Here is a 68,067-nt window from a genome sequence, read left to right on the forward strand (position 1 = left end):
ACAGCAGATACTCGCCTGGGAAGAGCCGTGATGCAGCCTCCCGTCAGCAAGGTCTGCTCTTGCTGTGTGTCCAGCTCTGGCAGGGAAGATGAAGAAATTACCATCTTCCTCCGCAGCCTAAAACAAGTAACGTGGCCAACTAGAGGAAAAGCACTGAAATCAGGGACTTGGCACTTGGGGACAACTTGCTGGAGGAAAAAATAACTGTGTGTTTGACCCGAAAGACTGTGATGCATCTTGGTGCTGGCAAGGCCTCAGAGGCTGGAGCTGTCAGCCGAAAGCCCCAGGAGGGAAGTGGCCTGGGAAAGGGGCGATGCACACGCACAGCCGGCCGGCAGCGGCCGAGCGCGGCGCAGCGCAGCCAAGCCCGAGTGCTGCACGTGGGAGCCGGCCCGCTTGGCAACTGCCCTGAGAAACTGCCTTAACAAACATCTCGCCTCCATAAATCACTTCTGCGCTTTCTTTGAAGGTGGGAACCAAAACAAGGAAGAAGCAATTCTTCTCTGGGATTGCGAAGTCTGCCTGCAGAGGGATGCTGACCTTGCAACCGCCACGGCCTGGCAAGGCAGAGGCCGCCTGCAGTCCCGCTCTCTCAGGCTTTGAGGACAGAAGCAGGGAAACCTCCTGGCCCAGCATTAATCCAGCTCTGGGAGACCATCTGGCTTTGTTCATGGGGACTGTCCCCCCAACCCTAACCCCCGGTCTGCCCCCGCTTCCCTTCCCACGGGGACTTGGCGCACAATGACCACTCTCCAGCGAGGCAGGTTTGGCTCCAGCGGGTTTTATCTCTAGAGGAGGAGAGCAGCGCTGCGAACAGCACAAGATTTGGGAGTGTCACAGAGCAGTGGTGAGATGACAGGCATGGCACCCGAGGCCACACAGTGACGGTCACAGCCAAGCGTCATGCAAGGTGGCCAGGGAAGAGGGGCTTGCCTGGCCCGGTACTCTGTGCTGCGCCCTCCAGACATGCCATTGGGCAAATGCCACGGGAGGATGGAGCTTTACCTCACGGGGCAGCCGAAAGCCCCTGGAACCAGCCCCTACCCGCTCCAGGATGGCAGCGTATCCTCCTCAGCTTCCCTCCTGCGCGCAAGGCAGGTGACTAAAAGCAGCAGTTGGCTCAGGCGGTCAAGCCGCTACATAAGGAATCAAGATACCCCATCATTAAATAACAGCAATAAACTACCAAGGGAAGATTAAGGGTCTGGGCTCCGCAGCTGGGCTCTAGCAACACCTCTTTTCTGCGTCTGCACAGGGATCAGACCCTGGACCAGCCACCTGGGGCAGGACTGTGCTGTTTTGGGAGCCACAGCCAGGCTCTGCCTGCTTTAAGGGGGTGATGGCGAAGCTACACGGCTACTGAGAACAGGGGAGACCCGGCGCTCCCCGAGCAGCACGTGGGGATGGAGAGGATGTGGGTGGGGGCTACGGCTTGGGCTGGTGGGACTAGAAGCCCTTCTCAATGCTGAGTGTGCGGCGGGTGACGTGCTCCATCTTCCCCGAGATGTACTCGGTCAGGCTGATCTGGTAGTTGGCGAGCATCTTCAGCATCAGCCGCAGGTTCAGCCACCACTGCTCCTGGGGCAGCCTGTGCCTGCGCAGGGGGAGACATGGCTCTAGAACCTGGGAAGGTCCCCCTGGGACCTGGTGAACTGCTGGGACATGGGGATGGGACTTACTCAAAATCAGTGACTTTCTTGAGCTCCGTCACGGGGCTGAAGGCCACCACCTTCTTCCTGAGCCCGATCACGCAGGCAGAGTCTCCCGAGTTGGCAAACACACGCCCTGGGTAGGAGGACACTGTCGACTGTGGCTGCCTTGCCGGGGGCCAAGTGGCCAAGACCAGAGCAGCAGGGGCTGCCCGGTGCCACCAGCCTCCCCACACCCCACCACAGAACCCACAGCCCTCGGCTCACCCTTACGATAGACCTCCTCCAGCTTCTCTGACATCCACAGCACCGCCTTCACTCCCAGCTTGGTCCCGTAGTTGCGGTCAAAGGGGGTCGGGGCTCCCCCCTGGGGACAAAGACATGGTGATGTCAGGCCCATCCAAGTCTTGGGGAAAGCAGTGGCCCATGTTGCCCTGTCCCCTGTACCTGCTGGAGGTGGCCCAGAACATTAATCCTGCAGTCAAAGATGCCTTTGCCCTCAGACGAGTAGAGGTTGTAGAGGAACTCGGTGGTATAGTGCTCATGGCACTTCTCATTGCTGGGGAGCAGAGGGAAGGGATTGGGGGGGCTGCTCCACAATCTGGCATCCCCAAGGGGTCCCTCTGTGCTCCCCTAAACACCTATTTTTGCTGGGTTTTGTTCTACCTGAGGCCCAGAGCGCCAGCCCATCGGCCCAGGATGCTGGGGCAGGGTGGGGACAGCAGCAGAGGCATCCAGCACAGGACCATCCCTCTGGTCGAGCGTGGCAACCCCGGGCAGGATGCCACGCGCCCACCGTGCCAAACCTCGCTGCACTCAGGGACTGTCTCTGGCCACGGGAAGGGCTCAGCTCTGGCCTTGCTCCCTGCCACAGGGCTGGGTTTTTCAGTGAGTGACCCCAGGCGTCCCCAACTCACCGCAGTACCAGCCCTCTCTGGATATCCGTCTTCATTTTGTCAGTCAAATGTTCCACGTTGGCCTGCAAGATGAACGCCAGGATGCTGGCAGCCATCCTGGGTCCCTCTGGTCCTCTTGTTTGGACCCAAGTGCCACTAACATCAACCCAGCAGCTTCACGGGGCTTGGCCATGTTCCTCCAAACTCTGCCCTGCCTCGGAGCCTTCCCTTTCCCAGTTTTCCATCCTATTTTACCCAAACGATGCTGCCAGAAAGCAGCTCCTACTCTGCTCACCTTCAGGTCATGGATGGTGAAGGGATCTTCATAGACGTAGGCGGCGTCGGCGCCCACTGCAATGCCAGTGACAGTCGACAGGTACCCGCAGTAGCCCCCCATTGTCTCCACGATGAAGACGCGGCGCTTGGTGCCTGAGGCCGACTGCTTGATGCGGTCACAGCTCTGCACCAGGAGAAGCCGGGGGTCACACCAGGAAAACCTGTCCTTGCTGCCCGGGATGGGACGCTGGTTCGTTCCCGCATGCCATCCCACAACATGGCAGGACCTGGGACCCCGCGAGCTGCCCCCTGCCCTCCCTCACCTCCATGGCCGCGTTGACAGCTGTGTCCGAGCCCAGGCTGAAGTCGGTCCCCGGCACGTTGTTGCTGATGGTGGCAGGGATGACGCACATGATGATGCAGAGCTCCTCGTACTGCCCGCGGGCCTCCACCAGCTGCAGCACCCCCTCGTACGCCTGCAAGGAGCCGAGGACTCGGGAGATGTCCTGGGGCCGGATCCACATCCCAGAAGGGGTGGCCCGGGGTGGCCTGCGCCGCCCGCGATGCCGGCAGCCCCACAAACCAGAGCTGAGGATGCCCCCACACCTCAAACCCCCCGATGACCAGCAGCCCCTGGATGTTGAATTTCCGCACGTTCTCCACAATCTTTTCCATGCAGGTCTTGGGCAGCGTCCTGCGGTAGGGAAGGGGAGGAGAGGCCGTGGGGTGAGGACAGGGGTGTCCCCTCCCCTCCCTGCCACCCCCCTCCCAGCCCCCTGGGGCTGCACTTACCGCTTGGTGCCCAGCATGGACCCGCCACGTCCCAGCCAGCCCGCCACGTCGTGCCAGCCCACCTCACGGATCTGCAAGCAGCAGCGCTCGGTTTTAGGATGGGAGAAGCAGCCTGCCGCTGCCCTCCAAGCCCAAACCCACCCCCTTGGGAAACCCGCAGCACCCAGGCTCACCGTCCCCCTTACCTGCCCCTTGGACAAGCCCTCGAAGCCGTCGCTCACCACGTAGATGGTGTGCCCCTGGCAGATGCCGATCCGCACGGCCGACCTGACGGCAGCGTTCATGCCGGCGGCGGGGGCACCCACATTCAGGATGGCCAGGCTGAAGGGGCTCTGCAGGGACAGGGATGGGGATGGCACGTTGGTGTGTGTTCCCAAGGCAGGGATGATGTCCCCTGCTGCTCCTCATCCCTCCTTACCTTCTCCTGTGCCGGTTTCTGGTGTGCCAGCAGCTTGTAGATGTTCCAGTTGTTCTCAAAGCTCCTGCAAGGACAAGGCGGCGTGGCCCCGAGGGGCGCCTGGACCCCGAGGCGTGGGGGGGGATGCCCTCCCAGCTGCAGGAGCCCATGGTTCCCCCCCAAGGGAGAAGCCCCCAGACCAGCATGTCCTTTTGGCCACTCCATAGGGATGTCTCCCCCCCATCCCGGTCCCCACTCCTCACCTCCCACGGAGCTGGATGGCCTCCTCAAACCTCTTCTCATCCATGGCCTTCTGCACGTCCTTTGTCTTGGGGGAGGAGAGATGCAGCACCGTGACACCCACGCTTATGGGGAGGGGAGCAGGACCCCCACCCAGCGGGCTGGCGTGCCTGACACACACCCCCCGCCCCGATACTCACCACCTGGACGCACTCCATGAGTGGCAGCCGCACTGACTGGTTCCCCGAGAGGCTCACCACGCAGGCGGGGGTGTCCGGCGTGGCCTCCAGCAACGCCATCACCGCCTCCATCCCCATCTTGCTGCTCTGCAACAGGCAAGGGGCACCCGCTGCCTCGTGACGCTGGGGCCACCCACACCAGCCAGGCGGGATGCTCCCCTGTGCTCACACAGGGATGCTCCCATGACCTTGGAAACCAGGCGGCTGCTGGCACACCCAATTCACAGCCAGAGAGCTGCTGGTTTCATTTCAACAACCCGTGAAATTTGCAGCAAATGAGGGGACCTGGGCATGCGGCTCCGCTCGGCACAGCGGGGGCCACCCCTGCGGGGGCCGTCTGAGCCTCAAGTCCTTTGCAACAGGCAGAGGGAATGCAGGAGCGGGGCTCCCCACCAGCCTGCTGCTTTCTGCAGGGTGACCCCCGCTCCATGTCCTCCCCCAGGACCTACCAGCACACGGTCAAAGGCTGACGGGGTCCCTCCGCGCTGGACGTGGCCGAGGACGGTGACCCGCGTGTCAAAGCCCAAGCGTTGCACCACCAGCTGCGGAGAAGAGAGGATGTCATGCTGGGGACCCGCCAGTCACCCTGGGTGCCGGAGTGGGTGCCAGAGCGGGCGCTTACATCCTTCACGTAGTTGGAGGAGATGGGTTTGCCACTGCGGTCGATGGCACCCTCGGCAATGATGATGATGTTGAGCCGCGACCCTCTGCTGCGTGTCTGGTGTGAGGGGAGAAAAAGAGCTGCCACGGCTTAGCCAAAACTCACCGGCGGCCGAGCCTGAGCACCCTCCCCCGCTTGCCACCAGCTGCTGCCTGGGGGGGGGGCTCAGGCTCAGGGTGGCTGAGCCCCTGAGCCAGCGGTGCCCCTGGCACGCGAGGGCTGGATTTGCGCTCGGCTGAGTGCCCCGTTTCACAGGGACAATGGTGGGAGCTCCCGAAGCTTCGCAGGGGCTGGGCACCGGCTGTGGGGCTCAGCCCGGGTGCCTGCGGGGATGCTCTGGGGTGAAAACGGGGACAGGGCCTTAGGAAACCCCCCCTCACCTCCCCAAGCCTCTCACACATGAGGTCCTCCCAGCCGTCCTCCGGAGGGGACTCAGGGATGAAGAGCCAGTCGGCGCCCGAGGCCAATCCGGACACCAGCGCCAGGTACCTGGGGGGACACGGCGGTGGCAGCACCAGGCCTGGCCCCCGAACGTGGCACCCCGTCGCACCGCAGGGGCTTACCCACAGTGGCGGCCCATCACCTCCAGCACGAACGTCCGCTGGTGGCTGCAAGGACATGGGTGGGAGGAGAAGGAAGGTGGGTGCGATGCTCCAGGGGGGTCCAGCCCCCAGCCCCAAGCCCGCTCACCTCTGCGCCGTGGTGGTGATGGCGTCAATCACCTCCATGATGCGGTGCAGCGCCGAGTCGGTGCCGATGGTCATGTCGGTGCCGCAGAAGTCGTTGTCGATGGAGCCCACCAGCCCCACGATGTTCAGGCGGCAGTTCTCCCGTGCCACCTCCTCGCTGATCTGCCCTGCCGGGGGGGACCGCCGTGCCACTGGTTATTTTGGGGTGCCCCCATCCCCCACCAGCATCGGGCCGGATCCTGCCGAGCAGCGGAGGAGCCCAGCCCTCCCTGGGGGTCACAGTGACAGGGTGGCACCTCTGGAGCTCAGCACCCTTTGAATGCTTTCACTCTCCCCACCCAGTGCGTGTGGGAGGGGGGGTCACCCACCATCTTGGACCAGCTCCTCCAGCAGCCCACCCCACTCAGAGCGGAAGATGTCGGCGCCCGTCAGGCTGCCGTCCCCGCCGATGACGCAGAGGTTGGTGATGCCGTGCTCCACCAGGTTACGGGCGGCCCGCAGCCGGCCCGCGCGGGTGGTGAAGGCCTTGCAGCGGGCACTGCCAATCACCGTCCCGCCCTGCAGAGGAAAAGGGGGGGGCACAGCTTGTCATGTAGCTTTTTTTGGGGGTGGTGGTTGGATTTGGGGGTCCCCACCGGTGAGCCTCACCAGCTGGATGATGTTGGAGACGCTGAGCCAGTTGGCTTGCTTGATGTTGTCACCCCCCTCCACCAGCCCCTCGTAGCCCTGCGAAGAAGATGGGGGTGAGGGGGACCCTGGCACAGGGGGGGCAGCTGCCCCCCACCCGTGATGGGGAGCATGGGGGTGCCCCAACCTCGTAGATAAGGAAGACCTTGGCTCCCACGTATATCCCCATGCGGGTGACGGCGCGGACGGCGGCGTTCATCCCTGGCAAAGCGAGAGGTGAGCCAGGGTGACCTCGAGGGGCCCCACACCCCACAGGGCACCGGATCCCAGGGGTGTCCCGCCCCCTCGAGTGGGGGGGCCCAGAGACCGGGGAGCTCCGCGCACGGGTGGCAGCCGCAGGTGAGCGAGACCCGTCAGCCATCCCGGGGGGCCGCGACCCCCACGGCGGGTGCTCGGGGCTGGGCACGGGGAGGTGGCGCGGGTGGGCCGCGGCGACCCTTCCCGTGCGTCGGGGACACACGGGAGGGGGGTGCCCGTCCGTCCCCTCCCCCGCCGCGGGCTCCCGGGCAGGAGCGTGGGCCGCGTCCCGGCTGCGCGCCCCGAGGCCCCGCGGATGCCGCTCCCGCCCGGCCCCGGCCCCGGCCCCGGCCCCGGCCCCGCTCCCGCCCGGCCCCGGCCCCGCTCCCCCGCCCCACCTTGCGCGTCGCCGCCGCTGGTGAGCACGGCAATGGCCATGCCGGCCCCCGCCATCCGCAGCCGCTCCAGCTCCGCCGCCGCCATCGCTGCGCTCCCGGCACCGGCGCCGCCGACCCCGCCCCGCCGGGACACGCCCCGCGGCGGCCCCGCCCCCGCCCTCGGCCCCGCCCTCGGCCCCGCCCCGCCATGTTGTGCCAAACTCTGCCATACCGCGCCATGCGGGGCCGTGCTGCGCCGTACCACACCATATTGTGCCAGTCTGCGCCATGTGGTGCCATACTGCGCCATATCACACCACAGTGCGCCGTGGCGCACCATACCATGCTGTGCGGTGCCATACTGCACCATACCACACCATATTGTGCCGTACTGCACCATGCGGTGCCATCTGTGCCATACCACACTATACTGCACCATACCACACCATATTGTGCCGTACTGCACCATGCAGTGCCATCTGTGCCATACCACACTATACTGCACCATACCACACCATATTGTGCCGTACTGCACCATGCGGTGCCATACTGTGCCATACCACACTATACTGCACCATACCACACCATATTGTGCCATACTGCACCATGCGGTGCCATCTGTGCCATACCACACTATACTGCACCATACCACACCATATTGTGCCGTACTGCACCATGCGGTGCCATAGCACACTATACTGCACCATACCACACCATTCTCCGCCATATCACACCATACTGTGCCATGCGGTGCCATACTGCACCATACGATCACACTAAGCCATACCACACCATACTGTGCGGTGCCATACTGCACCATACCACACCATATTGTGCCATACTGCACCATGCGGTGCCATCTGTGCCATACCACACTATACTGCACCATACCACACCATATTGTGCCGTACTGCACCATGCAGTGCCATCTGTGCCATACCACACTATACTGCACCATACCACACCATTCTCCGCCATATCACACCATACTGTGCCATGTGGTGCCATACTGCACCATACGATCACACTAAGCCATACCACACCATACTGTGCCATATCACACCATACCGTGCCATACAGTGCCATACTGCACCATACCATCATACTGCACCATACCATCATACTGTGCCATGCTATCATACTGTGCCATACCACACCACACTGTGCCTTGCAGTGCCATACCACACCATACTGTGCCATGCGGTGCCATACTGCACCATGTGGTGCTATACTGTGCCATACCGTCCCATAATGTGCCATACTGTGCCATGCTGTGCCATACGGCACCATATTGCATCGTGCTGTGCCATATAGCAACCATGTTGTGCCACACTGTGCCATACCATGCCATGTGGTGCTATACCATGCCATACTGCACCATACCATACCACACCATACTGCACCATGTGGTGCTGTACTGTGCCTTGTGTGCCATACCAAACTATGCAGTTCCATAGGGTGCCATACTATGCCATACTGCACCATATGGCGCCATACTGTGTCATGCCGTGTCATATTGTGCCCTACTTTGCCATACCACACCATACCATGCTGTACTGCGCCATACTGTGCTGTACTGAGCTGTACCACACCATACTCTGCCATACTGCGCCATACCATGCTGTACTGCGCCATACTGTGCTGTACTGAGCTGTACCACACCATACTGTGCCATACTGCGCCATACCATGCTGTACTGCGCCATACTGTGCTGTACTGAGCTGTACCACACCATACTGTGCCGTACTGCGCCATACCATGCTGTACTGCGCCATACTGTGCTGTACTGAGCTGTACCACACCATACTGTGCCGTACTGCGCCATACCATGCTGTACTGCGCCATACTGTGCTGTACTGAGCTGTACCACACCATACTGTGCCGTACTGCGCCATACCATGCTGTACTGCGCCATACTGTGCTGTACTGAGCTGTACCACACCATACTGTGCCGTACTGCGCCATACCATGCTGTACTGCGCCATACTGTGCTGTACTGAGCTGTACCACACCATACTGTGCCATACTGCGCCATACCATGCTGTACTGCACCATACTGTGCTGTACTGAGCTGTACCACACCATACTGTGCCATACTGCGCCATACCATGCTGTACTGCGCCATACTGTGCTGTACTGAGCTGTACCACACCATACTGTGCCGTACTGCGCCATACCATGCTGTACTGCGCCATACTGTGCTGTACTGAGCTGTACCACACCATACTGTGCCGTACTGCGCCATACCATGCTGTACTGCGCCATACCATGCCACACTGTGCTGTGGCAGGTGATGCCATGCTGGTATGTGCTGCCGCCCAGGCTGATCCAGCGGGGAAACCTGGATATTTTAATAAAAATTCCATTATTTCATGTGTGTATAATTACGTTAGGTGTAATTAAAACCCACACAGCGTGATCCCGGGCAGAGGTTTCTCGGTCCCAAGTCCCCACCCAGCTCATTACGGTGGCTTCAGGGATGCTGCATCCCGAGGGTCGCATCCTGCCAGGGGTGGGGGTCCTGCCACAGCTGTGCTTGCCTGGAGTGCCAGCACTGGCCATCTGCCCCAGGCCCCCCGAGGGGCACAGCGTGTCCCCCCATCCCTCCCGGAGCAGCCCCCGCACCGCTGGGTCCCCGCCGGCCCCCGCCCCACCCAGGGGAGCGGGGACGGGCCCTGCCTAGCGGAGGGACGGGGAAACTGAGGCAGGCGCTGGCGAGCTTGGCGCCTCATCCTGCGTCAGCATCACTGGGTCCTGTGGGGCCCAGCACCCCCCGCACGGCCGGCAGGGAAGGGGTGTGGGTGGCCCGGGATAAGGAAATGGGAGAGACCTGGCCCGAGTCCCGCTCTCCTCCTCCCGCAGCCCCACCTCCCCGGCCCTTAACTCCCCGCCAGGCCAGCGGGGCACCCTCCGTCCCCATCCCTGTCCCTGTCCCTGTCCCCACGATGCTCCGGGTGCTGCTGCTCTGCGGGGCCCTGGGCTGCGGTGCGGGCCAGGCAGGTGAGGCAGGGACACGGTGGCGGTGGGGTTGGAGAGGCTTGGGGTTGGCATGGAGTGGGGGACATGGTTTGTGGCGAGGGGACGGAGCGGTGGGTGATGTCGGGAGGGGACAGAGGGGTGGGTGATGTCCGGAGGGGACGGAGCGGTGGGTGATGTCAGGAGGGGACGGAGCGGTGGGTGATGTCCGGAGGGGACGGAGCGGTGGGTGATGTCCGGCATCTCTCGCAGTCCCACTCACCTTCACCATGTTGCAATGGACCCGCGTCTCCGACGGCAGCTCCGTCTTCTGGGGGAACGCCAGCCTGGACGGGCAGCTCAGCCACCTCCTGGAGGGGTTTAATGTCACCCAGATGCTGCCGCTGGAGCCCCCTGACGCCTGGGCCAGGCGGCAGCAGGATGTGGACACCTACCTGCAGCTCTTCAGCCAGCTGGTGAAGTTCTTCAGCAAGGAGAGGCCCATCAACTGTGAGTGGTACCCAGAGGGGGGCACCGGGGCGCCGGGTCCCACTGGGGAAAGGGAGCCCCGCTGTGCTGCCTAGACATGGGGACAGCTCTCTGGGGACAGCTGGGCAAAGGGATGGGGACATGGCCACGTGCAGAACCTGTCTCTGGGCAAAAGGAGCCCTGCTGCAGAGCTGGGAGTTTCTTACCTGGAGCTCACCCTGGGAACAGGGGGATGCTCAGCCTCCTGCTGCCCCTCAGGGAAAGGGCTGGGGGCTGCAGCTGGGGGGATGGTGAGGTGTAGGGACCCTGCCTGCATCCCACCTGCACCCTGCCTGCACCCCCCTACACCCTGCCTGCACCTCCCTACACCCTGCCTGCACCCTGCCGGCACTGCCTGCGCCTCCCTACACCCTGCCTGCACCTCCCTACACCCTGCCTGCACCCTGCCGGCACTGCCTGCACCTCCCTACACCCTGCCTGCGCCTCCCTACACCCTGCCTGCACCTCCCTACACCCTGCCTGCACCCTGCCGGCACTGCCTGCACCTCCCTACACCCTGCCTGCGCCTCCCTACACCCTGCCTGCACCTCCCTACACCCTGCCTGCACCCTGCCGGCACTGCCTGCACCTCCCTACACCCTGCCTGCACCTCCCTACACCCTGCCTGCACCCTGCCGGCACTGCCTGCACATCCCTACACCCTGCCTGCACCTCCCTACACCCTGCCTGCACCTCCCTACACCCTGCCTGCACCCTGCCGGCACTGCCTGCACCTCCCTACACCCTGCCTGCGCCTCCCTACACCCTGCCTGCACCTCCCTACACCCTGCCTGCACCCTGCCGGCACTGCCTGCACCTCCCTACACCCTGCCTGCACCTCCCTACACCCTGCCTGCACCCTGCCGGCACTGCCTGCACATCCCTACACCCTGCCTGCACCCTGCCGGCACTGCCTGCGCCTCCCTACACCCTGCCTGCACCTCCCTACACCCTGCCTGCACCCTGCCAGCACTGCCTGCACCCCCCTACACCCTGCCTGCACTTCCCTACACCCTGCCTGCATCCTGCTGGCACCCTGCCTGTACCCTGCCGGCACTGCCTGCACCCCCCTACACCCTGCCTGCACCCCCCTACACCCTACCTACACCTCCCTACACCCTGCCTGCATCCTGCTGGCACCCTGCCTGCACCCCCCTACACCCTGCCTGCACCCTGCCGGCACTGCCTGCACCCCCCTACACCTTGCCTGCATCCCCCTACACCCTGCCTGCATCTTGCCTGCATTGTGCCTGTGCCCTGCCTGTGCCCTGCAGCCTCTGCAGCGGGGGTGGGATGCTGGCAGCGAAGGTTTCATGGTTTCGTTGCTCCTGCCTGCATCAGTCCACATGCCTGTGTTTCCTCTGGTGCTCCTGCCCAGAGTGTTTTACCTTCGTTTTCTTTGTCACCCCCCCAGCAGTTTTGCCCCAGCCCTGGGTTTCCCTGCCTGGCACTCGGGGAGCCCTGTCCCACCTCGGGGTCCCTGGCGCGCCCCATGCCTCTCCTTGCCCAGTGTTCCCAGGCTGGCAGTGCCACATCCTTCGGCGCCCTGTGCTGCACAAGCACCATCCCTGTAACCCGAGGCTGTGCTCTCCCCAGATAAGAAAAGGAAAAATAAGCACGGCCACCCCACCACGCGAAACCTCGCTGCCACCAAACGGAGCGAAACCAAAGCGCCGGTGGGCCGGGTGGTGCGGGCTGAGGCCTTGCAAACTCGGGGCACAGCTTGATGCTGGTGACGGCAGTGGGCTGCCGAGGCTGGGACATGCTGACCCTGACCCCCACTCTGTCCCTGCAGACACCCAGAGCTTGTGCTGCCACCTGGGCTGTCAGCTCTTCCCCAACGGCACGGCCCACAGCTTCTACGAGGTGACCCTCAATGGGACAGCTTTCCTCAGCTTCCACGTCCCCAGCGCCACCTGGAAGCAGCGCTGGCCCGGCAGGGACGCGGTGGCCACCTTTGCCGAGAAGGAGCTGATGAAGTACACCAGGACCACCCAGGACCTCCAGCATTTCCTCAACACCACCTGCGTTGGCATCCTGCAGGCTCAGAGCGCCAGGACAGGTCCGTGCTGGGGCTGGGACGGGACACAGTGGCACGGTGGGGGTGACCCCAGTTGTCACCTCCATCCCTCTTGCCTTTTGCAGGAAAACAGAGCAGCCGGTCGCATGCCCCACTGGTGCTGGGCCTGATCCTGGGGGCCTTCGCCTTGCTGGGCATCGCTGTGGGGATCTTCTTGTGCACAGGAGGGAGCTGCTAGCGGAGCCGTCAGCCATCCCACGTCACCCCATGAAGGCAGGAGATGGACCCATCATCGCCCCATGGAGGGACCGAGCCTGTGCCCCACAAAGGATGCATCTCCCCAGCGCCACGAGCTTTGCTCCCAGAGGACACCGGTAGCTTCCCTGCCTGGCCCCAGCAGGGCTGACCCCCCCAGCAGCAGCACCCTGCCCCAGGGACGGTCCCTGCGCTGGGCTGGCACGGTGCGCTGAGGCTTAACACAGAAATATGCTTGGCATGGATGGAAAAAAACAAGAAGGCGGGGAGGGGGGCAAGTGGCAGGAGGAACAGTCAGGAGAGGGTTAAAAGGATGGCACTGAGACCCTCACTATCCCTGTGCCAGTGGGGATAAAAACATGGGACAGGGGGCAAGGATGTCACACCTTTGTGGCACCGCTTCGAGATGTCGTGCAATAAAACCGCCCGCCAGCGCTCACAGTGCGTTTGGTTGCTCTCCCTTCCCCCCCGCAGCGCCGATGTGGGGCTGCAGGTCCATCGCGGGGGGCAGGCATGGGAGTGGGGGCTGCGAGGTGCTCCTCAGCGTGGCCAGCCCCTGTGTGGGACCCCGGCCCGTGCAACGAGTTTGCCAGGTCTCTGGAAAGGGGCTGGGGGGGTTTGCGCCTCCGGAGCTCGGTTTGTGCTGCCCACAGCCTCGGGCGGACTCGCTGAAGGCATTCTGCCAATGGCCAAGTGGCAACGCTTCGTTTATTTTTCATTTCCTTGTCCTCGAGGGAGACACCAAGGCTGAGCACAGGCAGCTGTAACGGGAGATGCTTTTTCTGAGCAGATGAATGCCTTTAACGCTCTCCCGTGAGGATGCTGCCCGGAGGGATACGGGAGCACGGGGACACCAGGCGAGGGGCAGGGCGGGCATGGTGGAAAGGCCCAAGGAGCAGCTAAAGAAGCGCAGGGCTGTGTTGCCACCACAGCACAGCAGAGTCACTGCTTCGCTTTCCTTTTCCGCGATCTAGATCCGAGCTAAAAGCTGCTCTTTGACTGTTTAAACCTTGGTTATAGTAATAATAAATCCTGGCTGTGTTTCCCTTCATAGCAAGATTTTGAGCACGACACCCTCTCGTGTTCATCTCCACTACCCCGAGGGCAGGAGGGGTTTGGGGTGAGCCAGAAGCTGGCATGGGCCACCAAAAGAGGGGACAGCACAGGAGCAAGGAGCTTCCCTGGATTAACCCCCAGCTCACCCCTTTCTAAATACCCTTCCCTGCAGCTCAAAGCAAGAACGAAAGGGTGGGCAGGGGGGAAGGCAGAAAAGGAGTTGCAGGACAGAAAAGGGATGGGAAGATGACATCGCGGTTGTCCTTAAGGAGGGATGGAGGAGGAGGTCTCCAAAGACCACATCTCATCACCCTGGCCACGGGCCACCCGCCCGGGCAGCCCCCGCCCCCACCAGGCTCCCAGGGCAGGGGCCAGGGTGCTCCCCACCCTTCAGTGGACTTCTTTGAAAAAGGGAAATGGCAGCCAAGAGGCTGAAGGATCCAAAACAAGGCTGAGGCACATCAACGTCATTGCTCGGCTTCTACAGCAGCGACCTTGGCAGGAGCTCTGCCGCGGGCCGAGCACGGCGTGTCCCCACCACGCGGGCACCAGGGGGGATGAGGCTGATGCTGGAGGTCAAACGTGGTAGGCTTGCTCCCCACGAAGGGATAAAAACACTCATCGCCAGCTTCCAGTGAGGAGCCACGGCATTCACAGCTCTGCTTTGGGTTTTGGACCTGGGGCATCTCCGCTGCCTCCACGTGGAGGCAGGTGCCGCCCTGTGGTCACAGGACCTGGAGTGACTCTCATGCCAGGTTCCCCCCCAGCAGCTCCTCGCTCCAGCTGGGAGGGCAGAGCGTGGGTCCCACGGGACCCCCAGGCTGCGACGGTGCCATCGGGCACGGGCTGGCAGCAGGGATGGCACCTGGGACAGACCCAGGCTGGAGAAACCGAGGTGGTTTGGAACAACAGGGCTTGTTTGGCTTTTTGTTGCTGAAATAAATCATTTTTTGGACAGATGAGGAAGTCCCTGCTTTAAAGAGCTCTGGAAAAGCCTTTTTCCTGCCCCTGGGTGCCCCGTGCATGTTGGCTGCAGCAGGAAAGCGCTCCAGAAAGGAGCCGACTCTGCTGCTGGTCTCTTGAGTCTCCGCCAGTGCTCAGAGGGGGACGGGGCCCCAGCAGCGGGGATCCCCCCAAAACTGCAGCACCCGGTGAGGCAGCCACATCCCGAACTGTGCCTGGGGGCACCGCGCCCAAGGCTGCCACCCCCATCCCAGGGCCACCTCCTGCGGGGGGACCAGCACCACTGCCTGACACAGGCATGGTGGCCAAGAGCAGAGGGGTTGTGGCAACAGCATCTACCTCCAGCGCACCGCAGCCCCAAAGTTTCTCCTCCTCACCCCAAAACCCCAACTGCCTCATTGCAGGGCCACCAATACCTGGCCCAGCGTAGCGTGCTGAGGCCACGTGGCCTGGCTGCCCCAGCCGGTGAGCTGGGGTCTCTCTCCACCACCACTCCAACATCTACCACCTCTCCAGCAGCTGGTAGCCACATCCATGGCCAATCTTCTCCCAAATTTGGTTATTCTTCCACTCTTGATCACAGCTCGGGACAGGCGCCAACACCTAACCGCGTATCCTGTCAACAGAAGGATGTTTTTAATTTGGTCCTTGGGGTTTTTTTGCTTTCTGCAAGAGGGGGAACAAACGCGCACGCAGACCTTGGGAGGCTTTAACCAACCCTCCTACGCAGCATTGCCCCAAAGCAAACCCACCTGGCCATCCACACCGCTGTCCGGGTGAGGCTTTGCTTTCCATGGGCCGCATGGTTTCCATCACTCAGCCCTGCTGTCCCTGGCTCAGATAAGGGTCGAGATACGACATCCAGCCTTGAACCTCACTCCAGTAAGACGATGCCAATGTGCTAAGAACCAGCTTTGCCCTTCACCCACATCAGCTCCCACCCCAATGTCAGTGTCCCTGGCTGTGTCCTTCCGGAACTTCAAGCCCCTGGCACAGCATCCTTGGCTCCCTGCCCCAGCCACCCGCGGTGCCCTGCCTGGCCCCAGGGACAAAGGGACCTGCCTGACAACACAGTGATGGGCTCCTGTGCCTGCCTGGGTGAGAAAGGGAGGCAGCAGCTCGGACCCCCCCCGTATGTGGCTTATTAGGAAAACACGTAGCATCAGACATAAATCTGGAAGGAAGAAAGGATTATCCTTGTAAACACCCCCTACGCACTTGGTGCCGGTGTTTGTGTCATCATTTTTCTGGATTAAACAAGCTCTGTTCTTCTAAATTTCCCCAGAAGTCACATTGTCACAGCCCCACACAGTTTCGTTCATCACCAGCTTTGGGACATCCTTTGTAACCCGGAGGCTGCACTGGGCTGAGTGGGGCTGCAATATGCACAGCCCCCAGCCAGCCCTCCCCCGAGCACGGGATGCTCCTTTTTATTTTATTTTTTTGGGGCAACAGTTTTGGAGGTGGAGGCTGTCGGGTATCTACTTTCTAGCAGCCTCCTGCTCCCACACGAATGGGCAGGTCCCTGGAAATGTTGAACAGCCGAGGGAAGGGCTGCGCTGGCACGTGGCTCCTTGCAGGGCGCGCGGGTGCCCGGGGCCCATCGCAGCCTCTTCCCGTTCCGCTCGCCTCAGGTCAGCGTGCCTGACCAAGCCAGAGGGAAGAGGAGGAGAAAGCTGGCTGCTGGCCACAGGCAACAGCAAACAGGGCTACGTGGCACTCGGGGTGAAGGGTGGCTTCTGGGCAGCAGGACACCGCCAGTCCCACCGCACCTCCTGCCCTGCCCCAGCTGGGCTGTCCCCTCCCTGGGGACCGCTGGGACCGAGCCAGCCCTCGCACGATGCTCCGGCAGCGCCGCTCATCAGCCCGGTGGCGGGGGGCAGAGCTGGGGCTGCCGTCCAGGAATCCCATTGAGGACTCCAGCAAGGATTCATCGCTTCACCTTGCCAGGAGAGACCCCCACGGTCTCCAGACACTTGAGCAGATGTGTCCAGGAACATCACAGATCCCTGTGCCTTCAGAGCCGTTTTTTCCTGAAACCAGTCACTTCCCCCCCTCCTATCGCCAGTGCCTCTCTCAGAAGCAGAAAAGTTTAGATACAGATAAGCACTTTACAATAACAAACTCTTCAGGGAAAATCTTGAGCTCACTTGCACTGTACTTGCAGAGAAGTTTCCATGGAAAAAGAAACCGCTGTTTGGGAACACTTTCAGCCCCTGCCCGGGGAGGAGGGATGCTCTGTGCAAGCAGTGCTGGGAAGTGACAGCAGTGGCCCTCGGCACGGCTGAAGCCATCGGGGGGAAAAGGACCCCCTTGGGCCAGACTGCGCCCCGGCACCCACGTACCTAATGCTGAAGCCCCTGGTGCAGCCCCAAAATGTCAGCACCCGGGCTGGGACAGGCGGCGTGACTTTAGACGGGGCAAGCCCAGACTGCAGAGGGACAGAAGCAGACAAGGCTGCCAGGGCATGATGCTGCCCAGGAAAGCAGATCTGACCTCTGTTTTCACCCCCATCATCTACCTGCCAGGGGGTCCTCACCCCACCTGCTCCTTCACCTCGCCTGGGACGGGAGGGATCCCACCTAAGGCAGGTAACAGCCTGGGTGAGGCGAGGGTATCCCAAAGCAAGGCTGTGGTGTGGCCCTGGAGGAACTTCTGTGGGTAATCAAACTCGCTCGCATCGGAAATACACCGGGATCCCATCTCAGCCAGGCAAGAACCCCGTGCTTGCTTAAACACCCCCTCCTCAAAACAGCAAGGACTTCTAAACCCTCAACAATCCCAGACTTCTCTAAGGATTTAGGGTTAAAGGGGACCACAAAGTTTGCTTTATTTGATCTAATTCAGGAACAACAGAAGGGGTTGGAAATTAAGACTGTGCATTACAGGATTCCCAGCTCAGAGGTTCACGCTTTCAGGACGCTTGCTTGGTCCCAAACCAAGAGGCAGCGATGTGGACATCTAAGCCTCCTAAGAAGATGATGTAGGAGTCCATGTGCGCTATGACTCACTGACACCAGCCAAGTATTACCGAACTAGCGGACACAGGATGCCAAGGACACTGAATAGCTCCTACAGCCCCCTGGCCAGACACCTCGGAGCCCTTTGAGGACAAACACCTCCCCACAACCCCAGAAGCAGCACAACTTCCCTCAGACAAGAGGAAATGTTTGAACCAGACCCTGGCAAGCACCAGCGTACACCACTGCCCGCAGTGAGAACATGGAACCCCGGCAGCTTTGAAGGTGGGAAAGGCAAAGGACACCACTGCACACACCCCACGGCCAGGGGGAATAGGAAGAGGGAAGGAAGCAGGGTTGCTTCACACAATTTTGGCCTTCCTCTTTGGTTTTCTTCTCACCCTTGTAAAAGCTGGGGCTTTGCAGCTACTGTTGCTGTTCTACATAGCGCTGGCCTCCAAGGAATACAGACCCACAATGGAAAACACACAAACCACAGGAAGGAAAAGAATTAGCAGGAATAGGAAAAGCAGCAGCAGGAATGAGTACTCGTGCCCGAAACAAATGCACTACCTGCACCCCTAGCAGCAGGCAGGAAAAACCACACCACGTTCTCCTGTGCAGAAGCTGGGGCTTTGGTGTGAGGTCCAGGCTTTTTGGCTTTATTGCTACTGGTGAGCACTGGCAGCATGGTCATGTGCCAGTAGAACAGAAAGACAATCATCAAACAGACCCTCGAGGGGCCCAGGTAACAGGATCCAGCCCTATGCACACAGATATCAGCTTCTTTGAAATCTGAGGTTTCTTAGAAATCTAAGCTAAGGGGGGGAGGGAGGGGAAAGCAGGGGCAAAGCTGCCTGCGGACACTTGGAAAGAGCTAGTCATCAAACGGGCAGATGCCCAAGGTAGTGGCCTCAGCTGGGATTACAGCTCTGCATTACAGATTTTGAGGAAGACCAGCACTGAGACCACGGGTTTGACACCCCAGGTTTGTCTTGTTCCCCCCTCTCCCAGCTGTTCCAAAAGCCCCTGCTTTGCTCTGCCAAGCCAAACGTACAAAGGATCCAACAGGAAACCTTCCTGCTGCTGCTGCTTCCGCTGCGTCAGCTCCCGCCGCTTTAGGGGTTGTGTGCTGCCCTTGGTCTAGCAATGTCCCACCCAAGGGCTGGGCCAGAGCTGCTCTCCATCTCTCCACGCTCAGAGCTGAGCTACTTAAAAAGCTCACGATGAAGAAAACCAAACAAAAACCACTACCTTGAGTCTCATGCTGCTGCTCCCTGGCAAACATTTCCACATAGAGAAAACTGATCCCATCCACTTCCCAGGCAGGGGATGAGGTACAAGGCAGCAGCGGTAAGAATCCCACTTTATAGCCCCTAAAAGCCCCCAGGGAAACAGAACACCATCCTACGTGAACAACTGACTCATTTCTCTCACTGCCTACATCCCTGTCACAGCGAAGTACAAGTCTGACAGGCACCTGAGGAATTGTTCAGCTACCATTCCTGAAGAACAAGGAGACGAGTCTCTGGCGGGGGTGCTTAAAGCACGAGGGTCTTCACAACAGAGACCAGAGCAGCACAGGCACCTCCCTGCCAGGTTACCAGCCCCCAGTTCAAACAAAGCAGCTAGAGCTTTGCCTGATATTAGCAGCTGTAGTTTCACCCTTTACAGCAGCTCGTGGCTTACCTCACCGAAGGGACCGGTCCTTGTTAGTCCAACGACTCGCAGCTGTCCCAGGGTAAGGGCTGCTGACACACATAACCAGGTAGCTTTTGCCATTCCAACTCAAACATCTTTATTTCTGTGCTGTTAGCTTCACCCGTCCTCACAGAGGACAGAGTGCAGGAGGTAAGTGAACTTTTCCAGACAACTTGTTATGTTTGGGGGCAACGAGGAAGAACCAAGGCCACAAGGAGCCACTCCCGTTGTTTCCCAAAACCCCACCGTGGAAGTCTGAGGACTCTTTGCTAAGCTGTTGTGACTTCAACTTTAAAAACCAAGCGTTAACTTTTGGGACACGAGGACTACTTGGTAGTTAAGAGCCCACAGGTGCCTTAAGAGACTCTCTCCCTCTGCTTTCCCAGCCGTGTGAGGGGCCCAACATAGCCCGTGAAGGACCTCCTGCCAGTCCACTCCCAACAGCACCCGTACTCCTGCCCCAGAAACACAGACTCTGAAACAATACCACACTCTGGACTCAGAGGGGAAGGGGAGGAAGGGCTGGGATTACAAAAAAACCCCAACAAAACCAACAGAAACTCAGAAGAGACTGACACAAAGGACGTAAAAAGCAGGAGAAGCTATGAAAGTATGTTGAGATGGTCAAGAAAAGTCACATCAAAATATATTTAAAAACCAGGAATTCCAATCTGTGTGGAATTTAAAACTCCTTTCCCCACCTTTTTTTTTTTTTTCTGCTCAAGGAGCATGTTGTTCCAGGACGTGGAACATGATAGGCAGCACCAGTTATGTCCTGAAAAGGGTAGTATTTCCCAACTTGTGTGAGCACTTCCACCATTTACAAAGAAAAAATTATATATAGCTCAACAATTGCCCCACCCTCCCTCTTTTCCATTCTACAGTGGGCAGGAGAAAAGACTGCAAAAAAATCTGACTTTTCATTTTCAGTTAAGTCCAACTTTCCCCACGCATCAATAGCCCTGCAATCCATTGTACACCTTCTGCACCGATCCTTGTTTCAACAGCTGTTTGAGACCTGCAAGAGAAAGGAAAACATTACTGCACAGCACAGACAGGAGGACAACTCTGCACTTGCTGTTCCTGTTGCATTTACACATCTGGCTCTAGGCCCTGGGGTACCAGCCTTTCGAGGCTGAGCCCACATACCTGAATAAAGCCTAAACAGGTACTCTAAGAGCATCATTAAAGAGAAAGGAAAAATCCCCCTCAAACCCTGTGGCGAGACAGCTTTACTCCTGCTCCTTCAGCACTCCTACAAGGAGAAACAGGTTAGCGAGGCTTTAACGGTGCTTTCCCAGGCTCTCAGGGCCGTACGAGGCCAGCCATTGCAGGGAGAAAGCCTCTGCTACAAACTCAAAGCCCAGTGCAACACCTCAAGATTCTCAGAGCTCTGCCAGGGATAAAGGCAACTCCCAGAGCTGCTCTGCTGTTGGAAGTTGACAATAATCTTGTCCTTTTAAGCACAAATGCAATGACAACTTGCTGGGTATTTCCAGAGTCTAATTCAGACAGCTCATCTCCCCAGGCTGCCTCACAGCCCAAGAGAAATGGGCCAGCAGCCAGCTCAGGAGTGCCATGCGTGCTTTGGGTCCTTCTGGACTTGCAGCTACAGCAGCCACATCACAGTAATTAGAAAGCAGAGCCTTTCACACTGGTACGTGGTGCCTGAGGACACTGCTGTCCACTAGAAGTAGTCGCTTAAGGCAAGGCAAGCAAACTTATCTGTGGGCTTAAGTATCCCACTGAAGGCCTGAAAATATTTTTTTTTTTGGAAACCCACGGTTTTACAAAGGGCTCTAGGTGACTTTTCAAATACCATCTTCCCCACCCCTGAAAGGCCGTTCATAAAACAGTTCAAAGAACTGTCACCTCCAGGTCCTATCAGTATCAAGTGCTTACCAGAACAGGGTAGGAGTGAGTCAGCTCTTAACGTACAAAGTACGGTTAAAAAAAGCACGTTAAAGTCAGCACCTTCAGGGCAAGACTGGCAGGTCCTCACTGTTACTTAAAGGGCAAATCCATACAAAACAGAGGAAGCAGGACCGGCAAGAACAAATGTGTCACACTTTTTTCAGAGATAATCGTAAGGGACTCCCTCTTCAAAGTCAGCCTGGTCACATGCTGCCAGGACACCCACTGCCTCGGACCAGCACCAGAAACCATTGAGCCCAAGAAGGAGCTGTCAAGACCCAAAACAGAGAGGAAAACTCCCCATACCATGGGTAACTTTCAAACAACAATACTACTAAAAAAATAAAGCTAAACTGCTATAATTCTGCTGTTGGGTGTCCCCAAAACAGCATCAGTCTTGCAACAAAGCACACAGGCAGCTTGCTTGCACCTCAGCGTGACAGACGACAGGATTGTCGTCCTGCCTCAGTTCAGCTTGCTCTGCTGCTCCACTGAAGCCAGTCACGGTGTCATACTGTACACGTTTGTATAACAGGTCAGGTTAGGCTGGCTAGAAAAATTTAACAATAATGGTGATATTTAAGTGAGGTACATAGGCATGGAGAGGGAGGATCAGTAATTGATTCAACCAATTTACTTCTGCAGAACCCCGCCCCCCCCCCCTAACTTTTCAGGCATACAAGCTCTTCTTCAGGAAATCTAGCTAGAAGAGAGCATGTCTTCCTGCAAACCTCATTCTGCTTGTCTACCTTTAAATTATTTGGCTACAAACAGTACCGTCCTTTCAGACCAGTGATTTGATGCATAAGGGTCACAGCAGCTCTGTTGAAATACTGGAAAACTGTCCTGGAAGTAGTAACTGGAATTAAACCAGCTCTCTGGCAGGCAAGAACTATTCATGCTTCTTGCTTGCTGGCCAAAGAACCCTGAACTCTTTTCTGCATTCAGAAAAATCCTCAACAGCAGGGCGGAGTGAGCCCCCGTGCAGGAGCTGGTACTCATTACGGGTAGGTTGCTCTCCAGGGGAGCGCAAGGCAAGTTCACGTCCCCACCGCAGCCAGAGGTGGCTGCAAGCCACTTCCTGGCTGATGGGTAAGAGGATGTGCCTCCTGGAAGTGTAGTTCTTTGAAAGGAAGGCCTTAGCTGGAGAAAGGTGTGCTCCGGTAACCCTGAAAAGAAAATGTGATTAGCACCAGCCCCGTATCTCACTTCCTGCTGGCTAGCTCTAGACAGCTGCCTGCTGGCCTGAAGGATACCCAGTCTGTGTACAGGATACACCAACACATATCTGATGTCCAATCAGGAATTCCGGCCAGGAATCCTGACATTTGGTGCTACTGCACCTCAGGCATTTTTTTTTTTTTTTTTTTTACTAGAGCCAACTTTGAGATTTTTCTGACATCACCAACAGATGACAGGTTACAATACAGCCTGGGCATTACGCTGCCTGCTGTTAGGCTAAACGCTCCAGAGTTAAAGCACGGGATCCAAAGCTCCAAAACAGACAAACCACAAGTCTCACTAGAGAAGAACGAGAGATATGTCAAAGAGAAAGTCACCTCCAATCAACAGGCAATAAATTCCCTGATGTCACACTAGCACAAAAGCAAGCATATTATTTCTCTGACTCTACAGCTTAGATTGACCAGAGTGGTGCTCTCTGACTCAGAGTATCTCCTGACTGCCCTCGGAGCTGTACGTATGGTTATGATAAGAAATTAGGACTACGGCCAACAATAAGAAAAAAGGGATGTTTTGAATTCTGAAGCCTAGTGTCCTTTTGCATGTGTACACTGAACTGCTGCCACACAACATGAATAGACCTATTCCCTCATAAAACTCTTTAAACAACTGGATGTTTGGAGATATTCTAGCACACAGTAATGCATCTGACTGCCTACCCAGTCACCTTCCTCTAGGAAGTGTGGAATTGCTTTAGGAGGGAGTGAAACACCCAAAAGCCCTGTGCCTGAACATGCTCGTGCCTGTACAATCATCTCTTTGTTCCTGGGATATCCATAAAGGCGTGTGAGTAACTTTCACAAACACAGGGGCTTCTGTCACTGCTCCTTGTCCAGTCTGCTTAAACTGTCAAGAGCAACAGCTGGAATAACCTCATGTCTGTCTGCAAGGTGCTGTCCCCTTATGGAGGGAGGTTCAAGAAGGGCAGCAGAGCCTGGAATGAGACCTTACACCGATGTGGTCAGTGTGTCCTGCAGCCCTCACTGGGCACAACATGCTTGCAACAAGCGGGAAAGCACAGGGGTCAAAACACAAAACAGGTCCCCTCAAAGCACAGCCCTCACGGCCCAAACAGCAGCAGGAAGAGCCACAGAACATGAATCAGTAGCTGCAGCTACCAACTGGGCTCCAAGTGGCAGTAGCAGTGTGGCCAATGCAGCAGTACATGCCACAGGGCTGAGAAAAGCCCTCCGAGGGCTTGGCTTCCCTCTACAAACTTCGGAGAGTCCAGGAAAGCTCTGCATCTGCCTCATTCCACCAGGACAGCTGCCAGATTCCACAAAAGAGCAGCAGAAGAAAGTATGATAGCCCTGACCAGCAGGAAGAAGTTCTGGGGATGGGGATTTTCTGATGAGCTGCACTGGTCCATCCCAAGAACTTCTTTGCCCCATAGCAGAGGATGGGGCCCTCAATGCCTACTCTGACACCTTGTGCAGAGCAGCAGAACCTACTGCAGAGGTGGCTGAAGTGAAGAGGAGTTTCCAGCTAGTAGTATCTACCCTTCCGTCAGTTATAGGATTTCTACATAGTTCATGAAGTTTCCATTTCAGCACTGAAGCAGAGAAGCGGATTTCTCCCTATGAAATACCTGCATTGCATACAGCCATAAAGCGCTCAGGGTAGGAGACACAGAGAGGAACAATCCTTCTGATGCTGCATGACACTCTTTACCCTTGACAGTGGAGGCATTTTCAAAAGTCTTGCCTCCCAAGAAAGTAGCAGGGGTTGGAAAACCGCTTGTGATCCCATTCCAGCCGAGGCAAAGCAGACAGAGGCTAAGCCCAGCAAGTCTTTCAGTTCAGACAGATGGCCAGCTACAAAACAAAGCACCTGCAAATCTGCCAAGTGCTACATCCCAGCAGTGGCACATCCCAGCCTAATCTGGCTCCCTACAACCGCAGCAGCCAAGCTCACTTGCTTCAAAGGGAAATGGAAGTTAATCACAGGGCATCGGCCAACTGTGTTATGTTGTACAAGGGGCATGGGGAAAGGAGAGCCTCTTCCGACTGCTGCAGGCCACTGGTCCCATCGTGCCAACTTCTTATCAGCTTTGGTGAGAGGTCTGTGCAGCCCGCTGCCAGCACAGAGCTTTACAACACTCACCTTCCCGCTGTTCGTTTGTCAGTTGCTCTTTGGGGAACTCCACATCAAACGTTATTATTAGTGAGCCTTTGATATTATTGTTATCAAAATTTGGAAGACCTTCTCCTTTCTTCCACAGTTTGGCCCCGGGTTTTGTAATTTTATCCCGAGCAACGTGAACCTAGAGACAAAAGAAAGAGCAGAACATTGCACGTGTTCTGTGTGTATAGCCCAATACTCCAATGCCATTTCCAACCTACTGGAAAGCTTCAACTGAAACTGACTCTTCACCAAAGTCAGTGATATTCAAGGTGTCTAGGCAGTATTACTGCCAGGACACATGCCAGAACCAACAGCACCCAAGACAACACATGCAGTAACTGCTGTGGCAGCCTGGAACTACGACCCAGACTGTGCACCCCTGGTACAGAGTCTCTTTTGGCTCCACAGGAACTGGTCTGGAAGTCTCTAGCAGAGGAGATCCTGTGTGCAATCAGCAGCTGCACAGACCCCAAGAGAGCTAACCCTCAGCACAGAAGACCTGCAGTTAAATTTTGTTTGCACACAGCAAGAAAGCAAACCGTTGCCTCACCTTGTGCCCATCCAAGTGGGCAATATCCATTTCAAAGCCTGTAAGTGCCTCGACCAGCGAGATTGTCACGTTTGTATACAAGTCATCGCCCCTTCTTTCAAAGACTGGGTGCCTGTGGAATTAAGAGACTTTTGATGAATGCCAGGTGCCCAGCAAAGCCACTCTACCACTCCCTTCCTCAAAAGGACAGGGGAGAGAAAACAACAAAAGGCTCATGGGTTGAGATAAGGAGAGGGAGATCACTCAGCAATTACTGTTATGGGCAAAACAGACTTGACTTGGGAAAAATTAGTTTATTACCATTCCAATAGAATAACACCTTCCCCTGACCCCTCCCTTCTTCCCAGGCTTAGCTTAATTCCCAGTTTCTCTACCTCTTCCCCCTGATCGACGCAGAGGAATGGGAAATGGAGGTTATGATCAAATCATCACACATTGTTTCTGCTGCTCCTTCCTCCTCACACTCTTCCCCTGCTCTAGCACGGGGTCCCTCCTACAGGAGACAGCTCTCCATGAACTTTCCTAATGAGTCCTTTCCACAAGCTGCAGTTCTACACACACTGCTCCACCGTGGGTCTCTTCCACAGGGCACAGCCCTTCAGGAATGCACTGCTCCGGCATGAGGACCCCATGGGGGTCACAAGTCCTGCCAGCAAACCTGCTTCAGTGCAGGCTTCCCCTGGGTCACCGCCTCCTTCGGGCATCCCCCTGCTCCAGCGTGGGGTCCTCCATGGGCTGCAGGTGGAGATCTGCTCCACTGTTAACAATCACGGGCTGAGGGGGACAGGCTGCCTCACCAGGGTCTTCCCCACAGGCTGCAGGGGAATCTCTGCTCCCGTGCCTGCAGCACGTCCTGCCTCCTCCTGCACTGACCTTCATGTCTGCAGTTGTTGCTCTCACATAGTCTCACTTCTTTCTCTCACTGCTGCAGATTTTTTTTCCCCCCCTTCTTAACACGCTATCACAGAGGCGCTACCACCATTGCAGATGTGCTCTCCCTTGGCCAGCAGCGGGTCTGTCACGGAGCTGGCTGGCATTGGCTCCATTGGACATGGGGGAAGAAGCTTCTGGCATCTTCTCATAGAGGCTACCTCTGTAGCCCCCCCCACTACCAAAACCTTGCCATGCAAACCCACTACACTTCCTCATAGGGGAAATAGGTCCTCTAGCTTCCTTCCCTTTATTTGTGAATTTGGAGAACTCACAAATCAGATAGGAAGTAAAGAACAAATGAAGTTAAGCTTCATTTTCCTGCACAAGAGATATACTACTAAATAACCTTTCTATTTCTAGGGCAGTGAGTGGTGAGGTGTGTCAAGAAGTTGTGACTCAATTTTTTTAGTAGTTCATTTCCTTATGATAGGGAGATAGTATATTTATGGAAAAAGGAGATATTTCATGTGATTCACACAAGGAGCTACTAATGCGTGCCAGAATTCAAGCCAAAGTAAATACAAATGGACTTATTGCAGCATCTTAACAGTGGTGAATACTCCACTCCAGCATCACCAGGGCTGAACATCCTGCACAGCCCTAGAGTACCAGAGCCCTGGCTGCACTGGCTGTGCTGAAGGGCAAGTTGCATGCTAGTCAAAGAGGCAACACTGGGCCAGAAATTTGCTTGTAATCTTCCTTTAGAGTAAAGAGAGAAAGAGAGAGTGGTCAAACTAGGCCAGTTACTTACTTAAGAACTTTTATTCTGAAGCGCAAATCACCTGGCTCCCCATCCACGTGGGGCTCACCTGTGAAAAAGAAAGGAAAGCTCTGTTTAAAGGAGCTAGTTAGTAACAACTAAGAAACAAGCAGCATATTTAACATGTGAGCTGCACGTTGTGTTTGAGGAAAAAATAATTAATTGATCTTTACATGACTAACCGCTGCCTACACATATCCATTATTAAAGAGCCTAGAACTTTCTGAGTATTGTCTCAATAAGCTCATACCACTCCACTGTTCTGAAAGACCTGCATGTTAATGATGTCCTTTACTTATTGAAGGACTTCATCTCCTCAGGCAGAAGGGATTCCTTCACATAGTCAAGCCTGGAACAGAATTTTTGAGTAGAAGGGTATCTGAAACCTCAGATTTAGAGTTTTGGTTGGGTTTTTTTTTTTTTTTTGTGCACCCCCAGTACCAACAAAGTGAGTGGAACTCAGAGCGCTCTCCAGACTTAGCAATGAGTATGCTCCTGGATTTCAGCAGCACACAGGGGACACAGCACTTACAGGAACACATGCCGATCAGTTACCCAGTGCAGGGCTCGGGCACTTCCATTGCTGTGCTGGCTTGAGCTGGGATACAGCCAATTTTCTGCATAGTAGCTGGTACAGGGCTACATTTTGGACTTGTGCTGGAAACAGTGTTGATAATTCAGGGATTTTTTTTCTTACTGCTGAGCAGCACTTACACACAGTCAAGGCCTTTTCTGCCTCTCACCCCATCCCACCCGCGAGGAGGCTGGGGATGCAGACGGAGTTGGGAGGTGACACAGCTGGGACAGCTGACTGACGGGATATCCCATACGATGTCACGCTCAGCATATAAAGCTGGGGGAAGAAGTAGTGGAGGATGTTTGGAGTGATGTAACCATTAGGTGTGATGGAGCCCTGCTGTCCTGGCGATGGCTGAACACCTGTGCACCCATGGGAAGTGGTGAGTGAATTAAGTTTTATTTTGCTTGTGTGCAAAGCTTTTGCTTTACCTATTAACTCACTGTTGAGATAAAAGCAGTTTTCCTCATTTTTACTCTTCTGATGCTCTTCTCCATCCCACCAGGGAGAGGGAGCAAGGGGCTGCATAGGGCTTATCTGCTGGCTGAGGTCAAACCACAGCAGTCCTTTCTGGTGCCCAACGTGGGGCTTGAAGGGTTCAGATAGCGACAGATTTGATTGGAACGTCCTAAGTCAAATTTACAGCCATTATTGCTGTTTAGCTATTAACTGCCACAAAGACCAGCCTCGTATGACTGAAAAGGAGCAAGTCAAAGCTGAGCAGCAGGGCAGCACCCACATAACATACCTTCGCCAATGAAGGGATACTCCATGCCATCCCGCACGCCTGGCTCTATCTCCACTTCTAGTGTTCGCTCCTCATTCACGAGCCTGCCAAGGGGAAGAGCAAGCAAGCACTAAGTTTTCAACACCTACTTATGTTACCGTCATAATGAGAACGCTCCCAGAAGTTACCACACACTCTCTCCTTGTTCATACCTACAGAGGGAAGAGTGCTGCATTTCTTGTACGCTGATACTAATTTAGTAGGGAGGGCAAAGTTAAGCTAAATGCAGTGTCAGCATCTGAATGCATGACTACATCACAGTATTCCACATCCAACTGCTCCCAGCTGGAAACTGGGCTTCCCTGGCTTTGATTATTCATATTTAGTTGTGGAACTTCCACTGTAGTATGACTGACTGTTCAAGGAATAAAAGGCTGAAAGGGCAAATTGAGGACCTCTACATCCAAGAGCTGGCCAACCCTACTGCAAGAATAAAGACTGGCTCCTTGGGAATAAGAAACCCCTGTTAAGTGTTTCCACATTCCCCAGATATTACTGGTAGTACAGGCACTTTCCTCCATCTAGTGGCAAGTTTTGATTAAACAGCCATATAGCAGTAAGAGCATAAAACTCACTTGACATTTGGACATTCATCACAAACAACTTCTTGAGTCATCTGGAAACGTCCAGGACCCAACTGGGTGGTCCTCATCTCCTGCCGGCAATTGCATTTCCGTTTGCCAGGTGCCTGTCTTGCCACTGGCTTGTTCCTGACAACCTGCATGAAGAGGAAGAGGTTGATACCAACACACAGGCTGGCACTCCTGGGTTGCCTCAAGGGTCTGGATTGCTCAAGCAGCCTGAACATGATTTGGTTTTGTGTGCTGCCTTCACAGCAGCTCAACAGCCTCAGCAAAACATTCTGACAACAGTCTTCACCTTCCATCTCTTGCTCATCATACATTAAATACCACGAAAAACTCTCCGACACCACTGTCACCATTTCCTTTCTTTTTCCTGCACACCTTTCTAAAGAGGAAAGGTAACATTAGGATGAAACCCTTCACACTTTTGTTAGGATAGTTTCCTTGTCCCACACAAGGGCAAAATTTGTAGTTCCCATTTACCCAGACACTCACAAACTCAATCAATACAAATTCTAATATGTGGAATAGCAGGGATTGTCAGCACCAGAAATGCAGCTTCCTTAAAAAAAATAATCAAAAAGACCACCATACATTTGCCAAGTATGTAATCCAGACATTTGCAGTGACATGTTTGGCCCCTTAAAGAGACTATGAAAAATCCTCAACATGGTTTTGCAAGAATTACAAAATTAATTTGAGGCTTATGAATGGGCCCATCAAATATCACTGAATTCCATAGAGGGGCCACTTACACCTTTTTCCAGTTTGGCTGCTGCAATAAAAGCAAGCTACAGCCAGACACACGCAGCCAGTAAATAAGCTATTATCACAAGAAACATCCCTTTACAGAGAAATTGCCAGACAGCAAACATGAATAAATGTATTGTTTCTTCAGTTAACTACTAGCAAATAGCATCACAACATCCTCCGCTGTCACTGCCAGATACTGTGAAGACAAGCATCTGTTTTAGTTCTGTTCTTTGGGAGAAGGTATTATCCTGAGCAGTGGCCAGGCCAGGCATGTCAAACCTAAGAACACGCTGGAGAGACCGACAGGCGAGCAAACTTACTTCTACGAAGTTTCCTGAATACACCTCCTCCAGTGTAACCTCCAGGTCCACAATGATGTCGCTTCCTCGGGGAATGTTCCGGTCTTGTTGGCGGGGGTTACCTCCAAACATGAATCCAAAGTCCCCGAAGAAGCTGGAGTAAAGCACATCAATTAATCCAGGAAGGAATTCTGATCAAGCGAGGCTCCGATGAAGACAGCCACCCAAGGCAGCAGCATCATGCTGCTTGTCAAATGCTTCTAGCCTCCTCCGAGTACAAAACAGCCTCCTCACAGTACAAAACCACCACAGTAAATCCAGATACCTCTGTTTGCTCCCTCAGGACACAACCTAATGCCTTCAAACAAAATGGTCACTTTGGAAGAGTTTTCTGTACTAAAGAAAACAAGTTTTGCAGCAGGAGTTGAATGCCAACACCTCAGAATCTGACCACTGCCTGAGGAAGTCCTCTCCGTACTACACGGCCGCTCAGCTACCATCACCACAAGGTGCAAACTCTGTGTAGCACTTCACCTCTGGCACTGCAAGTCAGTGCTGGCAGGTTGGTTTTCAGTAGTTTGAAGATGAGGGGGATGAGAAAAAACTTCCTAGTGAGTCTGCATATTTTTCCTCAAAACAGACCAGCAGACGGTGCAAGTTCTTATCCAGAAGGATTACACAAGATGGGCAACTTCAGGAATTGGTTTAGTAAATTTGTGCCTAGCAGAATCAAAGGGGCACAAACAGAAAATTGGATTCTACCTGAGCCACATGCAAATGCCTTCAGATTTTAATGATCCAAATTCTACAGCTGCTCTGAAATGTAGTGTAAGTCACTACAGCATTACCTTGCAAAAGAAAAAGTGACCCCCAAACATTATCACACACCAGATAACACAAGAAAGTTCCTACAGGTTTAAAGCAGCTGCAGCACCTTACAAATCACACACACTGGCAATGCAGCTTGCTAACTGAGCCAGAGCTGCCTATGTGGGAAGACACCATTGGTTCCTGCTCACTGCTCCTGAAGCAAGGACTGATGCAAGACAGACAACTAAAAGCGCACATGGGATATCCACTGTAAGTGTATTTCTTCAAATTCTCTACTGTCACTTCAGATCAGTACCTCCAGACGGGGTGAGAGAACTTAACATGGAATTTGCCTAAACCAAACACATCCATGAGCATCACAGAATTAGACCACCAACTGCAGAACAGCTTAAAGCGGCAAGATCTCCTTACTGTGAGAAGATGTCTCCATGGGAGCTCTGGTGACCATCCTTCAAGCCCTCCTCACCATAGGCATCGTACTGCTTCCTCTTCTCCTCATCTGACAGCACCTGGCAAAGGGATGCAAGCAGACAAGACACTCACCCACAGCTGAGCTCAGTTACTTAAACAAGGCTCCAAGAGGAAGCTCACCAGTACTCTTCACTGGGGGACAAGCAGCAATGCTTTATGTTACAGAAACGCTGGCCAGAATTCGCTTGCTGCACTGGGCTACGAAGTTAAAAATTTATCATTTAAACCCATAAAAAGTACAATTAGTTTATTAAAACAGCAGAAAATATAAAAAGTATGAGTTTATCTTAAGGATTAAAAAGGAATCGGAAGGAACAATTCAAAGCAGTTTCTACAAAGCAGGACACTGGAAAAAAAAACCACAAACACATTAATACCACTCCTGGTTTTCAGTTTTCTTCAAGCACCCAAAATGGGTATTTTTTAACAACTGGCAATGATGGCAAGCTTGCCTACCAAGCTGAACTTGTCAAATACAGTAACTGCACCAGCTTGAATGTTGGCCCTCATTTCTAAGGGTAACAAAAGTTAGAAGTGACTTCAGTGCTGAGGCAGAATAATACAACCCAACACACATGACTTTCAAGACTGTAAAGCTTCAATTTTAATGCCTAAGGATTGATCTTTGCTCTTTCCTGCCCCAGAGACCCAAAAGTTTCCAATCACATTTAGCCTTCCTCCCCTGTTGATCATATTTGGGAAGGTTAAAATTGCCAGGTTAGCTTTCAAAAGGCTAAGGAGCACAAACAGGTGGAGAAGCAGTAACAGCCAGAGGAGCTGGCTAAATGATAAAAACTAGTCAACAGTGACTTTACTAGTTTCACCTAGTAGATAAAAGTTCAACTCTCCCTTTGTCTCTTCAGATTTTGCATTAAAATACACATTTCCTAAAACCAGGATAAGCTTTCCATTCTGTGATCTGTTTGTGTCAGAGCAAAATTATTCCAGTAAGGTACTGCACAGTCCTGTACTGTGAGCAACAGGAAGAGAAAACAAAACACAAAATATCTGCCTTCCTGTTAACTTCCTTCTTTCTGCAGGCTGTTGGAGAACACAATTTCAAGTACTGTGAAGAGAGTTCTTTTTATGTTAGGCTGCCTTTAAAGCAAAGCAACCACAGTGGACAAGCTTAGAAAAAACCCCACAGAAGCTCCACCCCTGAACCATCCTGAGACTAATGAGGACACACAGATGAGTCTCGGGTCCCTCGCATGGGACCAGTCTCCTTTCTAATTGAAACTACTGTTCAGACCACACAGCTGCAGGGTGGAAATCACTTTGGCTGTTAAAATGAAGGAGACCGCAGTAGTTTAATTAACCTACTTTCCCCACCATTTTTTTTTTTTTTTTAAGACTTTGCTATAGATAGTCAGCTAGCCAAACCCTGAGCAGCAGTACTGCTCACAGAGGCTGTTGCTTTATGGCAAAAAGCAACCAGGTTCGGATTAAGTGATACCTAATTCTAGCTCCTTTTTGCTCAAAACAATCAAATTGACACACTGCATCTTGTAGCTAGTTTAGCAGAAGGACTTTCCAGCTGTACTGGCTAAACAAAGAGACAAGGACCTTGCAGGACATCCCAATGTTATGCCTTCCAAACCTTCTTTAAAAGCCATGTCCATCAATACCAGATTTCAGTATTCTGATAGATCTCTCTTCAGCAAGGAGCACAGGAGACTCTGAAGGCAGGGTTTTTAGCTTAATTTTCACCAGCACCCAGCAAGAGCATGTTGCAGCGGTATTGTCTGTGTTAGCACTAGAACGCCACAATTTACGCTGAACAAGGACACTGTTGTGCTTCAATAATACCCTGGGGTTAGGGGGAGGCAGACTCAAGTCACTGCTCATGAAAGTTACTATTCACCTACTCCGGCTACCACATCCCCTGCTGATTTGATTTACAACTATTTTCTCCCCAATGTTTTTAATAGCAAGAGTACTCTCAACTGTTACTATGGCAAAGACTTAAATAAACTAGGACTCGGTGAAGAGGTAGAAAAATGCTTCCAGGGAATAAAGTACTGTCAAATGTGACAAGATCCCAGCCCACAGAAACTACATCAAGCTCACAGCTTTGAAGTAAACCGCATGCATCCACCTTCAGATACTGCAAATGACAGGTAACAAATACTTTTTTCCGCAAAAGAATTTCTTTATGTTCACTGGTCTCCCTGCGATAGTTCAGCCAATGTATTTAAGAATAGGTAAGTCTGCTAAAAAGAGGTCCCAGCTGATACAAAAATAGAGTTTATGCGTTTTCTTTCTGACCAAAGAGGAATGCTTTCAAGCTGTTTCTTTCACTTCCTCATTTATTTTGTATTTGCATATCTGAAGAGCACATGAACATCGAGGATGGAAGCAGGAGCTACACCACAGCTGCAGGCTGAGCACCACCGCTGGACTGCAGCAGGAACACAAACCCTTCCCTTCTGAAGCTTGACTCCTCAAAGAGGACACAAACATCCCACCCAAACAGTCCACCAGGGCAGGCAAGCTCCAGGTGGAATCACTGCTACAAATTCTTGCTGGTGAAACACTATCTTCCTTCAGGGCTCTCTGCTCCGTGGGGAACTACAGGAGCGGATGGAAACCAGCGACAGCAGGGAGACAAAAAGGACAGAGAACGTGGACAAAACAGATCCTATCACCTTGCCTAAACTGCATTAACACATATGTACATGGCAGAGAAAGTAGGCTTTGACTTAAAACACTCTGCTAATGAAATAATCTATACGTGATTTATCTAATAGACTGTGCTATTAGTGTCAGGTATCATTTGTATGCAACTGTAGTATCATGGAAACGACAGGAATCCTCATGTGTACTGACCCACAACTATTTTTCCTACCTTAACACCTTTTAAGGGGCAAGCCAACCACCTTTTCGGTCCCAACAGCTCAGACTCGCAGCCAGACTGCATACATAGACACTTGCTCCTGTGCCAATACTCGTAGCTGAGGCAACTCTATTTCTTCCTCAAATAACTATTAATAAATAACTTGGTAACTTTAACTGGGTGCCTTCATTTTCTTTTAAGTGAGCTAAGCTCTTTCATTGTCCTCCAACAGAAGGAGCTGTTTGCTCAACCCGGCAGCCTCTCTGCCATGGCTTTTTGTTTGGTAGAATGCCTGAAACTCCATGCAACAAAAAGAGGAGGATGCAGCGCACCTACGCCTTACAGCAAGGCCCTCGCATTTCCAAGCGGCCCTCCCTTCTCCTTCCCCTGAGCGTTACAGGACGAAGCTCCACGGCACTACTCGCGGGCCAAGCTCAGCTTCACGCTGGCAGCACCGTTCCCCACACACCCCCTCCGCAGCCTGGGAAGAGCTGGGCGCCCCCCCCCCCGAGCTCCTTACCACGGGGGGCACGTCCTCACCCCTCCCTCCGCGGCGGACCTCGGCACCCCCTGCCCCGCGGCGAGGCTCGGTAGCGCCCACAGCAGGGCGGGGGTGCCCCGCGGCCCCCGGCCTCACCTCGTAGGCCGCCCCCAGGTCCTGGAACTTCTCCTGCGCCCGGGGGTCGTCGGGGTTCCTGTCGGGATGGAGCTGCAGCGCCAGTTTCCGGTAGGCCTTCTTGATGTCCTTGATGGAGGCGCCGCGGGAGACCCCCAGGATCTTGTAGAAGTCCCTCCTGCCGGGGGGGCGAGAGAAGGGAGGGAGCGGGGCCCCGTCAGCGCCGCGGCCGCCGAGCCCGGGGCGGGGATGTGGGGGGGCCCGGCCCGGCGCTGAGGCACGGGCCCGGGGGCGCGGCCCGGCGCACTCACCCGGCGGCGGCCTCCCCGCAGAGGCAGAGAAGCAGGAGGCAGAGGCGGCCGAGCCAACGCGGGGCCATGGCGCGGCGGCCCGGCCTGCCCGGCGGGCGGCGGGCAGAGGGAGCAGCGCTCTCCGGGCGGATCCGCAGCGCCGCAGCCACCCGCCCCGGACCGGCCACCATTAGGAGTGAAGCGGGGCCCGCTGACGGCCGCCAGCCAATAGGAACGCGGCGCAGCCCCGCGCGCTGCTGGCCGCCGGCCTATCGGCTGCGCACACTTCACCACCGGCTCCGCAGCAGCAGCCAATCGTCTGACAGGACGTCGGCTCCGAGCTCACCGGTCCAATCACGGCTCGTGGCGTCACATCCTATCGCCCTTCCAGGCTTCGCGGAAGTACGAGTTCGCCCAGCGGCAGCCAGTCAGAGGGCGCGTCGTTTGTTCCCGCCTCCTCGCTGGCTTGAGCGGCCAATCGGAATCGGCTCCGAGGGGAAGGGGCGGACCCCGGGCTTGGCGGAGTCCTCCACTGCGTGAGGGAAGGGTCATCTCGTTGGTCCTACACGGGTGCCGCTCCGCGCGGCGCCTCGGCGGGCACCGGAAGCGAGCGGCGGCGGCGGTCGCTATGGAGGCGGTGGCGGCCCGTGTGCGGCTGTGGGTGAAGATGGAGCCGTTCCTGGTGGGGGCCCTGCCCGTCCCACCGCCCACCCGCCTCGGGCCCCACTACCTGCGGAAGATGGTGGCCTACGCCCGGGCGCGGGCGGCCGAGGGCTACTTCCCGCGGCTGTCGTGGCCCTGCTGGCGGCACGTCGCCTGCGGGAAGCTGCAGCTGAGCCGCGGCCTGGCCTGGCTCTACTTCGAGCTCTTCCGCAGCCTCCTGCGGCACGACCCGCCGCGCAGCCTCGAGTGGGCCGAGGCCGAGGCGGCCTGCGCCAGCGCCGAGGAGCTCGAGCGGGAGCGGAGCAAGGCAGGAGCCCAATCCCGGGCCGGGCGGGTGTGGGGGACCCCAGCCCGGCCTGACGCCTCTTTCTCTCCCTCTTGGCTAGCTGTCCGTAGACACCCTGCAGTTTCTGCTGTTCCTGTACCTCCAGCAGGTGAACAAGGTCTCTCTGCGAAGGTCTCTGATCGGGGAGGAGTGGCCCAGCCCCAGGACCAAGTCTCCCAGCCTGACTGGAAAATCGGCCAGCGAGAATAAGGTACCTGTGGCTACAGGATTCTCCTTGTGTGGCCCGGTGGGAAACTGCAAAGTCCTGCCCTGAGGCAGGCTGAAAAGCAGTGGGTGTGTTCCTGGGAGGGTGTAATACTGCCTGTGGTCAAGTCTAAGCTAGAGTCAAATTGGAGTTACTGCACTCAGTAGTAAACAAAACGAGGTTGGTGTATTCTCTGCAGCTTTACCAGCAAGAGTTGACCATGGGAATTTCCTAGAGTCTGAGACCAACTGTGATAGTTTTCCAAGAGCCTTGGCAATTCTCTTTTTAAGAAGCAGCTTCCTCTTTGCTTTTTCTATTACTCAAATGGAAAGCTTTTGTTATGTTGGAGGCTGCTTTCCAGTGATCCACTGTAGAGTATAAGAATCCCGGGATGGTCTGTGGCGTTACGTTTCAGAGAGGGGAGTTGGTTGGTCAGCTGTAGGTTAACCATGTGGATGGAAATGTTTAATGGTTTCCTTTTCAAATAATGTCAAGTAATTTGAAAGAAGAGAAGCGAGCTGGATTTATTGGGTGCAGCTTATTGGGCAACTCTGTATTTGAGAGCGATTGGTAACGTGATAAGGCTGGCTGCAAAACTCTGTGGATTTCTGTCACAACTGTGATGCCATGAGCTGTCTGAGGTAGGGGAATGTAGCTTGGGACAAGCTGAAATAATTAAAAATAGGAACTGGGTAATTTTATACTGAAAGAGTGAACAAATGAAAAAAGAAACGAGAAGAACTGACACAGGGCTGTGAGGTGGGTGGGCATGGAACATCCATAAAAGCTGATGTTCTCTTTTAAACTATAACTGTTACATAAAACTCTGGACAGGAAGGAGGTGTGTCTTGACTACCGTGTACCCCTCCTGGAGGTTTTGGTCCCGATGGAATTGGGGCTGTCTCCACTTTTCCCTGTGCGATCCGGTGAGATTTCCCCAACTTCAGCAGTGCTTGTGTCCCCTTTGAAGTGGTGTGGAGAGGCTTGCCCAGTCCAAGGGGGTCTCTGTCACAGTGCGGGGATCTCCAGCTGCTGGACAAGACGTTTGCAGCTGCTTCTCATCCCTTTTGGCTACAGCCCTTGTAGATGGTGAGGAAAATGTGTAATCGCAGCCGTGTGTTGCTTGTTTTGCAGTTCACGGGCCGACAAAGGTTGTCTTTATTAAGGTCTGCCATAATTCTAGTCTCGCGCTTTTTTTTTTTTTGTCTGGAGCCCTTTAGAATTTGAACTAATGATTCTTTCAGAGGTCTTTTGGTTTATTGGTGTGCTCGCTGTGAAGAAATGACCCTCTGCTTTTTTTCCCTGCAGTGCCTCAGGAGACGGCACTGAATCATATCTGAAGGTCTGGAACAGACGCGGCAATTTTCCAATAGAGCAGTTGCGAGACCTTGACTGTCAGTTACTGATTTCTTTCCTGCCGTCAATTGCCAGCAGCAGCTGGCTGAATTTGTGTGGGAAGGATTGTAGGAGAGTCTGTTCCTGTTTCCTAGAATGAAATATGTGGTGCTTGGAGTTAGAATAAAATGGTTTTGTTCCTTTTTGCGGGGAGGTTGCTTTCTGTGGGTTGGAAAAGCAGAGCAGCAGAAGCAGTGAGCAGGGGAGAGCACCACATTTGACTTGCTTTCCCCCTTCTAGGACAAGCGTAAGCAAGGATGCATTGTATAATGTCAGTAAAGCTTGCTAGCTCTGTGAGAACTTGCCTCTTCACCTCTCTTTTGTGTGTTTTTCTGCCCACCAAGAACTGGAACGATCAGGACCACCGTGCCTTTGTGCAGAGCCACCTCTTGGATATGCTGGAACTGCTGCTGGAGCCAGAGCAGCTCACTGCCACCTCCCATTCCACCCACAGTAGCTTGGTGTCCTATGAAGCCGTCTGTGCTCTCAGCTTTCTTATTGAAGGGACCGTGAACAAATCCAAGACAGTCCATCCTTTGCATGAGCTTGCCCTCTGGCAGCCCTGTCACGGGCAGAACGGCTACTCGAAGGTTTCCAGAGCCTTCTCTTTCCCCAAGCTAGAGAGCTGGCTGAGGTCTTGCCTGACGACAAACCCTTTTGGAATGAATGCTTGCCTCAAGTCCGGGAAGAAACTCGCGTGGGCACAGCAAGGTAGCTACCGGCCTTGCCTTTATTTTCAGAAAGGACTTTCCGGTCTCAGCTCCTCTTGCTGACCAGGAGTCTGGCAGTGTTGGGGGGGGAGCTTGGTTTCTTTTCCTCCTACTGTCAGTGGAGATGGGGAAAGTAACAGCTGAGAGGTGAGTCTGGGCAACTAGAGAGTGCTGCGTGACATCTGCGTGCATTTTTCTGGTCCTTGGATCACTTTTGTGAGCAAACAGCAACAACTTCATTGTTAAAGGCCCCGCTGCGTGAGGTCAGTATTACTACATTATTCAAGTACAGCTGGGCACAGAGAGTAGATACTGTGGTGTGTTTGCGGCAAAGCTGAAAACTGGTCTAGGTTTCCTTGTCTTGAATCACAGCCCCTCACCTGCAGAGACATGGTGGTGGAGCCAGAGCATCTTCAACCTTAGGAGAAAAAGAATCGGATTAATACGTTGTTTCTCTGACTGCATAGACGTGAGAGTGACAGTATGTTAGGTATGACAGCGAGGTTGCTCAAGGATTATACTGTAGAGGGAGCATTTCACTGTTCTAAAACATGCAGCTCCTGCTTTCAGCATAAAACTTGCCCTAAGGATCTTCTTTCCAGGCTAAATCTTGTGTTTGGGACCAGACTTCTGGAAATGGAGATGCCTAGGGCAGGGCTGTCTGTAGCCTGTGGGAGGCTTTGGCTGCCCCTGAACAATCTTGAAGAGTTTTTGATCTTCCAATGTGCCCTGAGTTCTGGAGCTTCTGCCTGCTCCGTACTACTGACCTGCCTAGCAGGCACACATCGGTGGGTGGTGTGACTCGTGCATGAAGTGATGCAGCTTGACGGTACCATCCTTGAAGTTGTGGCCTGATTATTTTCTCAAGGGATTGCTGAGTGATGTGGGCAGTGAGCCAGCATCCTGTAGGGATCCCATGTAACCTTTTTGTGCTTTAATTTTAAATGCATTGGTGATCTTTATTTTGCAGTTGAAGGAACAACCAGGAGAGCAAAGATTGCCTGCAATACTCGTGTGGTGCCAGAGGTGTTCCCCATGGTGATAATGAGCCAGGTGTACAAGCAGACACTGGCCAAGAGCTCGGACACCCTCGTGGGGGCTCATGTAAGGATTCATCGCTGCAACGAGTCCTTCATTTACCTCCTCTCCCCTCTCCGGTGAGTTTTGTTCTCCTGGAACACAGCTCGATGTCTTTTCAGCAGGTTTGTTCGAGCGCGAAGTTTTTTGTTAGATAGACTAAGCAGTGAAAAATTGAAAATGTTTTGCTCTTTCCTGCTCACCGTGTCCTCGCTGTCTTGTTCTTTGGCAGATCTGTGACCATTGAGAAGTGCCGGAATAGCACTTTTGTCCTTGGCCCTGTGCAGGCGTCTGTTCATGTCCACAGCTGTGACAATGTCAAGGTCATTGTGGTTTGCCATCGTTTGTCCCTTTCTTCCACCACTGGCTGTACTTTTTACATTCTCACACCTACCCAGCCTCTCATCCTCCCAGGGAACCAAGCAGTCAGCTTTGCCCCTTTCCACACCCATTATCCGATGCTTGAAGACCACATGGCTCAAGTGGGCTTGGCCACTCTGCCAAACTACTGGGACAGTCCCATGCTGGTGTGCAAGGAGAGCGGTGACATGAGTGTCTTCCGCCTCCTGCCCCCCTCGGACTTCTACACCTTCGTAATTCCTTTTGAGATGGAAGGAGACACCACGGAGACGCCGGGTGGGCTTCCCCCTGCCTATCAGAAGGCGCTGAGTCAGCGAGAGCAGAAGATACAGATCTGGCAGAAAACTGTGAAGGAGGCAGGCCTGACCAAGTGAGTGCGTCTGAATAGGAACGTGTGAGCTGCATTGCAGCTCAGCTCAGGCATGCAAATAGAAGATGCCTTTGATGTGGTCCAACAAAAATGCTTTAATAATGGGTTGATTTGCATGAATCATGTCTTGCATGCCGTTTCTAAAGCATTAGTAATTAGCAATCTTGCGATCGTGGTCTTTGGTATCATTATAGTGAGAAGAATAATGCTCACAACCGTAACTCTGAAGGAGGTGCATTGTTTTGATTGCATTTTCCTAGCTTGTGAGACTTGAGGAAAAGCATGCCTAGGTACTGGTGATGGTTGAGGTGAGGGATCCACCCTGGCAGTAAGAGTTTACAACCTGTCTCACGCTGGGTACTGTCTCTCTGCTGTCTCTGTTCTGCTTCCAGTGTCGCATGCTGCCATGGGTGAGATCTGGGTGCGTACCCTGAGCGACAGCTCGACTAATTATTGGCCTGCAGCTGATTGACGGTCGCTCTTAGCCCAACCTTTACATTGAGACTGAAGCTTTAAATTACTGTCCCATCTGTTGTTGAGGTGAGCTAAGAATGTGCATGTGGACCATTACGGTAGATCACCTTGTGGACAGTAGCTTTTAAAGTCCTCCTTACCAGATCACGCTGAATCCTCTGCCCAGCTTTTGCTGTGCTAGCTAGGCCTATCTATCCCACCCCATGTACCGTGAGCATCTGCTGGCTTTCTCAGCACCTGTTGTGGAGTTCTGAAAAAGTTCAGCTTGCTCCCTGTGTCAGCGTGCTTCCTGCTGCAACCAGCCAGATCGGGCGAGGGTACAAATCTCTGCTGACTTCAGTTTAGCTTTTATGTTTTTGTGAACCGTTTTGATACAGCAACCTGAAGGACCTGGCTTCCTTTGCAAAGACAGAACGGGGATAGTACAATTGTGAAGACTTGAAGAGATGACAACAAGTTTTGTTCCCTAAGCTGTACTTAAGCTGTATAGATTTTCTTTCTGTTCTGTGCTCAGTCGATGAGTTGCCACGGGTGTGTAACTGGGTGATGATAAGCAGTGATCTTGGAGGGGTTTATACTGTGGGGAACACGGAATATGAAAACCTCCTCTTGGGTCAAACTGTCAACAGTTCCCATCATACCAGGCTGAGGAGTTCTGGTCCATTTGTTTGTTCATTGTTTTGGAGGAGCTCCCTCAGCTTCCCTTGTTCTTTTCTGAAGTCCAGGTGCCTCTGTGCTGAGCGTGGAGGAGCGTGCAGTTTGAAAAACTGGGAGAGAGAAAGGATTCTGAGGCAGGATTTTGCTATAGGAGGAGGGTAGCTGAGCAGCAGTGATCCAGTAGTGGTGACAGAGGTGTAAAAACCTTGGAAATTCTCAGCCCTGAGTCTTCAAGGGCTCAGGGAGAAAACTCAGAACTTTTCAGAGAGGAAAGTTAGAACCTCAGCCCTTGTGCTAGCTGTTGTGTCTATCAGCTGCATTTAAGGTGCTTCCCCCTCCACCCATTGTCCTCCCAGGGCTGCCACTTCGCATCGTAGGGTTTTGTGAAGGTGTTTGGCCTGTCAAAATCTTGCTGTTAAAGGAATGTGAAGTAATACAGATTATATGCTTAGTTTTAACATCCTCTACAGCAATCACAGCAAAGAGGCAAAAGCTCACTACTGGAGCGGTTAATTTCTTAAAAGGGGGAAAACTCTGCCAAGTGTAGAAGCTTGCTGAAAAGAAACTGGTCAGCTGACAGTGTAAAATGTGTCTGTCTCCTGCAGGCAGGGAGACAACTAGGAAGCTTAGAGCAAACAGGATATCAGACTTGTAGAAAGAAAAAAGCTGCCGTGCTTGAACGGGGAGGTGAAAGGGAATGTTAGAAATAAGAAGACATCTTTCAAGAAGTTGAAGTTGTCTGAATGAGGAAAGTGGGGCAAAAAAAGAATGCAAATCCTGCCAGGCTGAAAGTAAAACCCCCGTAAGACAGGACCAATAAGACAGCTTGAGGAACAACTCGCAAAAAGCATAAAATCCTGTTTATTCATTTTCCGAGCATATGAGACAGAAAGTCTTTCAGGGTCAGTAGCAGATCAAGGTATATAAAGAGCACTTGGAGAACATAAAACCATAAGGGAAGAAAGAAGTGACTGCCTTTGTGTTCATGTTCTCTGGGGAGGAATTTAGGTTACCTTCTGTCCTAGAACCCTGCTTTCTGTGGAATGTCTCAAATGTAATCGATAGCACAAAGAAGAACCTTCAGCTTCAAAAAAGGGTCTCGGTACACCGGGCCTCTGAAGCCGTGGCACAAAAATGAATGGGGCTGGTTTGCTCCTCTTCCCAACGTGGGGTGGGATCAGCACATCAAATTAGGATTGGGTTCAAAGCAAAACCACATAAAATCCCACAGGATATTTAAAATGTTATGTTTTACATGGGTTGTGAAAGGAATTGTGTAAGCTCGTAGAAAAAAAAAATAAAATCCAGCAGGACTACTCAACACCCATGCCACCTTTGGCTTAAGAAATTCTGGAACTGATGGCTGGGATGTGACTCTGGAGAAGTATTGCTGTTAGACTGTGCTGCTTTTGGGCATCTGACTGGTGCCAGTGACAGAGAGCCTGCATTCCCTGTTACTGCTGGTCTTAATAAAACCACCCCAAAAGTTATTTAGCAGTAATGGGAATTAGTTAAGGAGTGTTGTTTATAGGTGCATTTTTTCCCATGATCTCCGTCCTCTCTCTTTCAGATGCTGTCGGAACAGAATTTTGTGTCTTTAGTGCTAGAATGCTGGTTACTAATCTTCTTTTTCTCCCTTTTCAGACAGTTTTTAATCTGTGCTCTAAGAGTAAAGAGCAGGCAGCCCTGTGGGGCAGGGTTGCTGTGCTGGTGGGATGGGGAAGTTTGCATGACTTTTCTAACTCTGCCAGTTCTGCCTTTGGGGTTCACCATAGTCATGTTCACTTGGTAAAAACCTTCTCTTCCTGGTACAGACAGTTCAGGCATCAAGCCCAACTCTTAGCTCTGATGTATATGGAAGCTTGTTTTGGTAGTGAAAGTATAGTACTATAAATAAGTGTGACCTTTACATACTGATCTTTTGCTGATCTTCTTTTGCTTTCAGGGATCAGAGGAAACAGTTCCAGATACTGGTAGAAAACAAATTCTACGAATGGCTGATTGAGACAGGGAACCGTCAGCAGCTGGATAGCCTTGTCCCTCCTGCCGTAGGCTCCAAGCAGGCAGCAGGATAGAACATTCCTGTGCAGCGGAAGGAAAGCAGGGGTGAGTAGAGGGCCTGTTTCTCTTGATTCTTTATCAGGAAGAATTGCCCCGTGTTTCTTTGCACAGCCTTGGCAGGGGTAGGAGAAGGAGGCTGTTCAGTGGCCATTCTCCCGAGAGCCTGGCATTTGGTTTTAGTTCTTACTTTGCAGTCAAAACCTCTCAAGCAGTTTGAACCTGTTCCCTGTGTACACAGCACCCCCCTTGTTCTCTGCAGGTGTTCTGTTTGGTTTGTTGGGGACATCCGTGTGTGTCTATAAAGGCAGATAGGGATATTGTATGTAATCTGATGTAAAAACTTACTTGAATAGCTGCTCTGTCAGAGAGGCTGTGTGTATTAATGTTTGTACTTATCTGTCTTACTTTTTGCTTAAAAGAGTCGAGTGAGATGTCACATAATTCGTACTTTGTGGTCTCTTTCTCTTCCCAAGTGGAAGTGGTTTAGGAGCCAGAGACAAGCCCTTATTGTGCTTTTCTGCCATTGCATATTTCAAACTGTTGTAAAGTTGTTGTTTTTTCCTTTTTGTTAGTCTTTGGGTTGCCTTTTCTTTGCTAGTGTTGGGAGTAAAATTTGCTCCTCTTATTTTGTTACAGTCTCGGAATATACACTGAAAACAGTTCTCATTAGGACTTTGTGGCCATCCTGCCTGAACACGCTCGATGTGGATCTGACCCCCAGCCTCGGTGTGGACTGGGCTGTCTGCTGCAGGATTTCTGGTCACTGCTACTTTCCCAGGAAGATGCTGTAACTATGCTGTTGGTAACTGAGGAAGTGCATGTCACTGGAGGATGATGAAGTGTGCCTTGTTGTGGATCCTTCAGCAGGGAGGCTGTCGTCACGGTTAGTGTCCGTGGCGTGCAGGTGTCTGGCACAGGAGCCCTTCCCGTTGCAAAGCTGGATGCAGGGCTCTGGGCATCGTGTGTGTCTGTATGGTACAAGGCAGCTGCACTACTTCTGTAAATGTGAAAAAGAAATGTTTGATTTTTTTTTTTTTAATGAATGAAATTCAATGGATTTTTTTTTTATATGAAGGTGGCACTTAAGCAATGTGTTTTTATGGAATTAACTTTTACATGTTTGCGTTGTTTTAACGAATGTCAATAAAACAAAATTCTCAGATAAGCTTGGCATGTGTCCTAGGGAGAGGGTTTTACCTGTATGGTGGGTGTTAGAGGGATGCAACATCTCTACAGCTTAATGAAATGTGAACAGGTCAGCTGAGAGGAAAGTGCTAATTTATTAACTGCCGTGGAGTTGAATGTTTTGAAGGCTGCCGTAGCACAGTATTTTGTTTCCTACCTTTAATATTGCTTGTAAAGGGTATCAGCTTGAATGAGTACCATTTTCATGTGCTAGTGGAACCTCTCATGGGGATATCTGCTCATAGCTGAGCACCTAAATAAGCCAGGCAAGGCAGACAAAGGCATCGTGTGGGTGACCAAAGGCAGCAGCTGTCGGTGCCTTATGAAGGAGTATCCAAGCTTGGAGTGAGAGGAAGGCAGGGGCGTTTAGTGCTCCAGTGTACCCAGCTGTTGTGATGTTAGAAGTTTTCTGAAGGTCGCTCTTAGCTCCAGGTGAGTCGAGTGATGCAGTGCAAGGTGAGTTTATTCTATTTAACCAACATTTAAGGGAGGGATGTGCATAGTGACCACAGTGGAGCTTTGAGATGTCCTAGTGGACGTACTGAGTTGCCTTTTGATAGGACCTACATTGTGGTTAAACTCTGATCTTCAGACAGCATTTGAATAAAAAAACCCCAATATCTAAGTGGCCTCACAGCTTTCTAGCCGTAAGAGGTGTAAGCAACAGCACTGGGCAATTCAAGACATCTAAAATGGGCAGATTGGTGCTGAGTGTGTCTGCCTTAGGCTGTTGTATCTGACTGCATCTCGCAGAGCTGCAGCAGTGTACACGGTGTGGCACGCAGAGCCGCTGTTGCGAGACTGCTTGTCCTGACAGATTTGAAATAGGTTCTGTGTGTTTCAGGCGCTGCTGTGCCAAATTTGTTTCCCTTTGTTTCACTAAGCCTTTGGGCTGGTGCAGTGAATAGCTGCAGAGGTGTTTTTTCATAATGCGCTGGCGGGGGGGGGGGGGGTGGGTGTCCATAAGCCAGCAATCCTCGCCCTCCCTGCTCAGTGGGCCAGACTGTGGCTAAAAGCAAAAACCTTTTTGCTCAAACCTCAGACAGTGGTGTAAGAGTTTTGAGTTGAATTTGTGATGCTAGCAGATACGGTCACAAATCTGGGCATCGTTCTTTACTATCTGATGGGTGAAATCACTCACTTTGGGGGTGTGTGGCCAGGCATACTTCTTTTCTTCTGTCAGGCATCATTTGGAGCAATATAGCTCAAGCTGAGGGTGTGCTATAAAAATACATGGCCTGTTTGCTGCACAGATGTTTCCATTGTGAGCTTTTGATGCAGAGGCTGTTCTTTGCAAGCCTGTGGTGTCTGCCCTGAGCACGTGTTTACTGTTTCCTAGCTGCATCTTTTGCTGCATGGGAATGTTCTCTGATAAATATTGGGTCTCCTCCTTACAAATGGGGGTGGGCCTTTTAGAGCTGATGGGAATGCCTTCTTGTTTAGCATGCTTGAAAGGGAGAGAGCAGCCAGATTGCCCTCCGTCCTCCAGGACTTGGCAGGGGGCTGCGTGTTTTGAGTGTGTTTGGCAGAGTTTTGGTGTTCTGACTCAGCAAATGGTAACAAAGGGAGGATGGCGAAGCCTTCCTTTATTCCATAATCCTGTTTGCTTTTCTGGAAATCGGCTATAGCCTCAGAATCACTGACTCAATTTTTGGATCCTATTCTCATGACAAAGCGGCTGTCTGGTTTAAAACAAGCCCATTATAAAAAGGGTGCCTCAGATCCTGGCTGTTTGTAACAGCTTCTGACGTTCCTCCAGCACTGGGGAGCTTGGCTGGAACGGAAAATGTCCAGAGCTGGAACCAAGGTAAGTTTATTTGCAGCCTGTTCATGATTGTGGCTAAGAGTACAGAATTTATCAGGGATAAGCTGTGGAGAAAATTTGATTTCTTTGTTCTGCTGACAGCTTCACCCTCTGTCAGTGTGTCAGCAAGAGGAGATGCTTGGAATCCCTCTTCAAATGGAGGGAAACTGAAGCTGAGCCCTGCCTAGTCTTTTCCCAGATCTTGGCTGTTTCCTATAGGTGTGGCTCAGTGAGAGGATGGAGTTGAACACAGTGACTGGTGAAGGGATATTTTAAAATGCACCAGGATCTGATGCCTTATAAATTGATGGTGGAGGCTGCTGTGCCAGCAGTGAATGTGACGAGCTGCGTTTGCAGAGCAGAGTCTCGTGGAAGGCTTCCTTGGGAGGACCCGGGTCCCAACACCACTAGCAGCAGCCGTTGCATCCCCCTTCCATGGTGGAGCAAAGGGTGTGCTGCGACAGAAAGACACCTGAGTGATGACCATGTCACTCTGAGAGATGCAAACCAGCCTTCCGATTTGGTAGAACCAGCAGAGATGAATTTAAACTGGAGAAGGAGGTAGATTAGAAAGCTCAACTACAGCTAGAGTGGCATGTGTCAGCTGAGGATCCAGCTCTAATGCTCTGTTCTTTGGTCACGAAGTTAGCAGAGCTGGGCTGGTTGGTCACGCAGACCTTGTTGCAGGGTTGGGACTGGGCAGGAATGAACAGCTGGGAATGGAGGGTGAGAATTCGGGGCTGGCGGCCAGTTTCTCCTGTGAAACGTTAAACAACCGTTGAGAGGTTGTGGACAGGTGTACATGTTTTCACTGTATGAGTTTGGCTTCTGGGTTACGTTCCGTTTAACCTGTGGAAACTGTAAAACCCAAGGGGGCAGAGGGCTCAGAAGCAGAGTGGTCTTGTAGGCACTGGCTGATGCTGTGGAAGATCTGGATTCAGTCGCTCTTTTCCGACTCCTTTCCTCTGTGATCTTGGCTGGAAGTCATTTGGCTATTGATGAACAGTCTTTAGAAACCGAGGATGGTGTGTGCTGCTGGCTGTGAACCTGGTGGCTGGCGGGTTGCAGTGGGATGGTCTCTACGTACCCGTGCGTAGGGAAGGTGCCGGGGAAACGTAACTGATCCATGCTGGAGTCTTCTATATGTTTGAAGATACTTTTGACACGTACTGCCCTTACCCCTGCTGAAAGCCATGGCCCCTTCGAGCGTGCTGCAGGGAATTCGTTGATTATGCACTGCTGTGGTGCAGCAAAATGTCTAAGAGAGTTGTTGCTGAAAGAGCTCAAATCTCCTCTTTTCTCTGTGCTGCGCTCATCTAGCACATTCCAGGGAGAAGAAAAGGGCAAAGGAGAGAATTAAACACAATTTCTCACAACATAAGCAAGCGATCTGCCCCAGGAAGGGGTCGCTGCCCCCATGCTACTTACTCAAAAGGCAGTGGGTGCTGCTAGTGATTGTTTACGAGTTTCCTTCTAACAGAGCTGCAGGTGGGAAGAGGTGTGATAGCTGCTGTGAGGTGGCCAAGGGAGTAAGAGTTTTACAGTCCTGTGAGGAAGATCTACTATGGCAAATCTGTTATCTGCCAGGTAAGCCCCCAAAAAGCAAAGTTTGGGCAGCGAGCAGCTAATGGGTTAGGACTGCGAGCAGAGCGACTTGGTGGCTTTGGTGAAGGAGTCGGAGTAAGATGCGACTGGAATGGACTGACGAATCCGGGATTGAAATCTGTAATTCACCTGTCATTGTCCTGCAGGTGAAAAATGTCCATCTGGTCTGTTTGTGCCTGAATCGCTGGAGGAAAGCTGAGAAGCGCTGAGTGAGGAGGTCTGAAATGACCGGAGGGTGTGCGCAAAGGGCTGTGGTGGGGAGGGGGTGGGCAGGAGCCCGCTCCTTCAGTCTTCCTCTAAGTATAGAACAACGAACGACAGTTTTGGTTGGTCACTGTTGTGTGGGAATGGCCGTACTCTGGTTCCGCTCTTGGATTTCTTTGGCTATGTGGCTTGATAAGCACAGGGAAAACACCCTCCTGGGAACGCCAGGTAGCTCTGTCAAATTGAAGTTCAGTTGTGTTAAGCTGGGTGGGGAAGGGACATCAAATGAGCTTTTTTGTTACAAAATTAAACTCCGACTGAACCAACTGCATGCACAGTTGCTGTGGTAGGGCAGCACTGGAGGAGCTGGCTCTGCTGGATGCCAGCCATGGAATCAAGGCAGCCTGTGCAAAGCCAAGTCCAGAGGTGATGGAGACCTGTTCCTCTCCCACCGCCAGCCTGCTGTGAGGCTGGAGGAGGTGCTGCTCTGCCCGGGCAGGGTGCTGCCTGCTGAGACCAGACCTGTGGGCTGAGATCCAGATGTGTAAACCAGCAGGGTTGTGGCTGGCAAGGGCTGACCAGCATCGCTAACTACTCAGAAGTAGCGGTGCGGGAAAACAGGAATTGGAGGTTTTAGTGCACAGCTTTTACGATCTTTATTCACTTGCTGGAAGGGTGGTGGCGATCTCCCAGCTCTCCGTTGTGCTGAAGAAGGGAAGAGCTTGCTCAAGAGGGAGAGACGTGAGGACAGGTTGCTTTTCGATGTGCCGACTACTTTGTGATAGGAAATCAGTCTCTTGAAAGTAAGAGGGAAATAACATTATCCTAATAAAGGTTTACTAACAAGCCACAAGACCAACAACATAAATCCTCTGGCATGATACCTGGTCAGGCTGGCGGGACACACTGACCATCCAGCTCCAGGAAAACTGTGACTAATTTATTTTTTAACACAAAGTGAATGAAAAAAAAAAAAAAATAGGGAGGGGGTTGTCCTAGATTTGAGTCTATCTCCTGGGTTGAAACTGTGGCAATGAACGGTATTGTCAACAGCAGTCATGTTAGACCAATACCAGTAGCCGAAGTACAACCAGCCAGGAGCAAAAGGTGGTCCTGTGTCTTAATACTCAAGCTATGGAAAAACTGTGGGGAAAAATGGATTACAGAGTACTACGTGTTAGATGTTTAAACCATTGTGGCCAGAAAAATTCTCTCCAGAGCAATTGGGGGAATTGGCTGAGGTGGTCTCAGATGCTACCAAATAACCCAGCAGCATGTATGGGGCTGGGGTGGTACTGGAAGGCTGGAAAAGGTGAAATGTCTTGAGTACGTGGTGCATTGGATCAACCAGCCTGCATATCAGCTGGTTTGATGCAAGGCTCTAGAAGACACTGAAGTAATCAAACTCCTGTTAAGGTGGAAGATGGGCTAGTAATTGGGTGCGGCTGAAAGGGTTTTACTGAGACTGGTTCACATCAAACTAATGTAATTTTGAGCATGGTCTGGCATCACAGTATCATAAACCAACAAGGGGTGTAGTCAAAATAGACATGCTGGTTTGGGAACCCTTATTGCAAAAAGCAGCTCTTGATCAGTGTCATCTGGAAGGATCTAAAAATGGGGCTGAAAAAGGGACTGCTCTGGGTCTAGAGCCTGGCAATATTCCCACAAAGAGTTTTTTGAAGGAAGCACGTGTTGTCTCTCCAGGGCTGCCTGGGTTGGTGATACCTCGGGCGAGAGGAATGGGATTTGCTCACCAGCTCTCAAGACCATTTCAAAACAGGTTGTGATCAAGTAGGGAAGAAGTGTCCCTAAGCAAAGTGCTTTGCAGTCAGCTGCTTGGCCGTAGAGCAGGTCTTGGGAAAGAAATGTGACAAATTGGAAGTGTCAGCTGTATCGCAAACTTGCAGCAACCAAAGCAGAAGCGGCCAATTGCAAATGCAGTCCTCGGATTTCCAAAGAATTCTGCTGTCCACCACGTACGTGGAGCAGCACTCCTTTAGCTTGTGGCACTGGTAAAGCTTGCGTGATGTCCAGCTTTTGGCACTGACTTTTGAGAAAGCAAGCTGTGGAGTGTTAGAGTGGGAACAAGGAGGACGCTCGCAGGGCTAGAAGATGTGACCCAGGGGAAAAGCGACCTCACCACCCCCTTATCAGTAAAGGTCTAACTGCAAACACTCGGTAACGAAATGCTGCTTAGTGTAGTCCATCGGCTGCTTATAGCTCCCTTGGTCATTGTTTAGTAACTACTGATCTAGAGAAGGTGGGAGGGAAATGTATTAATAGTGTTTTGCTGCAAAGAGGACAGGGAGGGACTTCACCAGGGGAGCTTTGGGTTGGATTGGGACCGAATCAGGTGCTGGGCAGGGCAAGACATTGGTGGCAGCTGTAGGTGTTGGGGCCAGGCTGGTGAATTGGCTGCCACGGTGAGCTGGGATGCAGTTGATCCTGCTCAGCGGTGGAGCCTGAGGAGTTTTTGACATCCCGGGGGCTCTGTTTTCAGATATTTCATGCCATGGTACAGCTAGAATATGGATGCAGACACGTGCCGAGGGACGAGGAACCTCCCTGCTTTCCTTTCTCTGCTTGTGTTTCAGGTCACCTTCTATGAAGACAAGAATTTCCTAGGCCGTTGCTATGAGTGCGACAGCGACTGCCCCGATTTTCACACCTACCTGAGTCGCTGCAACTCCATCCGTGTGGATGGAGGCACCTGGGTGGCCTATGAGAGGCCGAACTTTTCTGGGAACATGTATGTTCTGACGCGTGGGGAGTACCCTGACTACCACCACTGGATGGGCCTCAACGACCGCCTTGGCTCCTGCAAAGCCGTCCAGATAGTAAGTGTGACCTCTTCCCGAGGGACATTTTAATTGAAACACCTATCGTTAAAGGGTTTCAGCGTGCTTGTGGGTGGCCTTCATCCTCCTGGAGACCTGCGGGAGCTCCCTTGGAGAGAGAGGGTGGCTGTAGGGGGTTTGCTCCCGCAGTCCTGCTCTGGGACCGGCAGGGCGTACGGGGGGTGGAGAAGGTAAATCTCTTCCACTTCTGGCTGCAGTGGGGAAAAGCAGATCCCTTTAAGCACTTTGTAGGTGAGTTTCCACAAGAACAGCAGTTTAGTTTTATCTGCATGTTCCTCTTGGGACTTCAGGGTTGCACCGAGGTTTGCCCCTTGCTTTCCCTGTGGTGTGCTGCCAGCTGATCCAAATCGGGCAGTGGGCACAAGGCTTGCAACAGTGGGATGTAGGTTGTGCAGGAGCACTGAGAACAAGGAGCAGTTTGCCCCTCTAGCAAGCCAGGGCTCCCTTCTGATACAGGGAACTGAATCCCAGCATCACCGAGCCCCTCTGGACATGGAGAGAACAGCCCCAGCAGCAGACCTGGAGTGACCAGGAGCAGGAGGGATGCCTGAACCCCTCCCTGGGCAGCCTGCTGTCTCCTGGTATTAGGAGCGCACGGGGCAGTGCATGTCTCCCCACTGCAGCGCAGGAACTGTCCTCATCGCCCTCCTAGCTGATGATGGTGAGATGCTTCCGCAGCCTCCGGCAGCAGCTCTCCTTCCACCCGCAGGAGGTGGGATGAATGTAGGTTGACAGTGAGCAGCATTTACACCTTGTGGAAGCGCTGAGGGGGAGAAAGAAGCAGAGGGGACAATCTGGGTAGCCTGTGGGGAGAAGCACCCTTTAAAAGTGGCAGGGATGGGAGCATGGATGGAGTGTGGATTGGGGCTGAGACACTGCGTGCTGCCGCTGCTGTGTTCTTGCCAGCAGTGGGGCAGGCACTGGAGATCTGTGCATCGCTGATTTGAGTAGCACAGCCGTCGATTCCTGTTGCGTGGAGCAGGTCTCACAGCTGAGAAGGGGTTTTGCTTTCATGTCTGGAGGTCTGTCGCGGCTTTGAGCCTGCTCTGGGTTTGAGCTAGGTCTAAATCCCTTTGCACAGGGCAGGGCGAGTTTCCAGCCAGTTCAGAGCACTGATCTGGCATAAGAGAAGGAGGCAAAACACGTGGGAGCTGTAGCAGCAACACAGTTTCCTCCGTCAGGATGAAATGCAGAGGCCTTATCCTGCACGTGCACCTGGTGCCTGACTACCCGTGCTGCGCCCGGGGAGGTTGCATGGGGACCTGCAGCTCGCAGTGCCCTGGAGAAGCGTCGGATCCGAGAGACCCGCCGAGCCTGGCTGGGGCTGGCGACAAGAGCAGGCTGGGGCGGGTGGGGGAGGCGGGGGAAGATGGTGTCCAGGCAGCTGCAGATTAAAACTGCCGCAGAGCCTTCAGGCAAAGCAGCACTTCAAATCACAGTGGAAAATACCCGTGCTGTGTTTGCCTGTAATACAGCCCAGCTGGGGTCACCAGCTCATTAAACTCCTCGTTGCCCGGAGGAGCAGGGAGTGGAGGGGGTCCTTCTCTCCTTCTCATGCTCACGTGGCGTGGCTGACGGGTCCCAGCCAGCAGCGGGACTGGGACGGAGAGCCCAGCACCTGCTGTCGTGGCCTTACCCCTCCCTGCCCCTTTCGTCCCTGTGACAGCGGGCCTGCGGTGGGGGTTTGAGCTGAAACTGCTCTGCTCTGCCTTGATGCTTCTGTGCACGCTTTGCACGTGATGCTCAGTCAAGATTTACCCTGGTCGCCTCCCCGACACGCTTTTGGGGGCTGACATGAGCTGTTCAGCCCTGTCCTGGCACGCTGTGGGGGTGGTTTGTACCTGACATGAGTCTAACCGTGCCTCAGCTCTGCTCCCATCCGCTGGGGACACGTCGGTGTCTCCCCCCAGCCCTCTGCCATTTTCTCTTCCTTTTTTCTAGCCGAGTGGAGGCCGGGGCCACATCCAGGTCTTTGAGAAAGGAGATTTTGGTGGGCAGATGTTTGAAGCCACTGAAGACTGCCCTTCTGTCATGGAGGAGTGGCACATGCGCGAGGTCCATGCCTGCAGAGTGCTGGAGGGTGTCTGGGTTTTCTACGAGCACCCCAACTACCGGGGCAGGCAGTACCTGCTGCCCAAGGGGGAGTACCGCAAACCTGTGGAGTGGGGAGCAGCGAGCCCCGCCGTCCAGTCCTTCCGCAGCATCGCTGAGTGATACAGCCCATTGACTGGGCTGCCAGAAGCCATCAATAAAGCAACTGAGTCGCTCAGCTCAGCTTCTCCTACTTATTCCTGGGGTCTGTGTGCGAGTTATCCTGCCCTGGGGGAGCCGGTGTGGAGCTGAGCCTTGTCTAAGCAAAACACCCTCCTTGCCAGCCCCAACTGCCTGTCTCTGCTGTCATCCCCTTCCTCCAGGCTGTCCCCTCCCTTCCCCCCCATCCCACTGCCCCTCTCCAGGGAAAAGCCATCCTGAAGCTGGAGCTTGTGCTCTAGTGGAGCGGTGGGACCACCCATCCCCAGGGCTCCAGTTTTTGGTGCTGGCTGTGGGTGGCTCAGTCTGTCATGACCTTGTAGAGTCCCCGCTTGCTATGTTGCTGCTCCATGGTGGCTCAGGAGAAAGGGCTGCTGGTGGCTGGGGAGAAGAGATGAGGTTTACACCCATAGCGTGTGCAGCGAGACCCCCCCGGGGGAGCCTGAGCGGGCAGCAGACGTCCTGTTGCCGAAGGAGCATGTCCATGTCCCTCGCGTGATGCACGAGGCAATGGGACTGGGGAGGAGTGGAGGTGAGAGGCAGGGGCCCCTGAGCAGGCAGGAGGGAGATGACTGCAGTCTCAGTGGGGGATGCTGGGGACCCTGACAGCCCAATGTGTCAGGCACAGGGTGGCCCTTGGAGGTGTGAGACAAGGGGTCTGGCTGCTTTAAATGGGACTAAGCAGCACATTAGGCTGGGCAGCTGGTCAGAGGTGGCGAGTGCCTCGGAAAGCTGCTTTGGCATGGCAGGTTGCTGCTGAATGATCTCAAAGGGCAGGAAGAGGTCCCCGGGCACCTGAGATGTGCACAGAGCAAAGGGGGCTGTCAGGCTTCCAGTCAGCCCAGTCTGCTGCCGCCTGCAGCACCCCATCTTGCCCAGTGCTGCTAGATGTCAGGCTGGGTCTGCACTGTCACCGTGTGCCCACACACAGCCTCCTGCACAGGGATAACTGATGTCCGCTGCGCAGGGCACTCTCCTCCCGGGCACCCCGGGGACCCACAGCCTGTTTGCATATCGAGCCAAGGGGCCTTGGGATAATGATGCTGGACGTAGGAGCAGAACCCTTCTAGCCATGCTCTGCAGTCTCTTTCCAGTTGATGTATGAGGTTATTATGGAGCAGGGAAGCAGGTTAAGTGATGCTTGTCAAGCAGCGGTGCTATGACCCCCCGGGAATGCAGCCACCGGTGGAGAGTGGGAAGAGGCTGCTGAGAGGGGCAGCTCCGGCCTTCTGGGCTTCCCCCAGCACAAAGGTGGGCTGAAGAGAGTTGCCTTCCTCCTCCTTCTGCTGTGACCCTGCAGTTCATGCCCCACCCCCCAGCCTGAGCTCCCTGCCCTGTTTCAGCCCTCTGCTGCAAAGGGTGATGCATCCTCTTGACCAAATTCCGTCCCACCTTGCCTTTCTCATCTGTCACCTCTCCATCATGGGTCAGGAGGGTGCAGACAATTTGGCATCATGGTTGGGGCTCAGGGTGTTTTCCCCCTAAAATATTTCTCCAGGACCAACCAGCCCTGCCAGCATCTGGCTCCAGCTTCCATTTCCCCCCTGGCTCCTGGCAAAGCTCTCCAAGCACCTCCAAGGGCTGCTGGCTCCCACTTCTGCAAGGCACCAGCCCGAGCATCACCTGGCTGCCGTTTTTTGTGGGGAGCCGGTTGCTATCCCTGTTTTGGAAAGAAAATCTCCTGCAGCTGGGCATGCTCTGGCCAGTGTGTTTCCAGCCATCTCCCACCCCAGCTTTGAGGAATGCCTGCCGGGGCAGTGTGCTTCCCCATCCTGTGTCCCCTGCAGTGGGATCTGTCCCACCCTGCAGTGGGTGCCAGCGCACGTTTGGGGTGCTACAAGTCCCATGGCTGCTGGTGTACATCCACCCCGGCGCATCAGGGGAAGCAGACCTGGTTCTGGTTTGCCCTTACAGTAACATTCCCTCCCCGTGTCCTTCCCTTACACTGCTTGATCTACCCACTGCAAAAACACAATTATCCAAACTCTTTCCCCCCCGCTCCTCTGGCTGGCGCTTGCCCTCTGGTGTATTTTGCATTGTGCCCTGAACGTTGGCAACCAATGCAAATAACAATAAAATATGCTAGTTGGGTGGGGTTTTTTAATATTTTTTTTTTATTTTATTATTCTTCTAGATTACTTTTTCCATTGGGGGCTCCCTTGTCACGGCTGCACGCAGAGCAGAGTGCATATGGATATGAGCGGTGGCGAGAGCAAGCGGGGAGTGCAGGCAATCCAAACCCAGCCTGCTGATGCTGTTTTTTGCTTGACAGCTAATTTCCATTTTTCAGTATCAGGGGGTCTGCTCTGGTAATTGGCATGCAGATTGTGTCTGATGGGCCTGTTAGACACGAGAAAAGACTCTGCTAGTTAGAATAAGCCAACCCCAGGCTGATGGATGGGGTGTAAGGAGGTCATTGCGAGAGAGAATATACAGATGCCCGCGCGCACACACACCTACGAAATTTTACATTTTGTGCCCTCCCCCCACTCCTACTTTCTTTATCCAGCAAACTCTAATCTATCATATTTCATTGAGACAAATCCTGCTCCATTTCTCTCTCTTTCCTTTTTCCCTTTAAGGGAAATGTGATGGAACCTACTCCTGGATTTAATAAGAAGATGGTGCGGCGTAGCAGGAATTAAAACGGTGCCATGCTTCATTAGCAGCTGGGGATCACACGAGCTGGCCCAGATGTTAATTACACTTTGGGAATTAATTGGTATAAGGCATTCCTCTCCTCTGTCTTCGGTAATCTGGTGGGTGTGCAAGGACTTTGGAAACAGAGCCTGCCAGGCAAGCGTCTCCCCTCCTCAGCCCATCCGGCACCGGCTGTGACTGAGAAACACAGGCTGGCTTTGAAATCCTGAAGTCACCTTCATTTCCATCCCCTTGGTGCCCAAAGACCCGCTGTTATTTTCTTCCTCCCTGCACCACTCTTCTCCAAACTTTTTCTCCAGCTGCTGGGGAGAAGCAGGTCCAGGTGGGACTGGGGAACGGTGGGAGGTAGCACCCATTTGGAGGTGCCTCTTAAAACTGCCTGTTCCCAGGGGACCCTCTACGAGGGCTGGTGGGATGGTGACCTCCCTTTCCCCTGCTCCCTGACCCATCCTTGCTGGCCCATCCCTTCCCTCCAGTTCTGGGTGAAGACCCATCCTGCTCCCTCAGCCGCACAGGAGGGCCGCAGTTCTCAAATGAAAATGGTCTCCAGTTTCTTCCCTCCCCTTTTCCACCTCGGATTCAGGCTGGTGAAATGCAAAAGCTGCTAAAAAGCTGGGCAGGGGGGGCTTTCTGCCAGAGGACAGGGATGATATGCTTGGAAATGAAGAATATTCCTCTGAATGCTGCCAATTTGTTCCTTTTCTGAGCTGGCTGGTGGCGGCCCAGCGTGGGGCACGGTTATCTCTGCGACAGAGCATCACATCTTCAGATTTCTGCCTAGGCTAGGAGAGATTGCTGCATGATCCCAGTGGGACAGTTGTGCTGAGCTTTGTCCCCCCCTCAGATTGCTCCCAGGCCCTAATGACGTGAGCTTGCTGGCACTGCAGCCGCAGCAGGGCTTGGCTGCAGCTCTCGCCGTGGCAGGTGTGATGCCATCAGCCCACGCTCCTGTGTTTGCCCTCCTTTTCCAGGTTTCCCAGCAGTGATGCACCCAGGTTGCAGTAGAAATCCTCCTTGCTGCTTGCTGTGGGCACAGCCTGAGCTTTCGTGCTTCCCACAGTGGTCCTCAGGGTTTTGTGGGTCTTCTCTTGGTGTTGCTGATGCTCTTCAGTCCTGAGGCATCAGCAACTTGACGAGCCTTTCTACTGCCAGCAAAGGTCATTAATGAATGAGACTCAGCAGTGTCCCTTTGGGGCAACACTTTATTGCCATTTGGTTCCCTTGGAGCCCTGCTGCTTTGGATTCTGGGTTTCCCACCATCTCCTTGCTGAAACCAAAGGCTCTGTAGGTTCAGCCACTGCCCTAGACCACACCTGGGCAGTCTCTGAAGGTCCTCACCCATGCTTACAGCACATACTTTGGTTTTGCCAGTGCAACCCTTCCAGGTGTCCTCTTTTCCTCTGTTTTATGTGCAACCCACCCGCTGGATCCCCTGTTGACGGCAGCTGAAATGTGAAGGTTGCACAGAGCAAAGCATTACAGGAGGTGATGCTCAAGGCTTTGTCCATCTCGCTGTGAGCTTGTCAGTGGAGTCTGGCCCAGCGGTGGGCGTGCAGAGCTTTCCAGCTGTGCACAACCATTGCAGTGGCAGACCTGAGCTGCTTCGTATCTCATGCACATCTGTGTACACACATGGATGTCCTTGGAGGCCCTTCTGGCGTCTGCTCACTATCCCTCGTGTCCTCTCTCGTCCAGACGTGCTGGCCATGTGCGGGGTTGGCCGTGCCCACGAGCGGGTGCGCAGGCAGAGCTGCCTCTCCGGGACGTGCGAGGGGTGACGAGGGATCGGCACCAGCACCCCAGCCTGGGGCTGCGCAGCTCCCCTACAGCTGCAGAGGGACACGAGAGGAGAAGACACTGCCCAGGGCATCAGCCTTCCCTTTGACAGTCCCCAGCAGAGGGCAATAGAAGCAAATGCAAGAGACAAGCCCTTGCAAGCAACGTGCAAGGGGAGCAGTTCTCCAGCCCGCGGACCTGCCGGCAGCGAGGCACCGCAGAGCGGTGCGGGAGCGGTGTGCGGGGGGGGGGGGGGCGGGCAATGTGCAAGCGGAGGGATGTGCGGTTGAGGGATGCTTGAGAAGAAGGTCGAAGCAAAACAGAGTGATTCAAGGATAATTTGGTCGGAGTTAAAAGCAAAACAATGCTTTCGTAAGCCCACAAGTAACTGCTTTGCGTTTAGATGGAGAAGGAAGGGGAGAAGTTTAACCCTTTTCTTTAAACTTTCTTCATTTTAGGTCGGTTTTTATGTGGAAAGTGCTGCCTTGACAGGCCTCCAGAGAATGGTGCTGGAAGGACAGGCTCTGAGAGTTCCCAGCACTGATTATATCCCACCCGCTCAACTTGTGTGGCTGAGCTGAGCTCAGTTTCTGGGTCTCTTTCTGGATGTTCTGGTCTCTCTGACATCAGATTCCATGCGTGCCTGGAGGCTCTGGGTGCAGACCTCTGTCCTGACCGGAGGGATGTGCAGGGCTGGGGCTGGCCCAGCCTGGAGGCTGCCTTCCTTCCTGCAAAGCTAAAAGCACAGCAGGCTGCAGGGGGGAAGCAGCCGGGAAGAGGAGGGCAGAGCATCCCTTCCACCTCTCCACGGCTGGACCAGCTTGGGCGAGAGCCTGTGTCCTGCTTGCTGCACTACTGCTTCCTGCACGCTCCTGCCTGCCTTGGCAGGTATTCACATCTTGCAGGTTTCCTACATGTAGTTTTTCAGCAGATGGTGGTTTTTTGGTTTTGTTTTTTCTCCCCCCCTCCCCGCCCCCAAGCTGCTTGGAAGTACATGAGGATGTTTTAGCAAGGAAAGATTTCCATGGCAGCAGCACGGTCCTACAGATGCCCTCCCAGCCAGGACAAGACATCTGCACAGACACTGCAGGAAAGTCTTTCCTGGCAGTGTTCCCACCTGGGTGCGGAGCTGAGACCTGGTCTTCTTTGGGGAAAAACACGATTATTTGAGAAGAAAGGGGAAAATCTATGTGGCAGGGAGCTGGGAGTGCCAGGGAGCAGCACCCTGCCTGGATGTAGGGTGCCCAGGACGGCCAGACACCCCAGCAAGGAGCTGGGAAGGGTATTTGGGCAGAGACCCATACTGTGCTGCTGCTGCTGCTGCTGCTGCGGTGTGGGGCTGGGGTCAAAGCCTTGGGGGACAGAAAGTTTTCTGGGGAGTCTGGGGTAGGCCTTTTGTCGAGATGCTGCTGCTTGGAGACGGCATAACCAGAGTCCTTCCATAAAGGAGAAGAACCGAGGGGGTCCCACCAGCTTTCCTCCGTGGAGCCCCCCGATCCACCTCATTAAACCCCTCCTTGCTGAGATGAGCAAGGCGCAATCTCCCCATCTCAGCGTTATCTCCCCATCGGCCTCTTCTCCTGCCACGCTTCCAGATGCTGCTTATCTCCTCTCACCTTCCCCAGAAACCCGGCATGCTTCTCCCACTCCCCCGGCTGCAGGCAGAGACGGCTGCCCGCGCCGAGACTCTCTACCTGTGATCTCCCCGGCTCTTATCTGCAGCCGGGAGTTTTGATTCAGCCCCCGGCTCAAAGTCAAATGGATTTCTGGCAGGGCGAGCACGGTGAAGGTCGGCAGCAGGGAGGCAGGCAGGGACCACGCTCTCCCCCTCCGCCCCGCTTGAGCCAATTCTCCAGGTAGCGCCTATCCCCATTTATTCTCCAACATTATCAATTACATTTGGATTATTATTACTCATTCAAGCCAAAGTGAGTCGCAGACAGCTATTTCCTAATGGGGAAATGTTACAGGCAACTTATTAACGAACAATGCATCATTAAGGGGGGAGAGCTTCAAAGGCTCATAAATGCATTTCAAAGGATACAATGCGAGCGGAGCCTGCAATCGCATATCTGGGGGACATGGGCAAAATTTGTGACAAGGAATATACTGGGCCCAATGTAATTAACTAATTCTCGATCAAAGGGGTTTTAGAACTGAATGGTCAGGGAATTCAATTATGGGTTTCCTAATGAACCACTGTGTGCCAAGGCAGGGGGATGTTTTCTCCTGGAAAAGCAGGGCTGAGGATCAGGACTAGGATTTCTAGGGTGGTTTGGGATGAGAAGCACCAGAAAAGCTCATCCCAAGTGGATGTGGCATGGGGGGACAGAGCACTGCACTGCGGAGGGAGGCACCAGCTAGGTCCCCCGTGACAACTGTCTCGGAGATGGCCCATAAGGTGGGACGCGTTCACCCTGCACCTGATTTGGGGCAGAGCAACAGCTCTGTTGAAGCCAAGGCTGGTGGAAGGGGCTGGGGGATGCAGGTCCCAGGAGGGCAGGATGGCTGCCCTGGGGCGGGCGCCGCCTCATCACCTCCTGGGAAAACCTGGGCAAGGGAGATTTCCTCTTCTGCTTTCTGAATCCAGCCTCTGGTAAAAATAGTGTTGCGCTCTGTTTATGAAAGGAGCATCTTCTAGTCCTCCACTAGTTTCTTTTATTATAGAAAGTTGGTTTGCTCACTTTACAAAGGGAAATGTATTATGAATTTTCCCTTCATTCTCCTCCTTTTTTTTTTCCACGTTTAACAACCGATTTGTGTGTTGCATGAAAGTTACACAGTTCTTTAGATGCGTTTGCTATTTTATTTTCTTTCATTCAAAAATATGTCAGTAATCTTTTTGTTAACATGAAAGATAAAGGATTAGTAATGCAAGATGCAGTTTTCTTGTAACCTTCTTGAAAGCAGACTATAGTTTCTTATCTGGCTCTAACATTCATTTTCCTGAAATGAAAAAAAAAAAAAGGACTTCTTAAAATGAAATAAACTATATTCGATTCAGACGAGCAGTGCTAGCAAAGAAAATTATTGCAGCTGGCAGAATGGAGAAGCTGCACAGAAGTCCCTCTGCCACAGCCGTGAGCGCTTTCCAAGAAAACAGCATACACGTGTGTACATGTGTGCACACGTGTGCATAGTCTGCACAGAAAATGCTGCCAGGAGAAAGCACCGTGACCGAGCCTTGTGTTGATTCACAGCATATCCCAAGAGTTGGCTCCAGAAGCCATCACGCTTGCCTTGGGGACACCCAGGCAAGCGTGGAAGCAGGACCCTGATGGCATGTCCCAAGCTGGAGGTTGGCCACCCATTGCCTCGGCTTGATGCGCGTTGCAGACGTGCAGCAGTGGGCTGCCCGCCTGCTACCCGCTGTGCGTGCCCCTGCATCCCTTCTGGCTTTGGCCCAGAAGCGCTTGGGAGCTGGGGTGTCTTTTGGGCCACAACTGTGCTGGGTGTTTTGCAAACCCTGAAGACTACAGAGGCCAAGAAGGAGGGAATCGGTGGATTTTTATATGCTGATGATCCCTTGAGGAAGGTTTCTAATGGAGCTCTACATTTGAGGGAAGGTTTTCTCTGGCAGCAGCTCACGAGTCTGGCAGGTCACTGTGGTGGTCACAAGCACAGCCCCAAACCACCTGATGGGCTGGGGAGGGTGGCAGGGTGCGACGCATGTGGGCAGTGCCCACCGCAGCCTCCTCCTGCTGCTGAGCCCAGGCACGGTGCTCTAGCTAGGGCTTGCAGGCAGGGCTGTGGGGTAAAGTCACCCCTGGGCCTCTTCTGGGCTGCCCCTGCCATCCCTGTTAAACTCCAGCCATTGCCATCTTGGCATCTTCTGCTCACGGCTCATGAGCAAACAGGGTTTTGCAGCACTGACAGCCCCTGGTTACTCATTTGAGCGATGCTGGGTCTCCAGGAGGTCCCACCTTGTCATACTCCACCTGTCTTGGCTGAGAGCTTCCTCTCCTCCCCGCCGGCCGGGGATAGGAGCTCCTGCTTTGGGCTGTGCAGGCTGGTGATGGCAGGTAGGGAGGAAAAGATGCAAGAAAACACAGGGAGGAGAAAAGAGAGATGGGGACAGTGCGAGGGGCTACCAGAGACCAACAGGTCTTCGAGCATCACGTGCTGAAACAATCAAGTGAAATCTGATGGAGTTGATGTCTTTGTAGACACGGAGAATGAAAGCAAACACAGGGTGAGCAGGGGCTGGTTTTCACAGGACCAAAATCCTTTGGTTAAAAAAACGCCTCGGCAATAGCAGGAGAGGGATGCAGTAGCCCCGGGAGAGGTGGTCCACACAAGTACTCCAGGATGCCGCCTGCCCCTGCCCACCCTGCCGCCGTGCTGGCTGCTCTCCCACACCGGCTGCCCTCTGCCACCAGCCTGGCAGCTCTGCGAGGGTTAAATCATTATATAAAATTATGGATTTCTATAGCAATTAGCTAATGGGTCCTCAGCATGTAAAACAAAGTACTTGCCCCCCATCAGATGGATTTGGTTAATGTTGAGCTAGCATAATAAGAAGCCAGTGTTTATAACTTTGTTTATAACCTCATTTGCAGGGAATACTTTGTTTTGCTCCGGAGAAACTTGATATTTTCTATTGCTGACAGAAATAATGATTTCTGTCGCATACAACATGGATTACATTCTACTCCCTCTGCAGGGCTTAAAAATAACAAAAAAAAAAAAAGAAAGAAAAGAAAAGCGTCAACTTTTAGGCTGAAATCTTCACCTTTAGTGTTTAACGAGCCTCTTGTCCTGTGCTAACAGATCCATGATTTCATTTGAGGAAAAGTGTGTTTTCATTTCAAAGGAGCCCCCCCGCACTGACCCAGCCTTCCCTTCCCCCCTCTCTGCCCCAGCACACACGCTATTTTAATATTTCATATATTTCATAAGCTTTTATGCCTCTAAAAGAGAAGTGAATTTGTGGAGAGTTGAGCTCTCCAGAGCTGTACTTCAGAGCTGGGAAGTAATTCAGGGTGAAGCCTGTATTAATCTCAGGTGAGAGAGATATTTAAATTCAGGCTACCAGTGTGAATATAAAATGGGGATCTCTTTACAAAAATTTCAAATTGTAATATGCAAAGCTTAAAGAAAAGAAACCCCAAGGGAACAGCTTTCTTCTAGAACATTTTGTTCCAACCATCATCTCTTTACCTTTATTTTTTTATTTAAAAACCCTCCCTTTGCCATTTTGTATTTTTAAATTAAATCTTTCAGTTTTTAAAATGAAATTCTTTATTGCTGGGAGATGGTGGTTGGGGGTGGGGGTGGGGGGGGTGGGGAACATAAGTGCCTGTCTGTGAAAAATGGTGCATGGGCCCAAATTTTAGCTGGAGCAGAAGGAATAGTGACCAGCGGGGAAATAAAGCCCTGCCTGGTCGGTGCCTCATGTTGCCAGGAACGTGGGGCCCCTTGCCAGCTCCCCACATGGGGGATGCTGCCTGCACCCCGCTTTTGGGGCAGCTGCCCCCCCTCCCTCCCCCCCCAGTCTCTGCCTGTAGGGAGGGGAAGGCAGCATGGTGACGGTGACAGTCCTGCCGTCCTCCTCCAACAGCCCCAGGACAGCGCTGGGCTGAGCTGGTCCTTCACCACCGGCGCCTGGCGCACGTTCAGCCTCCTCCTCCCAAGCAGATAAAATGTTAATATTGATTTGTGATCCTAGGCAGCGGACAATTTATTTGCGTGCATTTTGGTAGGGGTGGGGATCAGCTCGCAGAGGTCTGTGCCCGGCGTGTTGAGCAGCATCACCCAAACCCCGTTAGTACCACTCCTGGGAGAGCCCTGTATTTGGATCCATGGCAAAATCCTCGGGCTGCAACCAGCTCCCAGGTCAGGAGAAATGGTGACAGATGACATGCTATTATCAGCTCTGTCAATTAATTAAATTATACATTATGCTTATGAGGGTGATACACTGAGCCACTCTAGATTAAGTGTCTCAATTAAGTCTTTAATTTAGATTTAATAAGTAAGTTATTATATGTTAATAAAAGATCAATTAGTTGTTAAAAGAGCATTGATCCAGGTACAATAAGTGTGTCAGGGAGACATCAGGCTGACATTGAAGAGACTGAGCAATCGCGTGCACAACATGTGTACAATTAGGTTTTTAATACAGTCAGACTGGAGTGGCACGGGGGCATCCAGCCGGCGCTCAGCCTTGGGTTTGGGATGTCGAACAGAGTGAAACCCGGCTCGGCCCAGCTGTACGGGCTGGGACAGCCAGGTCAGACCCCATCCTTTGCTCTCAGCGAGAGCAAGTGGTTCCTCCTCATGGGATGACCCCAAGGAAGGACCTTCCATCAAAATTGGAAAAAGGGTGTCTCCAAAACAGCTGGATTTACTGCTCGCTCCCATATAAACTAGGCGTCGTGGTGCCTTTCCACGCCGGACACCCCTTCCTCTGTGACCCCCAGCTGAGCCCACACATTCCCATGGGGAATTTGGGGCGAGTGCGGATGGTGGGAGCCTGTGGCTGGGCTTCCAGGGGGAGGGGAGGGAAGCGCTGGGCTCCAGAGGAGCCAAGATTTCAGCTGAATATGGATGACATCATTATATGGGTGATCCTTTCAGCAACAGCGAGCCGGGTTTTAAAGTAGCGACCTACAGCATACAAATGATGGGTTTAAAGGAAATAAAAGAAGAGATGATTTGAATAGCATACATTTATAGAAGAAAAGCCTTCCCCCCCCTTCCATTTCTAATATCTTTCTACGGGGCAGGCGCTATGCATTCGAAAAGAAATTAAAACACTCCTCCTAAATACACTCCAGGCAGTAACAATGGCAAAGTTAAGAAGGTTACGAGACTTAGTCGTCCCAGCAACATGTCATCAAGTTGAAATGAGCAGGAAACACAGATAACGTAAGAAAGAGGAGGGGGAAGGAGAAGAATAAAACCACAGGAGGAAAAATGCCAAGAGATTGAGAAAGAAAAGGGAAACCCCTTTTTATTTGCTGTTTCGTTAGGATGAATCTGATTTTATAGACTCTAAAAGAGGCTAAAATATAATCTCCTTTTGTGTAATGCGTGTGTTAGGAAAATGTGTCATCAGCAATTCTTCTGTACACCACAGCAATATTCAAAAAATTAGCAGGGATATTCAAGTCGAGCGACAAAGAAAAACAAACAGACGACTCACATTTCAAGCTTGAGCTGTCATTTAAGAACATTTCCAACTTTTTATTAACCTTTTTGATTGTCCCTGATGGTTTCTTTCTGCTGCAGCAGAAAAGCTCTGAGTTTCAAAAGGAAGACAAAGCACACGAGAGAGAGGTCTGAAATGCAGCTCGATCTGCCAAGCAAGCCCAGGGCTCTCCCAGCTCTTCCACCACGGCAGATGTTTGTGCTCGGTGCTGTACGTGGGCACAGGGAGAAAGCACCCTCGCCCTGTGCGGTGTGGCGCCTGGCAGAGGACAGAGAAGTGGTGAACAAAGAGAGACGAGAGGCTCATCTGAGCCATAAACCCAGATCTGTCCGGTCAAACGTAGGCTAGTTATCCTTGTTCCATGCACCAGCCCAACGCCGGCACACCAACACCAGTTTGCTTCCATTTTACAGGGGCAAACCCAAGTGTCACGGGAGTCTACAGCGCTTGGTGGACACCTCTGCAAAGCCTTGGGGCTGTGTGTGGTGCTCGCCAGTGCCCACCACTCCTGTGTCCTTCACATGTACATGGGTCTTGGGGTGCCCCAGAAGAACACGTGTCCGGTTGTTGACTTCATGCTGGCATGTCACCCTGCCGTTGAGGTTTGATCCCTGGCTAGAGTCACTAGGCAAGGCTTTAATTAAAAGTAGTAATCAATCAATCAATCAATCAAGTGCTCAGCCTCATCTGTGATTGCTGCAGGAGACTTGGGGCTGCTGAGAAGCTGGCTGCTTACTTTACTCCCCAAACAGCACACTGGAGTGGTTGGTAGCTACTTCAGTTACGAGGGGATATTGATACTGGAATAAATGGGGCTGAACTGGGAAAAACTTGAGTGGATTGCCAGTGACTTTTCGATCGCAGAGCAAGGGAGGCTGTGGAGGAGCCCCTCTAGCAGTGCACCAAGCACAGCATCCCCCAGACCGAACCCTTCTTGGAGAGGAGCTGGTTTTACGCTGAGATTGGTGAGTGATGAAGAGGATTAAACACCAGCATTGTCCGTGCTGTGGGGGAATGGACTTCCCGGTGCCAGAGAGCTTTTCTAGCTATCTGTCCCTAAATGTGGACTGAGGAACCCAGTCTTATGCACTACTTTTAAAAATCTTGATCCAGGCATTTTTTGTGTGTGCGTGTGCCTCCAAACCCATGACACCCCTTAAGTCCCTCAGCTACATTTTAAAACCTCAGCAGTAAGTATCTCAGCTTGCTCCTTGCTGAGATATTTTTGGTGCTTGTACATTACATGCAACCGCACGAAATTATTCTGCGCTCTGATAAAAATCTCTCCTCTCTCCTTCCCACCCTTTTCTTCCACAAAAATATTTATTTGTTGTGCTTTTCTTTAATTATCTCTTGCTGTGGCTTCTTGTTGTGGATTATATTTTAAAGCAAGGATTGATTTAGTTAATTGATGGAGAGCTTTGCCTGTGAGGATTTCATAATCCTTGCTATTTTATCTTTGCAATAATTGCTATGTTTGTGATTATTTCAAAGGACTAAGAAAAAGCAGACAACAAGAAAACAAGCTCATCCACTCCTGTTTTGCAGCTTCTCCAGACACCTGGGTGGGCTCCTCCTCCGCAAGATGTTCTCTGTGCAGCAGCTCAGGAAAGACAACCAGGCAATGTATGGGGTGAGATGCTGGGGAAGGGTGAGGACCTGGGGACCCAGCGCAGGCAAAGCTCTGCTTTGCTCCCAAATCCCTTAGGGCCTTGGTGGCACGGTGACACTGATGACTGAAGGCCATCCTTCTGGGGGACAACGGTGAATAGCCACCAAGGAGACTCCAGGATCCTGCAGCCATGCGTGCAGCCACACTTGGCCAAGGATGCTGCCATCGTACAACTGCATCAGGGTGAAGGGCAGGGGAAGAGGTGCACCCTTTCACACCACCTTGCTTCTGGGGTGACATGGTCACAACATCCCCTGTCCATGCAACAGGGGCAAAGGCCTGCCCCATGCGTCCGTACGATTTCTGGACAGAAAGGGGAAAGGCTCGTTCCTGCCCATGCACAGGCAGGTGTGGTGGTGCTGTTGAAAAACTGCCCTTTTAGGAGGAAGGGTTTGATTTATGTCCTTCTGGCTTCGGGCCAACTGTGAATCCCCGTGGGCTTGGAGCTGATGTGGGTGATGATGGTGGCGTGCCACCTGAGGGTGCTGGATGCAAAGCCACGCTTGAGTTCACTGTGGGACGCCGGGTGTGAGGCCGTGTTGGCGTCTGCTGTGGGGTGTCAGGCGTGAGGCCACGCTGGTGCCCACCACGGGACACTGCATGTGAGGCCGTGCTGATGTTTGCCATGGGGTGCTGGGTGTGAGGCCAAAATGGAGTTCACTGCAGGGTGTTGGACATGAAACCACACCGGTGTTTGCAGTGGGTGCCAGCCATGAGGCCACATTGGTGTTTGGGGTAGGACATTGGGCCTGAGGACACACTGGCGTTTGAGGTGGGATATTGGACACGAAACCATACTGGTATTTCCCACGGGATGCCAGACATGAGGCCACACTGGTGTTTGTGGTGGGATGTTGAACGCGAGGCCATGCATGTTTGTGGTGGGACACTGGACACGAGGTCACATGCGTTTGCCATGGGACACTGTACATGAGGCCACACATGTTTGTGGTGGGACGCTGGCCATGAGGCCACACTGGTGTTTGTGGTGGGACGCTGGCCATGAGGCCACACTGATATTTGTTGTTAGGTGCCGGACACGAGGCCACACCGGTGTGTGTGGTGGGACACAGGACAGGAGGCCACGCACGTTTACTGTTGGGTGCTGGACGTGAGGCTGCACTGGTGTTTGCGGTGGGACGTCGGACACGGAGCCCCGGGACAACACGAGGCCACAGGGGTTTGCGGTGGGACATGGGACACCGGGCCACGGGGGCTGGCGCGGCCGCCGGCCAGAGCCGCGCCGGTGCCGTTTGCCGGGCGGCCGCTGGAGGCTGCTGCTGGCCGCGCAGTCACCGGCAGCCGCGGCACGGCCCCGCCGGCAGCTCTGCCCGCAGCGCCGCCCGGCCCGGCGGGGCTCACCGGGGCCTCCCGCAGCGCCGGGACCGCGGCCCCGCGTCTCCGGCCCCTCCCGGCTGGGGGGTCCGAGGGCGGGAGGGGCCCGCGTGCCGCTG

At 53.4% G+C, this 68,067-nt stretch overlaps 5 protein-coding genes across 5 annotated transcripts; 3 read left to right on the forward strand and 2 right to left on the reverse strand.

Annotated features, from left to right (window-relative positions):
* Positions 1 to 765: 765 nt before the first annotated feature.
* PFKL (phosphofructokinase, liver type) lies at positions 766 to 7,294 on the reverse strand. The gene is made up of 22 exons (XM_055817496.1): positions 7,162 to 7,294; positions 6,654 to 6,727; positions 6,488 to 6,565; positions 6,208 to 6,397; positions 5,841 to 6,006; positions 5,714 to 5,758; positions 5,531 to 5,639; positions 5,112 to 5,207; positions 4,939 to 5,031; positions 4,451 to 4,576; positions 4,274 to 4,338; positions 4,032 to 4,095; positions 3,799 to 3,945; positions 3,614 to 3,684; positions 3,428 to 3,515; positions 3,145 to 3,297; positions 2,841 to 3,005; positions 2,567 to 2,628; positions 2,097 to 2,208; positions 1,917 to 2,016; positions 1,680 to 1,785; positions 766 to 1,594 (listed from the first exon to the last, which is right to left on the reverse strand). Exons 1-22 carry the CDS (start codon positions 7,244 to 7,246, stop codon positions 1,447 to 1,449), a joined length of 2,343 nt encoding a protein of 780 aa, XP_055673471.1. The 5' UTR covers positions 7,247 to 7,294; the 3' UTR covers positions 766 to 1,446.
* A 2,665-nt stretch (positions 7,295 to 9,959) lies between these two features.
* On the forward strand, positions 9,960 to 13,337 carry PROCR (protein C receptor). Its single transcript, XM_005241558.3, has 4 exons — positions 9,960 to 10,140; positions 10,369 to 10,605; positions 12,419 to 12,685; positions 12,769 to 13,337. Exons 1-4 carry the CDS (start codon positions 9,960 to 9,962, stop codon positions 12,879 to 12,881), a joined length of 798 nt encoding a protein of 265 aa, XP_005241615.3. The 3' UTR covers positions 12,882 to 13,337.
* Positions 13,338 to 20,193: 6,856 nt separating this feature from the next.
* On the reverse strand, positions 20,194 to 35,355 carry DNAJB11 (DnaJ heat shock protein family (Hsp40) member B11). Its single transcript, XM_055816849.1, has 10 exons — positions 35,167 to 35,355; positions 34,877 to 35,033; positions 31,344 to 31,441; positions 30,123 to 30,255; positions 29,041 to 29,183; positions 28,427 to 28,509; positions 27,093 to 27,150; positions 25,409 to 25,520; positions 24,838 to 24,997; positions 20,194 to 20,596 (listed from the first exon to the last, which is right to left on the reverse strand). The coding sequence occupies exons 1-10, from the start codon at positions 35,334 to 35,336 to the stop codon at positions 20,532 to 20,534; spliced, it is 1,179 nt and encodes a 392-aa protein (XP_055672824.1). The 5' UTR covers positions 35,337 to 35,355; the 3' UTR covers positions 20,194 to 20,531.
* Positions 35,356 to 35,655: 300 nt separating this feature from the next.
* Positions 35,656 to 44,607, forward strand: TBCCD1 (TBCC domain containing 1). The gene is made up of 7 exons (XM_005241574.4): positions 35,656 to 36,115; positions 36,195 to 36,344; positions 38,078 to 38,444; positions 39,414 to 39,600; positions 39,753 to 40,250; positions 43,327 to 43,487; positions 44,079 to 44,607. Exons 1-6 carry the CDS (start codon positions 35,774 to 35,776, stop codon positions 43,454 to 43,456), a joined length of 1,674 nt encoding a protein of 557 aa, XP_005241631.4. The 5' UTR covers positions 35,656 to 35,773; the 3' UTR covers positions 43,457 to 43,487; positions 44,079 to 44,607.
* A 139-nt stretch (positions 44,608 to 44,746) lies between these two features.
* Positions 44,747 to 53,370, forward strand: CRYGS (crystallin gamma S). The gene is made up of 2 exons (XM_027792716.2): positions 44,747 to 51,080; positions 53,043 to 53,370. Exons 1-2 carry the CDS (start codon positions 50,772 to 50,774, stop codon positions 53,313 to 53,315), a joined length of 582 nt encoding a protein of 193 aa, XP_027648517.1. The 5' UTR covers positions 44,747 to 50,771; the 3' UTR covers positions 53,316 to 53,370.
* Positions 53,371 to 68,067: the final 14,697 nt, after the last annotated feature.

This window comes from Falco peregrinus, chromosome 12, assembly GCF_023634155.1.
Source record: "Falco peregrinus isolate bFalPer1 chromosome 12, bFalPer1.pri, whole genome shotgun sequence".
Lineage (NCBI taxonomy): Eukaryota > Metazoa > Chordata > Aves > Falconiformes > Falconidae > Falco > Falco peregrinus.

Bases quoted from the DNA above. Each gene is read 5' to 3' on its own strand.
- DNAJB11 (XM_055816849.1), bottom strand. From the start codon at position 35,336: ATGGTGGCCGGTCCGGGGCGGGTGGCTGCGGCGCTGCGGATCCGCCCG. The intron at 28,510-29,040 runs GTGAGTTTTATG...TCCCCTTGGCAG, and splicing joins GATGAATGTCCAAATGTCAA to GCTCGTGAATGAGGAGCGAA. The intron at 20,597-24,837 runs GTGAGTGTTGTA...TTTCTCTTGCAG, and splicing joins GACAAACGAACAGCGGGAAG to GTCTCAAACAGCTGTTGAAA.
- PFKL (XM_055817496.1), bottom strand. From the start codon at position 7,246: ATGGCGGCGGCGGAGCTGGAGCGGCTGCGGATGGCGGGGGCCGGCATG. The intron at 5,208-5,530 runs GTGAGGGGGGGT...CCCTCACACCAG, and splicing joins TGTGTGAGAGGCTTGGGGAG to ACACGCAGCAGAGGGTCGCG. The intron at 4,096-4,273 runs GTGAGGAGTGGG...TTGTCCTTGCAG, and splicing joins GCCATCCAGCTCCGTGGGAG to GAGCTTTGAGAACAACTGGA.
- PROCR (XM_005241558.3), top strand. From the start codon at position 9,960: ATGGGAGAGACCTGGCCCGAGTCCCGCTCTCCTCCTCCCGCAGCCCCA. The intron at 10,141-10,368 runs GTGAGGCAGGGA...CATCTCTCGCAG, and splicing joins CTGCGGTGCGGGCCAGGCAG to TCCCACTCACCTTCACCATG. The intron at 12,686-12,768 runs GTCCGTGCTGGG...TGCCTTTTGCAG, and splicing joins GGCTCAGAGCGCCAGGACAG to GAAAACAGAGCAGCCGGTCG.
- TBCCD1 (XM_005241574.4), top strand. From the start codon at position 35,774: ATGGAGGCGGTGGCGGCCCGTGTGCGGCTGTGGGTGAAGATGGAGCCG. The intron at 38,445-39,413 runs GTAGCTACCGGC...TTTATTTTGCAG, and splicing joins ACTCGCGTGGGCACAGCAAG to TTGAAGGAACAACCAGGAGA. The intron at 40,251-43,326 runs GTGAGTGCGTCT...TTTTGCTTTCAG, and splicing joins AAGGAGGCAGGCCTGACCAA to GGATCAGAGGAAACAGTTCC.
- CRYGS (XM_027792716.2), top strand. From the start codon at position 50,772: ATGGATGCAGACACGTGCCGAGGGACGAGGAACCTCCCTGCTTTCCTT. The intron at 51,081-53,042 runs GTAAGTGTGACC...CCTTTTTTCTAG, and splicing joins CCTGCAAAGCCGTCCAGATA to CCGAGTGGAGGCCGGGGCCA.